This window comes from Schistocerca americana, chromosome 4 (assembly GCF_021461395.2).
Source record: "Schistocerca americana isolate TAMUIC-IGC-003095 chromosome 4, iqSchAmer2.1, whole genome shotgun sequence".
Classification (NCBI taxonomy): domain Eukaryota; kingdom Metazoa; phylum Arthropoda; class Insecta; order Orthoptera; family Acrididae; genus Schistocerca; species Schistocerca americana.
The window spans coordinates 146,235,475-146,307,563 of record NC_060122.1 but is presented as its reverse complement, the minus strand read 5'-3'; positions in this window follow the sequence as shown (position 1 = coordinate 146,307,563).

The following is a 72,089-nucleotide window of genomic DNA, read 5'->3' as shown; positions in this document are numbered from 1 at the left end:
AGAAATATGGGTTCAAAATTGGTTCAAATGGCTCTGAGCACTATGGGACTCAACTTTTGAGGTCATTAGTCCCCTAGAACTTAGAACTAGTTAAACCTAAGTAACCTAAGGACATCACATACATCCATGCCCGAGGCAGGATTCGAACCTGCGACCGTAGCAGTTGCGCGGTTCCGGACTGAGCGCCTAGAATCGCTAGACCACCGCGGCCGGCCAATAAATATGGGAGTAAATTAAAGTTACTGTAATACAATTCGATGAGTACAATTCAAATGATATTCAAAACATTTAGTAAACATTTGTGATCGTGTCTTGTATTGAATACTTCATTTAAATATAAGTACAATTACTTTCATTTATGAATTACTTAGTCATCTGCTCGGACACCCTAACACAACCATAGTCCGTCAAGCAATTACTGTGTCAAATCTTTGGGGTCGCAGAGGCTGCCAGCAATCTGAAATGCAGAGCAGTTAACATGAGGTGTGACGAATGGTAATTGGAAATGAGCGTTTGGCGTCATTTGCCGGGAGGTCCCTTACGGGGCAGGTCCGGCCGTCTTGGTGCAGGTCTTATTACATTCGACGCCACATTGGGCGACCTGCACGCCGGGTGGGGATGAAATGATGATGAAAACAACACAACACCCAGTCCCTGAGCGGTGAAAATTCCCGACCCAACCGGGAATCGAACCCGGACGCCTTAGGATGGCAGTCCGTCACGTTGACCATTCAGCTATCGGGGCGGACAGCCGAGTGATGCCAAACGGCACTTGGGACAGGCGGCCACCGTAAGCTAGTCTGCTGCTGGGTCATTGCATACAAATCTCTATAGGTTAACGATAAATAATAAGATTTCTACGTGTACGGACCAAGATGCCGCCCCACAATGTCAGTTTTGGCTCTTGAGCAAAAACGTTTGGTGATCATTGCTATAGAGTATAATTATACATGATGAATTCACCTTCCCTTTACGCATTTCTAAGAAAGGGCCACTACGGTACTCTTCCGCCACTGTGACAAAATTGTTGCCTTTCCCTCCGAATCTTGTTAGCCAATCAACTGATTCTTGCCCGTCACCATATATAGACGCGAAGGCCTCGGCCAATGAGTGGAACATGGTTAGCAGCTCATAACCAAACTCTTGCATGTAAAGATGCATTTAGTAAGCCAAGAATGAGAAATTTCTCCAGGATTCTGCTGTAGTCACGAGATTAAAACGAGATGACTACTGGTCTCTGTAGCAATGGCTGGATGTCCTCCCTCCATGTAGAGATTTTCAGTGTCAGGAATTAGGCTTAGAGGAAGAGAACTTTGGACACTTGCCGTGCTGTAACCTCTGGGTCACTTGTAGTCCAGAGGTCGTCGGAGAGGGGGTGGGGGTGGGAGGCGAAAGCCTTTATCTGCTGCTATTTCGGCTGTCTCTATCCAGTGCTGATTGGTGCTTTCTGGCGCAAGTTTACTTAGTATGATTAAGTGTCACATTCGGCATTAGCTTCCTGAGCAGCTCACATCTTGCGGGATTTACTGTGTACGTTGGACTCCCCGATTAATTGTATTATTTTGTGGGTCTTGGGCTAGTTCACTTTGCATTTGCCAGCTGAAAAAATTAGTAAAAGCTTGTAGCCTTTCCCAAGTAGTTTTTCAATAAAATGAGGTACCTCCGAGACGTTCATGATTAAACCAAGACTCTAGAGAGCATTGTGTTTCACTATTTTAGGTGACTTTATGTTCGCTTTGTTGGAGCCATTTCTCAAACAATATTACAAGACTTTATACTCAGTTGTAGAGTTATTTTCTATCATTTTAATGTGGTACGCGACTAGATTTGGAGCAAATAAATGACTTATTAAACACAGATCAGACATAATCTTGCGTCTCAGTACCAAAATATTGTCCTACAGTTCATCCTGGTTAAATGGCCGTTGTTGTTGTTGTCGTGGTCTTCAGTCCTGAGACTGGTTTGATGCAGCTCTCCATGCTACTCTATCCTGTGCAAGCTTCTTCATCTCCCAGTACCTACTGCAACCTACATCCTTCTGAATCTGCTTAGTGTATTCATCTCTTCGTCTCTCTCTACGATTTTTACCCTCCACGCTGCCCTCCAATGCTAATTTCGTGATCCCTTGATGCCTCAAAACATGTCCTACCAACCGATCCCTTCTTCTAGTCAAGTTGTGCCACAAACTTCTCTTCTCCCCAATCCTATTCAATACCTCCTCATTAGTTACGTGATCTACCCACCTTATCTTCAGCATTCTTCTGTAGCACCACATTTCGAAAGCTTCTATTCTCTTCTTGTCCAAACTAGTTATCGTCCATGTTTCACTTTCATACATGGCTACACTCCATACAAATACTTTCAGAAACGACTTCCTGACACTTAAATCTATACTCGATGTTAACAAATTTCTCTTCTTCAGAAACGCTTTCCTTGCCATTGCCAGTCTGCATTTTATATCCTCTCTACTTTGACCATCATCAGGTATTTCACTCCCTAAATAGCAAAACTCCTTTACTACTTTAAGTGTCTCATTTCCTAATCTAATTCCATCAGCATCACCCGATTTAATTTGACTACATTCCATTATCCTCGTTTTGCTTTTGTTGATGTTCAGCTTATATCTTCCTTTCAAGACACTGTCCATTCCGTTCAACTGCTCTTCCAAGTCCTTTGCTGTCTCTGACAGAATTACAAGTTTTACAAGTTTTTACTTCTTCTCCATGAATTTTAATACCTACTCCGATTTTTTTTTTTTTTTGTTTCCTTTACTGCTTGCTCAGTATACAGATTGAATAACATCGGGGAGAGGCTACATCCCTATCTCACTCCTTTCCCAACCACCGCTTCCCTTTCATACCCCTCGACTCTTATAACTGTCATCTGGTTTCTGTACAAATTGTAAGTAGCCTTTCGCTCCCTGTATTTTACCCCTGCCACCTTCAGAATTTGAAAGAGAGTATTCCAGTTAACATTGTCAAAAGCTTTCTCTAAGTCTACAAATGCTAGAAACGTAGGTTTGCCTTTTCTTAATCTTTCTTCTAAGATAAGTCGTAAGGTTAGTATTGCCTCACGTGTTCCAACATTTCTACGGAATCCAAACTGATCTTCCCCGAGGTCCGCTTCTACCAGTTTTTCCATTCGTCTGTAAAGAATTCGCGTTAGTATTTTGCAGCTGTGACTTATTAAACTGATAGTTCGGTAATTTTCACATCTGTTAACACCTGCTTTCTTTGGGATTGGAGTTATTATATTCTTCTTGAAGTCTGTGGGTATTTCGCCTGTCTCATACATCTTGCTCACCAGATGGTAGAGTTTTGTCATGACTGGCTCCCCCAAGGCCATCAGTAGTTCTAATGGGATGTTGTCTACTCCCGGGGCCTTGTTTTGACTCAGGTCTTTCAGTGCTCTGTCAAACTCTTCACGCAGTATCGTATCTCCCATTTCGTCTTCATCGACATCCTCTTCCATTTCCATAATATTGTCCTCAAGTACATCGCCCTTGTATAAACCCTCTATATACTCCTTCCACCTTTCTGCCTTCCCTTCTTTGCTTAGAACTGGGTTGCCATCTGAGCTCTTGATATTCATACAAGTGGTTCTCTTCTCTCCAAAGGTCTCTTTAATTTTCCTGTAGGCAGTATCTATCTTACCCATAGTGAGATAAGCCTCTACATCCTTACATTTGCCCTCTGGCCATCCCTGCTTAGCCATTTTGCGCTTCCTTTCGATCTCATTTTTGAGACGTTTGTATTCCTTTTTGCCTGCTTCATTTACTACATTTTTATATTTTCTCCTTTCATCAATTAAATTCAATATTTCATCTGTTACCCAAGGATTTCTATTAGCCCTCGTCTTTTTACCTACTTGATCGTCTTCTACCTTCATTACTTTATCCCTCAGAGCTACCCATTCTTCTTCTACTGTATTTCTTTCCCCCATTCCTGTCAATTGTTCCCTTATGCTCTCCCTGAAACTCTCAACAACCTCTGGTTCTTTCAGTTTATCCAGGTCCCACCTCCTTAAATTCCCACCTTTTTGCATTACGTGAAACATTCCTTTCAAGTATTGATGATACAGGTCGGAACCAAACAGAACGGAGCGAATTCGCGATGGATGACGAGATTCTGTGATACGTTGAAGACACTCCATCTACACTGAAGATCCAAAGAAGTATCGTGTAAGGCTCCCGCAAGCACGCGAAAGTGTCGCAAGAAAACGTAGCATGGAATCGACTAAAGTCTGTAGTAATGCTGGATGCAACTGACACCATGAATCCTGCAGGGCTGTTCATAAATCCTTAAGAGTACGAGGGGCAGAGGTCTCTTCTGAACAGCACGTTGAAAGGCTTCCCAGATATGCTCAATAGTCTTCGTATCTGGGGAATTTGGTGGCCAGCGGAAGTGTTTAAAACTCAGAAAAGTGTCCCTGCAGCCACTCTGTAGTAACTATGGAAGTGTGAGGTGGTGCATCGTCCTACTGGAATTGCCAGAGTCCGTCGGAATGCACAATGGACATGAGTGGATGCAGGTTATTAGACAGGATGCTTACGTGTCACCTGTCAGAGTCGTATCAAGACGTATCAAGGGTCCCATATCACTCCAACTGCACACGCCCCGCACCATTACAGAGCCTTCAACAGATTCTAACACGCAGGGTTCATGGATTCATGAGGTTGTCTCCATACCCTTATACGTCCATCCGCTCGATACTATTTCAAACGAAACTCATCCGACCAGACAACGTATGTGTCACCTATCAGAGTCGTATGTAGACATATCAGGGGCTCCGAAAGCCCGTATTGATGATGTTTCGTTGAAGGTTCGCAGGCTGACGCTTGTCGATGGTCGAGCATTGAACTCTCCAGCAATTTGTGGAAGGGTTGCACTTCTGTCACGTTGACGATTCTTTTCAGTCGTCTTTGGCCACGTTCTTGTAGGATCTTTTTCCGGCCGCAGCGATGTCGGATATTTGATGTTTTACCGGATTCCTGATATTCACGGTACACTCGTGAAATGGTCGTAGGGGAAAATCTCCACTTCATCGCTACGTCGGAGATGCTGTATCCCATCTCCCATGCGCCGACTATAACACCACGTTCAAACTCACTTAAATCTTTATTACATGCCACTGTAGCAGCAGTAAGCGATCTAACAACTGAGCCAGACACTTGTTGTCTTTATAGATGTTGCCGACTGCAGCACAGTTTTCTGTCTGTTTACATATCTCTGTATTTGAATACGCATGCCTATACCAGTTTATTTGGTGCTTCAGTGTACAAGTACACGACGTAATACACACATCCTTGGGATCAGACAAAGCCTTCTGTGGACTGTATTTTATGACCAGCAGCATCATCCTTCCCATTTTCAGCGCGTGGAAGCACCTGAAGGATTTCCCCAACGCCTGAAGTTCGCGTAATGGTTTTTACAATAGACTACCCTGCACCCCCTATCTGGGTCGGGGTCATGTACATCCACGAGGCTTTTTTTACCCGTGAATGCTATTTCAGTGCCCGCAATTAGCATGTTTCGGCGTTTGTGAATCCATGAGGTACTCGACCTTGTGCTCATCAACAGCAATTCGGTGTTAATGCGTGGCCCGGTATTCTCGGTGACAGATCCGTTAGACCATACATCCTTCCACTCCTCAACTCATCTTAGTGGAAAATGTGTTTCCAGAAATGCTGGACGATGTACCTCTGAATGATAGACGAGGGAAGTACTTCCAGCAAGATAGGGAGGCAGCCCATTTCATCACTGCTGTGAGGAATAATCTGATTCAATCGATCGGGGTGGCCCTGTGGCCTGATCACCCACGTCACCTGACCTCAGATGTCTGGATTTCTTTATCTGGGGGAGAGTATGAAGCAGCTGATGTATGAAACCGTTGTAGAAACAGAAGAAGACCTTCTCGCTAGAACTGTAGCCACTACTGGTACCACTGTGGACACGTCAGGAATCCTTTGAACTGACAAGACAGTCAATGTCCTGATGGTGTACCGCGAGCATACAGAGCAATGGTCACGCATTCGAATAGTTGCTGCAATTAGCATGCTAAACTACCTTTTCCGTAAATCGCCCCTAGCATCAGAAGTTCCCGTCATGGAGCATATGTACCATAGCTAAATCTATTTCTTTTCATGTTCTTCGCGTCCTGTATTAATCTAAACGACCAGTTTCGTAACACGCTGTATAACCCCAGCATTCATAATTTGTTTTCTCGCTGTCATGGTGTGGCACTGAAAAACAGGTGCCAACGCTTTTGTTTAAACATTAAATATGTGAACATTTTGTTCTGTGATTGCATTTATGAGTTACGAGCTGCTAAAGGCAAGTTAAAAAAAAAGAGTACAGTGAAGGCAGTACAGATTCATTTCTTGTCGACCCAGATCGTAGGACCAAAAACTGTCAGCTTTCAATGTTTCTAGGCAGAAGGACCAGTTAAGATGGTCCAAGATCGCAGCCAGTACTTTTCCGACATGTAACCCTCTAAAAAAATTTTCCATGGTTTTACGTTAAGCATTTAGTGTTCAGTACACTAGTTTCCTGATGTTCAAAGTTTTGCGGCACAAATACGAGGTGGTGTAGAGTTTGTGATGGAAAAGATGTTGTCAAAGGCATCGAGAGAAGTTGAGTATCGCCTAGACTCTCTCCAGGCAAACAACGGAGAATTTGTGGAAATGTACCCATTAAAAACTTTAAGAGCTGAGCTACCATTAGCATCAAACTTGGTAGATTAGGGGCAACCAACCTTTCAGACCGTGAACAGTGCCCATGGGTCTCATAGCGCTGAACCTCGCTGCGCTTCTTCCAAAGACACACCACGCTGTCTGCCCGAGAGAAAGGGGAAGACGTGGAAATTGCAAATAAGCCATATTTAAACGACTGTTTCTCAAAAACATAAATCACGAACAAAACAAATTTTCGGAATTATTTCATTATTATGACGCGCTAAAAACATAATTGGGCCATGCTGCGGCTCGCGTTGGTGCGGTTTGTAGGCTTCCCCGCTCTGTTACAGGGCAGACCATATCCTTTAGCTAGGATCGTTGCGGTTGTTTGTCTTCTGTGGTTGTAGAAAAATATCCGCTACCAGTCACAATAAAAGGTTGTTTGTGATTGGTAGCGGATATTTTTCTACAACCCCATAAAGGAACAGTCACGGAGTTCGACAGCATCCACTATGGATAAAATTAATTTTGTTTGTCTTCTTCTCGTCTTGATTGGCTCCACTCGTTTCGTAAGCGTTGCCTGTCCGCTAGTCCCAGCACAGGCTGTTATCGATATATAGTAACTGTTGCCCTATCTTTGGGGCAACGTCGTTGTTTCCCGTGTCGTGTGAGTGGGGCAGTTCGGTTGGGGACTCAGGAGGAGCCAGGTCTGCGCAGTGCCAGAACACGCCGGGACCGCTGGCGGCGCGCATGGACTGCCGGGTGGAAGGGCTGTGGTCACGAGGGTGCACGACCTCGCCGTAAACCGAATCCTGCGGGCCTTAAGATGAGTACATTTTAGTTCAAGTAGAGGAACCTCTACCATTGTGATATCTCGCGATTCTCGAGTGACTTGCATCCGTGTTGCTGCTCGTAGTGTCGCCGAGGTGAAGAGCAGCGAGTGGAGTGCTTGGGGAAAGCGGATCTGATTAGCTTTAGTCGGCTTCTTATTACTATTTACTGCGTTCAGCTTGTTACAATTTGTTAATTTCAACCAGCGGTATTTTTCCTGCCTGGTGGCCGCTAACGCCTCAGTTACCTGCCCTGGGGGCTAGTGTGTGTAACGGCAGTGTACGTCTCCTAGCCTTGCCCCTGCTGCCCCTAAGGCGTATAGTTGTGACACCTTTCTTGATTACAGGCCGTTGTGATTCTTCTACTCTAGTGGTAGTGATTGCTTTCTAGTTCTGGGAACGCTAAGAACAGTACTCTGGAGGCGTAGTGCAGTCCGCCGGTTCCGGCTTTGTCGTGTTCTTCCATTCTTGCATTTGGTTTATTGGACGTCAGGTAGCTTCAGCAAGATTATCATTAGTCATTCGTTAGACTGCCACTAGTCTGAGTTACCATCTTGTGAAGTGAATGCAAATCTTGGCTGCCTATGTCACCGCTCGCTGAAGTGTTTGTTGCCGGACCTTCTCAGAGGTCGATTCTTGGAGCACCGTCTGTCACTGCTCCTTGTGTTTTATTATTGTATTATTTATTGCCATACCTTGTAATGCTTACATTAATGGTTATGTATGTCTAGTTAATAGTTCCGGTCGCCTTCTGGAATAAATCTAGCAGTGTAAGGATTCTGTTACAAGGTTACCATCATCTTACTTCACCTGTTTGGTGGTCAGTTGCTTGTTTCTTTTAATTAACCTTTGCTTGTATTTGATGTTTTACAGCAGGTTTCTAAATTTTTTATATAATTGCCGTTCCTGGTGTGTAAGGCCTTCAGCCGTGATTGCTGTCATTTGCTCTGAAAAAAGTAATTCGATATTTGTATTTTAGCAGTAAGCCTTAAAACCTTATTTACTACATCTGATACCTTCTACTATGTTTTTTGCCCCTTTCTTTCTAATATTTCAATACCTATAAGTTGTAATTTCAACGAGTTGTTAAACATTCTTAATTTATTGCCATTCTTGGCGTTTAAGTCTTTCAGCCGTGATCACAGTGGCTTTTTTTTTTTTAACTTTATCTGTATCTGTATTATATGGTGATTTTCTAGATTGTAACGCAGTGAAAACACTATTATTTACATAGTTGTTTATTCCTTCATTAATAACGTGTGGTAATTTTATTTATTGTTGAGTCTGGAATTTCTGTTTTAAAAATAAATGTGTGTAACTGTAAAAGGCGACCAACAGTAACTGATTAGGGGTCCGTCCACAATCGTAACCAAATCCTGCTTTCCCTTGACTGTCAGGTTTCAATAATATAATTTTTATCTGGTATAAAGTGTCGGCGTACCGACAGAAGCAGATAATTTCAGAGATTTTCGCCCTCAGATTTACAAGCCATCGTGATTTATTTAGTAACATAACTGAAAAAAAGGTCCATCAAAGACATATATTGTTCGAAATATTGTGGAATTTTGCAACCTCATTATGCAGACTTGGAAACTACTGGGAGGAAAGTAATGAAGAGGTCCTGGAGCGTTTTAACGTAAAATGATTTGTCTTTAAAACGGGAATTACCTCGCAGGTCAGTCAATCGCCTTTGCACATGCACAGGCACGCTTTTAGCTCAAACGGCAAACAGTCTCGAAACCAGCTCGAAAACAGTGTGAAGTTCGCAGTGTCCTCAAAAAGTTGAGGAAGCTACCCTTGCAATTAATTCAACGCTAGAAAGAATTCTTCAAAGCCCGCATTTTCTTTAACGCTTGTGAGCTACCGAAATTTGACTGTGCTTGCCAGAATTTATCCATTCTACAATGCGATCTTCTTTTTAAATGAATCATGCGAGATCTGGTATCCATTCCGGATGTTCCAGCTTTCGTTTTTGCATAAATTTTGAATTTCCTTCATAAATTCAACAATAGCGGGTTTTAAATCGAAAAATCGATCCAAGCATGATGCTTGACTTAATCAACGTACTTCGCAGAAACGTATGAAGTCTCCATACTGTTAGTTCAGTTCAATCGAAAATTGTGGCAACTGACAGTGGAATGATATGAACAAGTTCAGAAATTTTACTGTTCGTACCACCAACTTCATCACATGTTCCATACCAGCAAACTTTGCATAACGTGCTTCTTGATCTACAAAACAATCAATCCTAACTGTCCATCATTGTAATTTTCTGCTCTTTCATTGTCAGCTAAACCTTTAAATTCATTCTGCGTGGTACTGTAATATCGTTGCATAGCAAACTTGCAGTAACCAACGCATATGCGACTGTCTAATATATAGTGAGACTTCTCGCCTCTCTCCTCTATCATTCCCTTTTTTTTTTTTTTTTTTTTTTTTTTAAACCCATTTGACGATAGATCGCTAGACACACTCTTTTTGTGCAGAAGCCCACTGGACCTGTAAACGTTCTTCATACCACAAACAAATAGCGCAGGGTAAGCAGCGCTAACACCACGATTCTGCGAAATGAAAAGAGGTTTACCGACCAAAAAATGCCACACAGTAATACAAATTAAATGTCGCCTTGTACCGAGTACTTCGGAGAAAGACCGAGCGAAGCCGACACAGGCACCCCCTTGGCCCACACGCATTCCACACAATCAGCCCGCGTGAAGTTAGGCTTAGCTGTGTCTTGCATAGCTCCTTAGAAATAAATTTTCGTATTCTGGAAAAATTTCACTCTCACCCTGTATGTACTGCCATGCAGCAGCGCTACTCAGTTCATCTTGGAATAATACGTTAATCAAATGAAACTACATGGTTCAAAAGACTTTTTAAAGTCTCAGTTATCTATGATATGCAAACCAAAGCAACAAATAAATATTTGTACCACGGCTGGGATTCGAACCGAGTTCTCCACACATCTGGCAGATATGATAACCATTACACTACCGTGACACAGTGGATTTGCAGAAACGCACGGACTATCGTAGTATGCCTCGCTCCTCAATCCAGATTCCCATTCACACCTTAGCCCACTTGCCACTGTCAAGGCTATCCAACAGTATTGGAACAGTGACCCCACCATCCAAACATCCCTCATATATATATTTCGTCACTTCAGTCTGCATATATATATATATATATATATATATATATATATATATATATATATATATATATATGCAGACTGAAGTGACGAAAGAAAATGTGTACCAAGACCGAGATTGGAATGAGAATGGGAATCTAGACTGAGGAGAGCAGTGCTAGGGTAGTCTTTGCAGTTATGCTGTGCCAGGGTGAGAATGATTAGTTCATCTGCCTAGTCAGCAGCAGACTCACGTTAGAATTCTGGGCTTAGTACAAATTTTCATTTCTCACTTCAGTCTGGATACAGGGGATAGGCAAAATAATGTGAACAGTGGTAGTAATGGGATGGTTGTGTTTGACGGTCAACAACGCAGGTAAGGCACGTGTCGTGCTGGACTGTGCGTGTTCAGTACAGACTAGGCATCAGTGCAGGTTGTTTACGAGTAGTGCACACTTTGTATTTGCATTCAGAGGCCGAGGACGACTTGCAATGAAAGACCTAACACAGTTCCAAGGAAGGCAGATTGTGGGGGACCGATTAGCTGGAGCATCAGTAACCAAGACAGCCAACTTATTGAATGTTTCAAGAGCAACTGTTTCAACAGTCATGACAGCCTACACAATACATTGAAAGATATGATCGTATAAACGTTATAGTGGGCGTAACTCAAAACTGAATGACAGGGATGGTCGTACGCTAACACTAATTGTGTCAAAACAACTCAAAACTATAGCGCCTAAAGTGACTGTAGAATTCAACAGCCATCTACGAGACCCCGTATCTATACACACTTTCCGTAGAGAACTCCATAAAGCGAATTTTCATGGACAAGCTGTTATACCGAAACCATTAGTGACGACAACCAACGCAAAGAGGCGTAAAACATGGTGTCAGGAGGATAAATCCTGAACGGCTGATCAGTGGGAACACGTTACATTGCCTGGCGAGTCAACGTAGTAATTTCCAACATCGGGCCGGATTTACGTCTGGAGAATGCCAAAAGAAACCTGCAATCCTGATTGCTTGGTTCCAACGGTTAAGCATGGAGGTGGAAGTGTGATGGTGTGGGCAGCCATATCATGGTATTCTGCTGGTGCCATCATTACTCTCAAAGGCCATGTTACAGCCAACGATTATGTGAACATTTTAGATCAGATGTGCCCCATGATTCAAATATTGTTCCCCAACAATGATGCCATATTTCATGGCCGATAATGCACCCATTCACACAGCCAGGACAGAACAATCGTTCTATGAGGAGCATAGAACTGAACTGCAGCGTCTTCCCTGGCCATCACAGTTCCCGGACTTGAACATTATCGAAACCTTGTGGACCGTATAGGAGCGCAGACTCCGGTGAATATTTCCGCCTCCCTCGTCACTACAGGAGTTAGAAGAGATTTTGAACGAAGAGTGGAGCAACATTCAATTGGAGACTATACAATCATTATATACCAGTATTTCAAGAAGAATTGCAGCTGTATTACGACCAAATGCGGGTCCAACCCTTTACTAGTAAAGCATTCCCAAGTAAGTGCAGGCGATCACATTATTTTGCCTATCCCCTGTATAAACATCATAGATGTTTGAGACTTGAGAAGTCTCTGAAACCGTATAATCTCAGTGGATAAATGCTGATGTGCCTGTGTTTCAGGCAGGGTGCCCCATTTCTTTCGATGCTGAGGTCGCTATTCCAATACAGTTGGAGAGCCTTTCCAATGCTGTTCGATTTACGGGAGAATACCATGTAGGCTGAAGTTTGAAAGGGAATTTTGATTGAGGAGGGAGGCGTTCTACGATAATCCGTGCAGTTGGGCAAAGGCATTGCGTCAGGGTGGCGTAGTGGATAGTGTATCTGTCAAGCGAGCGGGAGATCTAGGTTCGAATCCCATCCGTGGCATAAACTTACGTTCGTAGCTTTAGTCTGCATGTATACATAACAATTTCACTCCAGAAATACTATTGCTCACAGTTTGTTCTTCGTGTTTTGATGCGATTGATAGCGCATTTCGTTAAAAGAAATACAACATAATACTGTGAAACTTCCTGGCAGATTAAAACTGTGTGTCGGACCGAGACTCGAACCCGGGACGTTTGCCTTTCGCGGGCAAGTGCTCTACCATCTGAGCTACCGAAGCACGACTCACGCCCTCTCCTCACAGCTTTACTTCTGCCAGTATCTCGTCTCCTACCTTCCAAACTTCACAGAAGCTCTCATGCGAAACTTTCAAAACTGGCACTCTTGGAAGAAATTATACTGCGGAGACATGGCTTTGCCATACCCTGGGGGATGTTTCCAGAATGAAATTTTCACTCCGCAGCGGAGGTCCCGAGTTCGAGCCTCGGTCCGGCACACAGTTTTAATCTGCCAGGAAGTTTCATATCAGCGCACACTCCGCTGCAGAGTAAAAATCTCATTCTGGAAACATTCCCCAGCCTGTGGCTAAGCCATGTCTCCGAATTTCCTTTCTTTCAGGAGTGTTAGTTCTGCAAGTTTCGCAGGAGAGCTTTTGTAAAGTTTGGAAGGTAGGAAACGAGATACTGGCAGAAGTGAAGCTGTGAGGACGAGGCGTGAGTCGTGCTTGGGTAGCTCAAATGGTAGAGCACTTCCCCGCGAAAGGCAAACGTCCCGAGTCGAGTCTCGGTCGGCACACAGTTTTAATCTGCCAGGAAGTGAATATCTCATTCTGGAAACATAACATTAATTTGACACTTTTTTATCCAACAGACACATAAAATTCCACTTTAAAAACTGAAAACGAACCCACAATTTCTTTTGATACTGGGCGTCTCATAAAACTCTTGATGATCAGTATTTGTTTGAGGTGATTCCATCTACACACTGTAAAAAGGAAACTGCAAATATCTCCCGAAACGCTATAGAAAATGTACCTAACAATTCTTACAAGAGACTCGTTGTATAATATGATCAGCTGATCAACAATTCGTGGAACTGCAGTGCAAATATGTCAGTAAATATTTTTCAGATAAACGGCCAACGTTTCTACTGAACCACATCTTTTTAAACATTTTTGAAAGCAAACCGTATGGTATGGTATGTGCTAAGTTTTTATGGGACCAAACTGCTGAGGTCATTGGTCCCTAGGCTTACACACTACTTAATCTAAGTTAAACTAACTTACGCTAAAGACGACACATCGCCCATGCCTGAGGGAGGACTCGAACCTCCGATGGGGCGAGCCGCGCGAACCGTGGCAAGGCGCCCTGACCATGCGGTTACCACGCGCGGCCAAATTGTTTGCAGAAGAGTCACCACTCAGTATTTGATATCAGAGGTAGTTCACAAGAAGTATACATTTCAGGACATTTCAGAGCCTCGTAAGTAGAAATATCAACTTTCAATTAAGCACGAATGACAGCCAACTCACACAGCAACACTCGCACCGAGGTTTCAATATACGTAATATCAATGACGTGACAATCTAACGTTGACAGCCTATGATGGTTACTTCTTCTACAACTAGTTTTGCAAAAAAATTAAAATTTCCAAATATTTGTGTCATTAGGTGCACCGGTTACTCACTTATTTCATCAGAGGGAATTGTTTACCTTCCAACGGTCAACGAATAAGAGGTCCCAGGGAAGCCCTGTTACGTAAACACGAGATTCAAAGCACGCCGAACTTCCTGCAGATGTTCTTCCAAGTACTGTTGCTATCTGCCCTTGCAATTTGTGTATGTGTTGCTAACTCTTTTTTGCGGTCGGTGGAGATAAACGACATGACCTCTACGTATTACACAGTTGAAGATAAACTCCGATCGCCGGGGACCGCTGGTTGCCGTGATTCATACACCCGGCACACGCAAACAAATAGGCCTTATTGATTTCGGAATTCCCCGAACGGCGCTGGATATTCTGCCAATAGGTCAGGAACACTCAGAAACTGATAGAGGTATTTGTGCTGTTGTTTTTCAGCGCACATAATCCGTTAATCAAACGTACTAATACCATTTCACTTACATTCTCTGACGTACAGTGACTGCACTCAGTGGGGATGAAGTTCAGTGATATTTACTGATACCAGTCAAATGAATTCAGTAATTCTAAACTGAAGAGTAATGAGTATGTCAGTTACAATATTCGAAAGTTAACTCGAGGCATCATCAGAGGGTTTGTGGTATTGGTTTGTGTCGGAAAGTGAGTGCATAGCCAACAGGACTGCTTTCCCACATATATGCACAGTGTGTCTAAGACATTGTGCACTGAATGCGTTGATTAACGTTAACCCTCTATGGACAGTATTATTTAGCGCAAAGACAAAAAATTATATGTACTATATTTGTGTTAATTAAGGGTCACAGGCCGGCCGAAGTGGCCGTGCGGTTAAAGGCGCTGCAGTCTGGAACCGCAAGACCGCTACGGTCGCAGGTTCGAATCCTGCCTCGGGCATGGATGTTTGTGATGTCCTTAGGTTAGTTAGGTTTAACTAGTTCTAAGTTCTAGGGGACTAATGACCTCAGCAGTTGAGTCCCATAGTGCTCAGAGCCATTTGAATTTAAGGGTCACAATAAACGCATTTTGATACAAAATACTTATAAGTGATGTTCCTATACTGTATTTCGTAGCGTTACTTACTTGTTACAGTAGGACTTTGAGGATACAGATGAATTAAATGTTGGTTTTTGCCTAATTACGGATGGATTTTTCTGTCATATAAAAATGAATAAGAATTTGACATTTTTGAACTGCACATAACTTATCTTTGTGGAAGTCTAGGAAAAATTTTTCCCCAAGGCACAAATCAATATCACACTTATTACAGACAGTTAGGGGCGCCATTTATTGCAGTTCAGAATTGTGCATTTGCCTCTCTTCTCAGATCAAAATGGGCAATCTTCAACATTGTCCTGAGCAACTTTTTCCCGTTAGTTAATGAAAATGTCTACATATAAGTGACCTTTGGAAACTACTAACGCACAAACAGTCCAGAATAACGCTATAACACAAATTCAAGGAAAAAAATTAAAAGCTTTCCATCTTCAGAAATGCCTGATGTAGCATCCCAGTTTGTTGGTACCCAACTATCATCATTCCCTCCGTCTGTTCCTACTGCTGCACGAGCAAATACATTGTTCTTCTTTCCATGAAAAGTTACATCATTAATTTTATTTAAGAACCACAGTTTCGTTGTGAATGCCAAAGCTGACGCTTTCGTAATGTTTAAAAGCATATTCTCACAAATTTTTTAAATAACGTCAGTGCAAATTTTTTCAAAAATATATCTCAAAATTATCTACAATCCTTAATATCTTTTTTAAAGTTATTAATTCACAGTTCTTAAGATCACTAATTATAACACTACTGTTCAAATGAATAAATAAATGCATCCACTTTACACAGAACACCCAAAACGAAACTGCTCAAGTAGACCAAAAATTGTCGCACTGCGTGATGTCACTTCCCACACATCTAATCTGAAGTGTTATAAATGTGCAATCCTTAGGAGATTGACGTGGAATTATAAGTCGTTTGTAAACTGTACGAATTCGAAGTGTGGAGATGTCTTGACGATCATTTGCAATGATTGATCACGTTTTCTTTCATTCCGATAATACTAAACTAGACTGAAATCGAGGCGATGGTATCTTTGTATGTTGTGGGGATCACTGTCCAAGTTGCATCATACAAGGGATATTCGGAAAGTTAAGTTCCGATCGATCAAGAAATGGAAATCACTGTAAAAATCTAATAAAGCTTTGCACAAATGTGTTCGACAGTGTCTCTAGTATGCCTGTCGGTTACATCACTTCGCACCTTTTCAGTTCGGAGCGCATGGTGAGCACATAAAGATGTGTAGAAAATAGTGTCTCCCGCCAAGTATGAGGTCCTGGTAAGATATTTCGCCTGATGTTATGCAGCCCACATTACAGAACTGTAATATGGTTCCTACTTTGTTACAATTCTCGGTCGCAGTTTATAGGGGCAATGAATATGCGATGGGAAGTGTTTGACCACCCGCATTACAGCCCATAATTGACTCCCTCTGTGTTTCATTTCTGCTCACATTAACTACTGGCTATGAAGGCAACATTTTCGCACAGACACGAACTATAGAATTAGCGTAGATAATTGGCGGGAAGCACAGGCGGCTGCCTTCTATGACGAGGGTACTGGAAAGTTGGTACAACGCTACGACAAATGTCTACGTCGGAGTGGTGACTCTGTAGAGCAGTGGCTGGAAGCTGTAGCTAGCTGTTGCAGATAAAATATTTCTGATTTTCAAAGTGGTTTCCATTTCGCGATCAATCGGAACTTACTTTGCGAATACCCCTAGTATATGACGCTAAGGCATTGGCGGTTGAAGTATCGGTAACAAGAAGCGGTTAGCTAAATTTCACTTTTTTTTAATCTAAAAGCAGTGCGAGCAGAGTTCTTCTATACCATCGGACCAAAGGTATCCCACCATCCCTATGCATTGCGGAACTGATCACTAGGTGTCATCCGAGGCTGATCCGGCAGTATAAAAGAAGGCTGGGAGTAGGGTATAACTGCAGAATGTGTAAGTTAGAAGAGTGCAGTGACTTCGAACGTGGACTAGTCATTCTACGTCCCTGACATTGCGACCCTACTAAAACCGCCCAAGTCAACTGTTGGCAAAGTGACTGTGAAGTGGAAACTTGAAGAAACAACTTCTGCTAAACGAAAGCGAGGTAGATCTCATCTGCTGACGGACAAGGACCGTAGAGAATTGAGGAAGGTGGTTGTAAAAAAATGCATGAATTTTGCGGACGTTCCAAAGCACTACCATTTTAAATGAACCACATTATTGCAGATCTAACAATGGACGTAAACTTAGTGCATTTTGCTGATGCCTTGAGTTTTGGGAACAAATCGCGGTGGTCACATGCAGTATTCTAAAGTAGTGGCTTCCTGGCGCAAAGACACGTGCGGCTGCCTTAATTTCTCAAGTGCCCACTTTACATGTGGCAAAGACCTGCTCAGTGTGGTTGTCAACAAGAATACCACCCTTTCGTTTTTGTTGCTACATGCTAAAATTCGTACCATCTCCACAGAATTTCTCCAACCCTGCATATTGGCGTCCGCCCCCTCCCCCTCCACCCCCTCCGCACTAGACACTGTGTGTGTTGCGACCACCAATAGTAAAAGAATGTCAAGAGTCTGCACTAACCTTGTAAATTGTTTATGTATATTTGTACGCAATGTTAGGGAAATTTTTGCAGCGTTCCCCTCAACTTCAAGCTTCAAGGAATGTTCACGTTCGTTACATTGGCTACAACCATGTTATCAGTCACACCATCCGCTTCAACAGAGATTGTGATGAGCAAAGAGCCCTTAAAATTCTTATCGTTAACGTCTTGGCATTCGTCCCGTGCTTGCAGTGGAATTCAAACATGTAAGTATTGCAGATAGTATGAAGACTTACTTTCATATTTCATAGTCCATATTCTGAGCAGCTCGCATGTAACTGATTCTTTATGAAACTTGAATGCGGAGTTCATCGCATTATTTCTCCAATTACTCTGTTAGTATGAACTGGCCTACGCGGAACTCTGATTCTGTTCGTCTTCCAGTCTTGCTAACTACTTCAATCGAAGCCCCACGTAATTAGCTTCAATTTTTCATTGTTTGTAGAAGTATCATTACAGTAACATTTCAACTTGGTTTTTAAATTTTAACTGAAGTTTGTTTGTATGGAATCGACTTCCATTTATTAACCCTGTATCCTGTAACTTATCCTATGTTTTTGTGACCCTTATTTAACATATATAATCAGAAGCACTGTAAATTGTTGTTTCAATGTGGTGGTGTTTCCAATGAGGGCAGTGAACAAATGATAAGTGGAATAACAAGTAATATACAGATGTGTTAATTGTGGAGTTGCGTTTATTTTATTTGTCTAATTGACAGGGATAGTAAATCTCCTTCGATAGAAACCAGAAGGGTAAATAATCAGGAATATTTAATGGACTCATGGAGACTGCCTGGATTTTCTGAGGGAGAGGCATTGATGTCTGTCCCACCGCATGATATCCATAAAACAACTGCAATAGTGACCAGTCATTATGATAAAACTAGGGAATAAAGTGATATTCCCACTCTAGATATGGATGGTAACGTAGCACTATGACTCCATTGGTTCTACGAACTTCTATTGTGATACTTATCAATATAACGTCATACAGAGGGATTGAGCATCAGCTAGGAGTCCAGACACTTTTTCACAAGAAGGTTTATTCAGAACAAAAGTACGCCTACTCAAGAAGCTGATGAAGTGAAAGAACCTAACCAGCGCCTCAGAAGAGTGACGTTGGACAATATTTCAGCCTCAGCTAAGATATTTCAGTTGGCGACTAAACAAGGAATCAGAACGAAGTCATCATTACCCATTGGCACACCTGGCTGCTAGACCCTATCGTCTCTTCAGGTGTGGGGGTGCTGCTGTTGGAGAAGTACCAGCCTGGACGCTCTCGTAAATATTCCCCCCCCCCCCTCCCCCCATCAATCCAAAAAAAGAATCAGACCCTCACTTGCAGACGATCTCACATTCTCATCACCATTCTATGTACAAACCAAACCTTGGTGTGTATGTGATGCTTACCATTAACATTATCAGCTCCTGGGTTCGAGGTGGAGGCTATTGCGTTGCCAAGGACTTTGTCTCCAGTAGCAACAGCCAACCACCTGAGCTGGGGTCCACAGGCAAATGACTTGGCACCTTTACACCACTGAGTTTGCTTCTGGCTAACTCCTTTTGACAGCAACCTTTCTAGTCACATTCGTGTTCGGGACTGGGCTAGGAGTGGCCCAGTGTCTCTGTTGCTGTATATCAATTCTTGAGAATTTACGTTGATGCTGATCACTGCTTACCATGAGCACACAGCTGTGGCTGTGCTGGATGTTATGGTTCAAACACCATGTATCCCAGTGTAACACATGCTGACCACGAGTTTTTCAGGCTGCCAGGAGCTGCATCTGTCACACCTCTGTGGCAACTGTCACTGCTAATGCCTGCTGAGCTGGCTATTAATCTAGCAGTTTCTTACCATAGTTCTCAGCACACTACCAACTATCAACGTTTTTGAGGAGCAACAACCTCCCACCTGCAAGAATCCCATCTCTGTACTAAAATTAATAAGGGACTGTTGTAAACGGGGATGCATTAATGATCACTTCACTGGCAGTTCCGGGCACCACCACCTCTGCAAGGCATGACCCAGAGAGGACATGGAGCCTTTTCTTACCTTTGAGTAGGTAATGTCCTGACCTCTTAATGCAGTCTCAGAATCCAAATTTCTTTCCGATGAGTATGCAGAGCAGTGTTGTGCGAAACTGTACAGAAAACATGGGTGAGAAAAGCGTTGAGAGGCAAAACAGCGTTTGTGAAGAAACAGGTAAGATTTTCTTTTGAGTGCCATGGGCTAGCATTCAGTAAAAATACTGTCATAATTCCAAAATTGATTATGGAGGTTATTTTGGGTGAGAACTTCATGCTACAGTATGACTCTTTGACAGACGTGGAAGAAGCTGAAAATTCTCTCTATATAGGATGACAAAAGTTTACCCTCTGTGCCAACAGAACAGAGCAAAGCAATTGATCTCCACCACAATGCTTAGCAATCATGGCATTTCACAAAAGATGGTTTCCTACTGTCCATCTGCTTCTCCATGTGAATATAACGTCGAACATATTGTTGAACCTTTTATCAATGAGTGGAGAACATAAAATTGCATTCAACATGTTTTTTCTGAGGACAAATAACTAAATTCTTTAGAGTTCGTTAGAACATAATAATATTTAAAAACAGCATGCATGCACTAGTGTAAAAGAAAAACAAATCCCTTCATTCATAGAAGAGATGAGTTCAGTTTTCACAATAATCATGCGCTTTTGTTAACTTATAGAAAAGAAATACACTTGTTAGTATGTATGATAGAACAATTTGTTATGATAACTTTGAATATTTTGAATGGTAGCTGTTCAAATGTTATCTTCTATGTTGCAATGAGATGAACTAGATCCCAATATAAGGGAACTGTCGGTCATCAGTGACAGGATCCATCATAGAAAGGTAAGGATCCAGGCAGCCAGGCTGATGGAAGTCACAGACCTCAGGATACATGTACTGCATTTCAAGGAGGTGTTAGAGGTGGATTACATAAAACAGTTGTACGTTTCTGTTGTGTATTACTCTGTATGCAACAGGAAGGCGAGGTGCACTGCAGGGTGATGTAGCTGCTTTTGTCATAGAAAAGCTCGACAGAAACAGAAGTGATTAGCGAATAAGTAAATACAGTAAATAGAAGCTTTATTCAACTGGTAACTTTCTTCAAGTGTGCGAAGACTCTTTGCGATGAACATACAGCAACAATTCCAACTAATACAGTAGCAATAAGAGGATCATAGGGCAAGGCTCTGGTAACTAACGCACGAGTGATGGTGACAGGGCCATAACAGGGCTCCATCTTGGTTGCAATTCAATTGCAACTGGTATACATTTCCTTGTAAATGGGCCTCGTGGCAGCGACTGATCATTGTATATGCAGTGTCATACGTTGCTTGTGGTACGGGGCTGCTGCAGGCGTAGCTGAGCAAGCATGCTGCATTGGGTCTGCTGGATCCTGCACAACTGCTATTGGGGTTTCACAGAAACTTGCATTGCTGTTACCAACTGTGGGACGCCAGTTGGGTGGTACTGATCTCTGATACCAGAGTTTGCATCAATAACACACAACATAAGACTTATATCAGATATATCGTATTAACATATATATGAACTTTACATTTTACATAAACAACCTGTTAGTCATTTGAATATATAAAATATATCTTCGGTTTTATTGGGGACTGGTTTTTCTTTTCTTTTAGGCTTGTGGGTCTCTTAATTGTCCATCAACCCATATATTTTCTATATTGATTTAATTATCATTGATTATTTCTGACCTGTAGTATATTTTATATGCAAGTGTTACAAATGTCAATGTCCACCACGTGCACTAAATGAGACTTTTCAGTTCTAAGTTTAAAAATTGAAATCGATAGTAATTTCTCAAGATACAAAGTACATCGAAAAATATTTACATTGTACTTAGAAGTTACATAGGAAAAAAGAAGTCCAGTCTATTATTATCACACACATTTATAAGACTGTGACATTTTGGCCTGATTATACAGTTACATGTACTGTCACAAACTTATTATATTTGCTGAAGATGTGGGATGTCATTGTTTATTTTAAAGGGTATAAATCTCTGCATGTGCTACACCTACATCAGAATACGAGAAGTAGACTACATAAAGCACGAAAGGAAAAGCAATTACAAGGTCAAGGATGACATTTCCTAACTACACACTAGTGTCATTTCCACAGTAGATTGTTGGAACTCCATACAGGTCTAATTTACTACACCTAGGCCTATGAACTTGTAGACGTGTCGACTTGGATATTGTACTTATGCTGCAGCCAAAAATTATTATACATATACACAAATATGAAGAAATTTGAAGAGTGGACTTGTTCTTCATAACCTAGTTACATACTGTTTGTACCAGTTATCTCCACCATAACAGCAGAAAGATATCTATTATATGTGCCAATGGTTGCATCTGGAGTGTAGCTGTTATATCATTTACACTATAAACAGTCAGTCTGTTGTGTTCACTCCACTGATGCCTGTGTATCAACTGCAAACGTGTTTGGATCTAAAAACTTCATGACAATTTAAATAGTAACATGTACTGTGCTTTGTCGTATCATTTATTTGTGCTTTTGTAATTCCAAACATGAATATGTTGCTGATTTGTGCATTTCACTGAATATATCTTCATAAAATCATTAATGTCTATGGATCAATGAACTAGTGATAATTATCAATGTAGACACCGCTGTCAATAGCACTGTAGATAGCATTTAACGCCACAGACCTGATCCCACTTGAAATAATTTAAAAGAATTTTATTATATATATTTATAAGTATATTCGCTTCCTTCATGAAATTTAAACGATACTAAATGGACCCAATCTTCCATAATAGCATTTTACATATTTCGTTGGTAACAGCATCTTGCTTGGACCACAGGATGCAGTAAGATGTATGTCAATAATTTTTGTAGGGAATTGTCTCCGTATGGTATTCATAACCACTGATGGTGCCTGGTATTTCTGAGAATACATATACATACTTCAGTAACATATTGACTAGTTCGATTTGTTGCTGCAGATTAAAATTCTTGGATTCTGTCACTTTTTTTCTTTCCATCAATATGTAACAGCACTTACCATTAGAGAGATCTAATTTTGCTACCCCCTCTCATAAACGTTCAGTACAAAAATGCAATTCATTATTAATCTTCTACAGTTAGGAACGGTTCCATTTCATAGTATCACAGGCACTTTTGATTGCACTTTGAAATTTCGTGGCCTAATACTGACTGCACCGACAATTTTACACTTCTGCACTGTCAAGGCATACACTTTTAGGATCTCATTAATTCTATTGAATAGGTGAGTGGGCATCACATTCTCTGTTGCTCAAGTATCAAGTACAATCGTGGCTTGTACATCTCCTAATAAGTATTAAGAGCAGCCTTACCTTGATTTTCATGTTGTATATTGCACATGTTAAGATCAGTAGACAACTCCTGTCTAATATCTATTCCATTAGTGTACTGCAACATGTTAATGGAACTGGCATCATTGTCCTCACCTCATCCTGTGTCCAACATTGAAGGTCATAATGAGGTTGCTTTTTATTTGTTGAATTAGGTATATTGCGATAGCTGTTTTCTACCACCTCAGTTACACTAATTTTTTATCCTGATTGTGATAACTGGTTTTAGCAGTGCTCTTGATCATATCCCTGGTGAGTATTATTTACATTTGACCGACTATGATTCATTAAATGATGATTCCAATTATTGTGATGATTATTATACCACTAATTTCCACTGTTAACAAAGTATCCAGGTATGTACCTAGCGACATATCATCTACTTTTGTTTGTGTTTGTCGCATTGTGATTTCCTTGTGTGTAGATTTTATCATAGATACTACTAGCAGTGCTACACACCTGTCACAGCAATCATATGTTCTACTTTGGAATGGTTATTTGGCGAGGTGGACATTATTTATTTTAGAATCTTCGTGTATCAAGTCAGTGAAGTCCAATCAAGACATAAAATGCTTTAAGTTCATTTGAGGAACATCTACTACTCTTTCTCTCATATTTAGCAAGAGTTAAGCTTTAAGAATCTGGAACACATCTCGGTGCAAAATCAGTTCATCCCATTTCTCAAAGCAGTTATATTAACTACCTTGTCGGCTATGGAAGTCTCTCGATTAAAAACTTGTCTGTTAAAATATTTTCAAATTTTTTATATGACTGACAACACCCGGTAGTTTTTGTTGCCCATAGTACTGCTTTGGCCTGAACGGACCCTGTAGTGACCTTTGGTCCTTTTTTGTTTTGTTTTTGTAAATCAGACCATGTCTTACATAAAGACGCCTAAAGTTACTTTATAAAAACGACTGGATGTGTGTTATTTTTATCAAGTTAAAACTCTCATACGCATGCTGTAGCTGCTGCCTCCTTACTGTATGACTCACAGTTACGTGATGGGGTACTATCATCTAATTCATCTCTGTGTAACCTACCAGACTGGTTTACAATGCTATAACTACAGGGGTCCATTCCCAAACTCCTGCAGTCATCAGCAGAGAGCCAGGTAGGATCGTTGGTGAGACGCTAGTTGTGATAGGAAGCATCAAGGAAACATCATCGACAATAAGACATTTATTAAGCAGTAATAAAGTTTTGTCTTCCTATGTGCCACGCCTCAGCCAGGCTGGCGGAGTAGTGTCTCATCAGTGGTGGATGGCCAGCTTATGCTCTTCTTGCAGCACGACCAGCACAGCGAAGCACCAGATAGCATCTGCTTCGTGACAGGCGACCATAGGCCACAGAATCTGGCGACCTCCAGCTCTGTGTATCAAACTCCAAAGTGCTCTTGGGGACGTCGAAGGTTTGTGTTCAGGAGTCTAGCGCCAGGTACATCTGTTGTACTCACTGGCTTGCGGAGCCTGTCGAGGAAGCTGCAGCCAGCAACATTGGTGTCTGACACAGGAACAGATAAGCAGGAGCAGCTCCCATCCACTCAAAGGCAGATTACGGGCAGTGTCCATGTCACGTAGGTCATGTCTCCAGCAGACGTGCAGGGTGATGGCAGCCTCTGCACCCCAGCAGTACTGTATCGAACGTTGGCAGTGCAGCAGACAGTAGCAACGTAACTCCAGCCAAGCTCTTGATTTCATAGATGATTTAAGACAGCCAGGCAAGCCGAGGGTCGACCTCCGTATCTTCCCCTCTCACTGGATAGCTGCAACTGACACAAGGGCTGAGACTACGCACTAGATATTCGGAAATAAGCTCTCATCAACCCAACATTTGTTAAAAAGTGTGGGACATTTATGTTGATGCTTCCCGTGCACCCTGCGACAGTGGAAATGCCTATGACATCATGTGTCCTCCTTTTTATTCGCTGTCTAGTCTCCTAGTGACTTCAGACTTTCACAACTTCACTTTTCAGAGGCTCTCTTTTGGTGGCTCAGTAGCTGAAGTAGTTTTGTTGTACCAAACCTTGCTTACGAAACTCTGCTTTACCACTAGTATGACGGTATCCCTCGGCTTCCATGATTTGATTATGCTGAGCTTGGAGACCTGGGCGCTTGGTCATTCCGCTGTGTTGCGATAGCTTCAGCGTTTGTCTAACTGGCAGTGTGTAAGTCACTGACACACGTGGTTCGCCTTTAGGGAGCTACTGAGGTGGAATTCGGACGAATTGTTACCGGGAATACTATGCTGGGGCGTAATATAACCATCACCTGTCCTAGTAGCAAGGGGAAGTGTCCCATGCAACACTTCTTTAACAGCAGACAACTCCCACCTTATATCATTAACCTTTGAAGCAACTTTCGTTATGCAACTCAGGGAATACCCCTATTCGTGTAGTTTCAATTTAACACAAATCAGACTGAATTAGTTTGCATGAAGCATCTCGTTCTGATGATGATACTCTATTACAGTGTTGTATAGCAACTTTTAACTCAGACTCCACATTTCAATGAATCCTTGTATCTTTCTCAAATATCCATTTCATCAATTCTTGAGAAAAATTCTAGCCCTAGACATGAAACTGTTCTTTCCATTTTACCTCTTATGCAGTAGATAAGTTTATTAATCCCTTGGTTGGCTGCTGAACAGTTCCTTTCAGGTTGGACAGCTCCATTTGTATAGAATTTGTTTCGTCTGTTAATCTTTTCATAGATTCACTAATGCCCTTGTAAGGATCCTTTAATTCTGAGACTTTGGATTTTAGGATATCCTGTTTTAATAAGTGAGCAAAATGTGTATTCGTCATTGCTTCAAGATCGAGATTTGTATTCATCATATTTTATACAACTCCTGGAAAGGGTCTGAAGTGTCTCTAGTTTGTGGAATAAACTTCTCACCGTGAAACTGGGATTCTGTTTTGCCAGACAAATCCGCTGCCACAGGCATGTGAGTCATGATCACTGTCTTCTATCGATAATTCATAATTTTATCTATATTCACCAAGTCACAGATGACTGGAACTGTTTAATAAATCTTGTATACCCATTAGAAACAGCAATATACAAGTAACATTGACTCAGAGTGTGAATTTTCAACAGGAAATTATCGATCTGCACAAATAAGTTAGTAGTACTTTTCCATATCGTCCACACTGGGCACAAAGTCAACCATCTTGCTGACTCTAATTTCAAGGATTCTTCTACTGCCCATTTGTAATTAATTAACAAATTTTAACACTAAATTTAAGATAAAACATGGGCCTTCAGCTATCTACCCCACTGACAAAATTTTATCACAGCCACAGGTAGATGAATAAATAGTGACATCCCTACCTTATTTGTCGTGTAATATTTCAGTCAAAACATTCACACTGGAAAATTTCATTTAGAAAGCGAGAATATCACCTGACAATACGTTTGTTATCATGTCTCTATAATAGTATTCAATCAACTTCAAGAGTTCACCTTTGAGGTTTTGCCAAAAGATACTTTATAGTTCATAGCAAGAGTTTATTTTTAAGAGTAATGCACTGCAGGTTGGCTATATTCATTTATTTTCTTTTTTTATAATTTCAGCTAACTTTACAAAGTACACATTTATGTACAAATATGTACATTATTTTAATTTTTGATAATATGATTGGTAGTTACTGCCCTAAATTCAGTATTAATAAATTAATCGGTCTTAATTTCAAAAAAAATTATTCATGGTAACCAGTTTCATCTTTAAAGATCATCTTCAGATTTATAAACATCTCGTTTAGCGATATGCAGAAATGATGAGTGGGCCCAAACATGCCAAAAGGCACATTCGTTTATTGCTATTGTGGGGCAGTGGGTGGAATTATTGTTTATTTAATGTTGTTATTATTTATTTATGCTGTTGTTTGCCATTCTCAACACTGGCTCTCTAACTACAATATTGGCAACCAGAAAGTGATTAGCAAAACGTAAAGCCTGTAATTAGAATTCCTAGTACCCACTTCATCTGAGAAATACATGAGCTACAGCTCATAGCTCTGAGGAATTAGGAGATTGTCTGGGATTCATAATCAAAAACGATTCTCTCTAAAATGTTCACTATGTTCTGAAAGTCACAGACTAAAAAAGAAACCACACAATCCAACTACCAGAGCAGTTCAGAGTCTAATGCGCTGATGCAACTACAACTGTTCAAATTAAATGTTTAAGTGAATGCTCGCCATAATTTGATGATAATGTTCATCAAACGCCACGCTAAATAACGGTAGAATGTCTGTCCTGCGGCGGTACGTGAAAATACGACATACGCAAACTGAAGATAGATCATTAAAATCATCCCAGAATTAACACTTCACTCGAAAATAATTTCATGGTTATGCGTATCCCGAGTAACTTATTACGGCATCCGAGGCTGTTTATAGCAATGATACCGACGCGACGCGACTCCCGGCACTGGTGGTGCGTTAATCAGCGTCTAGAGTGAACTGGAGCCTTTCTTTTCTCGCGCAGCGTTCTTATATATAAAGCCGCGGTGCGGACGGCTAAGGGAACGCCTGATCAAATCCGCTCTTCCGACTAGCCGCTGGGCTAGTAATGCACCACTTTAAGTTATCGAATAAAACATTGCTTCCTTTGCTGATGGCCAATGAAGCTCTCAATTTAAATGTGCAATCAGCACACAGATAAGTAATCATAATAAAAGTCTGACGTGGCTAAGTCAAATATTTTGGGCGAGAGAATTAATTTAATTACACTACACGTAGTGGATGAGCTCTGAACTTGCTCTTTGGAGATACGCTATAGCTATAGTTTTATAGTTATACAGTTGAAATTTCTCACATCTTTATGATTATAGCGGATCTCCCTTCTACTTAAATTTAAACATCCTAGCCTTATTTATTCGCCTACTTAATCTATCTTGCTTCCTTAATTTCTAAGATAAAAAACCAGAAAATCATGAATTTCAACTAAAATTTTAATTTGTGAGATCCAGAATATTGTTTCTACTAAATTATTATGAAAAAGGAATCTAAATATAAACTTTTAAGTTTCTTGCTCTTTTCTGTTGTGCCAATGATTTTTACAGAAAGACATCCAAATTTCGGAAATGGTTAAAGTTATTGAACTGATATTCAACACATATTGATTTATTATTACTCCTGACATGCTAGAAACGTTTCAGGTTATTTACTTGATTTTTAAAGTACTGCGCAACATTTATGACTTCAGAGCTAGTTACAGCGGACTAGGCTGTCACACAATGGAAAGGCTGATGTGAATTTTATACGGCGTGAGTGGGCTGCTTCCCTACACTATCGAAGAACGTGCCTTCTGGTATTTTGGCTCCACTCATGGTCTCCACAAATCGCTGAAGGAGACATTTAATAGTCTGAAGATGATCCTAAAGAATTTAAAATAGTTACCATGAATAAAACTGTTTGCTGTCAAGACTGATTACTTGCTTGAAAGTGTACATAATTCTTCAGCAATACTGCATAAATAAGCACAACGCTAATTGAAATTTTTTATAAAGAATTTCCTCCAAAGTGTTCTGCTGGGTAAGCTTTGAAAGGGCATACCGTACTTTCCGTAAAAATCGACAGATATACTTGCACCACCAATGATATTCATTCACTGCACAACACTTAGTCGAAGCAGCACACATCAAGTTTTTGAACATTGATTCCTGAAAGTCAATGCACTCCTTGGTATTCTCACTGTTAAGAATTTTCACTGTTCTTTTGTAGACATCAATACACCCTGTGGGGTAAACCAGCAGCACAAGAGGCGTTTGAATGTTGAATGTTGCAGATTTATCTGAACAATTCTGAAATAATCCACACCATTCTTTGTGTAAAACCATTACATTCATACCACTATTTTGGGGATTTTCAATCATCTACACTGGGCTGAAGCCAGGATCTGAGGTCATACCTACAGCTAAATGTTCACTGTCACTCACATGTAAAAGCTACATTATAGAGAATATCACTATAATAGGTGAGATATGCCATGATAGCAGTCCAATGAACAGTGCTAACGATGGCAGTAATGGAAACTAAACGTCCAGTGACAGTTGCTATACATTAGATAGCCTATCGCTGTGCTGCTAGGGTGTATATAGCAGCTGTGTATCTTGATCCCAAAATTTATGTATCTGGTGCCGCAGTGATGCAAACAACAGATATAACCATTGTGTGACCTGGTCCAACATATCACCTAGTACTGTTTCCCACTCTTCTGCACCAGGGTGACACTGTGCTATTGTAAAAATGAAAAATCGTTGAAAATTGCAAAAAACTCATAGCATATTAATAAATGAATAATAATGAGTGAGACTGATGAGCTAATACTTACATTCGAGTATTACAGCTCTTTGTTCTTTTTATTTTGCCTGGAGCCAGTGTCTGATCTGTGATGATGCTTCATGATAATTCATTCAGTATGGTGTAGAAATCTCAAGTGGTAAGACTCACACAACTGGCCTGGTCACAGAAGGGGTGGCGAGAGGAGAAGGAAGGCAGGACTTGATTTTCCTGCCACTTTTACAAGATACAACTTTCCTAGAGAGGGAATAGGGAGGGAAAAGGGGTGAATTTTATTGTATCGTCATTTTAGGCACTGTAGATGGGTGACCTTTGAGGGGGTTTTCTTGACAAATGTTAGTTATCAGGTTACATAGTGACTTTAAATTTACCACAGGCAATTTCCCTAGGGACACAGGTATCAGGTTACATGGTTACCTCTAAAATAGTGTTTAAAAGTACTTAGCCCCACTACTAAGGTATCCTCATTATTTAAATCACCGCAAATAATCTCTTTACCAGAAGCAAAATAAAAAATTTATCAACCAAATCTGGTTTAGCTTCCTGTGGTGTTACATGACTGCATCTCTTCTATCTACATTGATTACAAAAATTTGATCAGTTGTATGTCTTTTCTAAAAAATAATACTCTGTATTTTTGATTCAGTAATCAATTTTCTCTTTTCAAGATGTGTTCAAAAGCACATCACATTTTATATACATACCACATTCAACTAGAAAATGAAACACTGATCTTGACTTATACATTGGGGTACAATGGTTCACTATGGGCACAAAAATGGATGGAATATTTAAAGAAACTGGTATGTAAGACTTACTATAATGTATTATTTATCATGATGTGTGTAAATGAGAAAGGATTGTGAACATACTGAAAGTTGTTAAATTATAGCTAAGATTTGGTGAAGGGCAAGGTGAGTTATAGTTTATTATATATAGTTCACAGCTAATTTCTAAGACCATATGTGAGGTACATACACTCCTGGAAATTGAAATAAGAACACCGTGAATTCATTGTCCCACGAAGGGGAAACTTTATTGACACATTCCTGGGGTCAGATACATCACATGATCACACTGACAGAACCACAGGCACATAGACACAGGCAACAGAGCATGCACAATGTCGGCACTAGTACAGTGTATATCCACCTTTCGCAGCAATGCAGGCTGCTATTCTCCCATGGAGACGATCGTAGAGATGCTGGATGTAGTCCTGTGGAACGGCTTGCCATGCCATTTCCACCTGGCGCCTCAGTTGGACCAGCGTTAGTGCTGCACGTGCAGACCGCGTGAGACGACGCTTCATCCAGTCCCAAACATGCTCAATGGGGGACAGATCCGGAGATCTTGCTGGCCAGGGTAGTTGACTTACACCTTCTAGAGCACGTTGGGTGGCACGGGATACATGCGGACGTGCATTGTCCTGTTGGAACAGCAAGTTCCCTTGCCGGTCTAGGAATGGTAGAACGATGGGTTCGATGACGGTTTGGATGTACCGTGCACTATTCATGTCCCCTTGATGATCACCAGTGGTGTACGGCCAGTGTAGGAGATCGCTCCCCACACCATGATGCTGGGTGTTGGCCCTGTGTGCCTCGGTCGTATGCAGTCCTGATTGTGGCGCTCACCTGCACGGCGCCAAACACGCATACGACCATCATTGGCACCAAGGCAGAAGCGACTCTCATCGCTGAAGACGACACGTCCCCATTCATCCCTCCATTCACGCCTGTCGCGACACCACTGGAGGCGGGCTGCACGATGTTGGGGCGTGTGCGGAAGACGGCCTAACGGTGTGCGGGACCGTAGCCCAGCTTCATGGAGACGGTTGCGAATGGTCCCCGCCGATACCACAGGAGCAACAGTGTCCCTAATTTGCTGGGAAGTGGCGGTGTGGTCCCCTACAGCACTGCGTAGGACCCTACGGTCTTGGCGTGCATCCGTGCGTCGCTGCGGTCCGGTCCCAGGTCGACGGGCACGTGCACCTTCCGCCGACCACTGGCGACAACATCGATGTACTGTGGAGACCTCACGCCCCACGTGTTGAGCAATTTGGCGGTACGTCCACCCGGCCTCCCGCATGCCCACTATACGCCCTCGCTCACGCGGCATGCTACCAGTGTTAAAGACTGCGATGGAGCTCCGTATGCCACGGCAAACTGGCTGACACTGACGGCGGCGGTGCACAAATGCTGCGCAGCTAGCGCCATTCGACGGCCAACACCGTGGTTCCTGGTGCGTCCGCTGTGCCGTGCGTGTGATCATTGCTTGTACAGCCCTCTCGCAGTGTCCGGAGCAAGTATGGTGGGTCTGACACACCGGTGTCAATGTGTTCTTTTTTCCATTTCCAGGAGTGTATTATATGACATGTCATGAGGTTCTGCTTGAACACATTTATATTATTAACTGCACATTTTCTGACCAACCCCACCACAACATCTATTCATACTTAATTCCTTCTCTCATGATCTATCACTATTTCTGAAAAAAAAATCAGGTTCACCATATTTCAGGGAGTATAATTTGAACAAGGGAAAATTATTTCTCCATAATCTTTTCCAGAGGCTATTGTAACATGTTTATTCAATTTTTGTGTAATTGTCTGATAGTAACATATTTTTTGCCATCACAAATTAAAAGAGTTGACAAGCATCAGAAAGTAACATTTTAACTTCATCATATCCACGTTTTAGGGCACACATTCGTAAATTTTCCATTAAACTGATAATGTTATATGTACTGACTTTGACTATTACTTACAGTTGACATCCAACCAATCTTTTGTATTAAAGAAGTTAATTCAGTTCATGAATCTAGTTCTGTGTTTATTTATTTATTTATTTTGTTTGGTGGCCCAGATAACCAACAATAAATTTAATTCGACACTCAAGTAAATTTTGTGATTCACTGTTTTTTTGCAGTTATTTGATATTAACAGTTTTCCGCATTACGTTTAGGTCATCAGAGAATAAAATCTTCCACTCAGATATAGAAAATCCTATCCTTACAAACACCGATTACTATTTATTAAGTGCATCTTGGTGAAACTTATTTCAGATAAAAACTTATAAATATAAAATCCATTCTAAAAAAACTTTTTCATTGATATGTCAAGTAAAATGGATAATCAGGTCATAATTGTTACTTATTAATTATCTTCACAATAAATTCAGCTGTGTTTACTAAACACCTGAGAATATGATAGTATGCCACTTATTAAAAACTTTAACTTGTGAAGTAAAATAGAAGTCAATTCACCTGTGGCCAGAAAGAGACAGTTCACATCATTAATGACATTTAGTACATTTCTCAGGGCTATATTATATGGCGATGTGGTAACACCACACCGAGTTACACTTAGTGCTCACCAGATCTGCGCGATGTACACGCAACAAATGAAAAAAAAAACACTTTGTTCTTTGAGATTACCAAACATTACTATGAGTATACACTGAAAAGAAAAGCCTCTGAGTTTTTTTTATTCTATTCTCAATAGTAGCTGAGGTACTACATATCATTCATATTACTCAGTCAACTTATCTGCTTCGTTGGTGCAAATTGCAACCTCTGCCTGTAGAGGGCTCTGAATTGTAGAGATGTGTATGCCAGTGCATAAGAAACAGCATTTTGCAATCGAGTTTTTAACCACAGACAATGTGCCTCCAGTTGAAATCCATAAAAGAATGAAATCTGTGTACGGTGATGATTGTATCGACAACATAATGTACAATGTTGGCTTTCCCATGCTCGTAATGAGAGAAATGGTGGTAATAACCCCACTGTTTGTGACAGAGGTTGGGATGGACGAACGCATATAGCAGCCAACAAGACTTATCGGAATTGGGTTGATGAATTTTTTGTATCCGACAGTGGTTCGAGCTCCCAGTCTAGCATGGACATCAACATGTCAGAAGTACTAAAGCTGTGAGTGGCGCTACAGGTCGGAGCCACTACCAAGATAGGTGCATTACGTGGCACGACTCGGTGGTGATTGTTTGCTGCTGACTCTGTGGTCTGGGCTCCCAGTACGGCTCATTCCTTCCTTTACTCTGCAGCCTTTCATACTACTCCACTGCACACCCAAATGCTTAGTTTGTTCCCGGTTTCTAGTGGTTACTGATTTGGAACTGTTGTATTGCTGTGCTGACTTTGCTGTGTCCCGGACTTGTTAGTGCTTAATTCACTACGTGATCTCAGTTTATTGTGAATGTATAAGAAAGTGTGTTCGTTCCCCTGTGGTTCGGTGCACCCATCGGAGCAAGTAAGATAAAACGCCACGCAGGATAGCAGGATAGAGAAGAACTCATCAGAGAAACTCTTTGGCAAACATGCAGCTCTCGGGTGAATGAAGCATATCACGAGAATGTGTACAGTCCGTCATTCCAGAACTTTAGTACATGAAACTGTATGCATTCGAGACTGCATCGAATACACACTCCTGACATTAAACAGAGGAGACTGGACACCTGCCAATTTCTTTTCCGGTTTGAGTGTGAGGATTATGTGATCCTTAACAAAACTGTGACAGCTGATGATATGTGGGTTCGCCCTTTTGGCCTCAAAAACCATAGAGCGACAATGGAGTTCCACCACAGAGGTCCACCGACACCAATAAAATTTCAAGGTCATGCCACTTGGGGGCAAAGTGATGCTCACGTTGTTATGGGATGTCCAAGGTGTGATGCATTTGGAATTCATGGGTAAGGGCACCACTATAAAGTGTACTAGGTACTGAGAGACCCTCAGAAAACTGAAAGCACGATTTAGAAGAGATCGTTCACACATAGAACAACCTCTTTTCAATAAGACAATGCCAGAGCACACACGAGCTCTGCGACATCTGCAACAATCCAACGCCTTCGGTTCACAGTCATTGATCATCCTCCATACAGTCCCGATATGTGACCATTCGATTTTCGTCTGTTTCCAAAACTTAAAGAACACCTTCGAGAACTTCATTTCGATAGTGATGAAGAGGTGCAAGTAGAGGTCAGGCTGTCTCCCTCAACAAAGTCAGACATTCTACAGTGTTGGTATCAACAAACTGGTCTCTTGTTCGGAGAAATGTTGTCATCGCCAAAAACTATGTTTAGAAATAAATATGTAGGCATGAAGTATAAAGATGTAGAATGTAGAATGTTGATAAAATTTGGTTTATTTAAAAACCTTTGAGAGTTTTCACATAAAATATTCAGAGCGATTAGTTTTCAGCATTCCCTCTTATTATAAAATCATTCACTTGATCATATAAAGTACCGAGTATCGCCCCGTGTAGGTAGCAAAGTTGTCGGCGATATAGATCAGATACCGTGTCACTACAGTTAAGGCGGTTGAGGGAAGCGCTGGGAGGCAAGCACTGCAAAATGGATGAAGAGCTGAAGACCGCGGTACACTAGTGGCTGTATTCACGAGCTAAAGAATTCCCTTCACAAGGTATCCACGAACTTCCGAAGATCGAGAATACGTCCATCACATGCCGCGGGAAAACGTCGAAAGGGGGCGGTCATTGAGTTATGCAACACATTTATTTCTCGGCCACTTTCGGTCGCAAAAACCCAGAATTTGTCGCGGGACATTGTAGAATATTCTCGCTTCAGCCCCCTTTAGTTCCGTGAAATTACGATAGGTGGCGGTGTTATACCTAGCCTTCAAACTGGCATCTGTAAGGAAGCTATCTTGCAAGCACAGAGCCAGCATTGAGTTTCCTTTGGTGAAAAACCAAAGCATCGCAGATATTCATAGTCACATTGAAGAATGACAACGGAGACCTGGCAGTGAACAAAAGCACGGTGAGTCGTTCGGCGAAGCGTCTGTTATTACCGCAACAAGGTCGTGCAAACCTCTCTGATCACCGGCGAGCCAGCTTGTCTCAAACAACTGTGACTCCTGAAATGTTGGAACGTGCGGATACCCTCATTAATGGTGATAGTTGGATCACAATCAAAAACTTCGCAAGTTGCTTGCTCGTTGCGAGGCAGATCGTGACTATTTTTTATCGAACATCTTTACAGGCGATGAAACGTCAGTTCATCGCTTCGAGCCGTAAACAAATCCGTAATCCATGGACTGATGCCACACCACGTCTGCTCCGTAGAAAAAGAACAAAGCCGCGCCCTCAGCCAGTGAAGTCACGGCGACTTTGTTCTGGGACTCAAAAGGGGTTATTCCGTTCCATGTCCTCTCTCGTGGTGCAAACGATCAATTCTGAAGTGTACCGTGCTACCCTCTAGAAACTGAATAAACAACTTCTACGTAACCATCGCCACAAAAATGCAATGAACTTCTCCTTCTCCAAGACAACGCAAGGTCACACTTCAGTCTGCACACCCAAGTAGGAGCTGCAAAAAATTCGTTGGACTGTTTTTCCACACCCACACTACAACCTGGATCTCGCAGCTCCCGACTTCCATCTGTTCGGTCCAACGAAGGATTTATTAAGGAGCTAGCTGGAGTGGCCAAGCGGTTCTAGGTGCTACAGTCTGGAACCGCGCGACCGCTGCGGTCGCAGGTTCGAATCCTGCCTCGGGCATGGATGTGTGTGATGTCCTTAGGTTAGTTAGGTTTAAGTAGTTCTAAGTTCTAGGGACTGATGACCACAGCAGATAAGTCCCATAGTGCTCAGAGCCATTTAAACCTAGCAGAGTGGTACCTCGTGGGCACACAGGCCCTTCCAGTAAGGTGGGGTAATGCCGTCTCATTGAACAGAGATTATGCTGAAAAAAAAAAGTTTTGTATTGGAATCCTGAAAAAAACTGCTTCCAGAAAAATAATGTGCTTCAGTACTTGTTGAACGCCCGTTGTATTTCTAATTTTTCTCTATTAGTTCATTCGCATCGAACTACATGATTAAAGTTTTCATTTGAGTTAGGCTCATATATACCACACTGAAGTCTTTCAGTGAGACATCGAGAAACATTAGGCCAAGTAAGGTACGATGTCAGAGTAGATATCACAACGCTAACTTTTACATAGTGTTACAATTGGTCCGATACCGTACCACTTGTTCGCCAGTGTACTAAAAAGTCGCATTTTTCCCGTACTTGTCGAAACCGCAGGGCCTCGCGCGTGTGGCATATCGCGAGAGAGGTCAAAACTCAAGACCCGTGAGGCCACCGACCAGCGTGCAAACCCAGCGCGGCGGCGAAACAATTAATCACGGGGTTTGTCGTGCGTCAGGCGGAGCGACCTCGCTTATCGCTGTTTGTAAACGCTGGGCCAGCCGTGCCGGCTCTGCACGCGCGTCACTTCTTTTGCTGATATTTTGCACCCAGCGTATCCGGTTTTGCGGGTCGTGAGCTTTCCTCGTTATATTAGATGTTTCCACCGACTGTGTCTACTTCCTCAGAGTGTAATAGTCCACGTAACACAGGATCAGAAGGATGACAAGTTATGACAAAATTCGCTGTCCAGAAAGATCATAAGAGTCGACAGGACCACTTGTTGGGTGTCAGAGAGCTGATCGATTTCAAATAGGTGTGCACTAAAACTTGGACCCTTCGCGGAAAAGTGCTCTACCGACTGAGGTATCCAAGCACGACACACTACGCAGCCTCACAATTTCAGTTCCGCCAATACCTCTTTTCCTATCTTGCGAATTTCACAGAAGTTGCCTTGCATACTTTGCGAGTCTAGCAGTGCCGGAAGAAACGACGTAGTAATTCATTGGCGTAACTACAGCCTAGGGCAGTGGTTTCCAACGTTCCTGAGAGCATTGCCCCTAAATGCATTCACATGTTATCTAGTACCCCTCCACCCCTCCCGTCTTCAACATCATTGCCTAACTAAACTTGACATTTAAGAAAAAGTTTTTTTGACTACTTTTATTTTTAAAATGACATAAGGTAAATCATGTTTGGTTTCTGTCGGTCTTGTATTAAGAGAATGACACAATTAGTACCGCTCGTTTCTAAGAATCTTATAGAATGATGAAGCAATTTACAGTACATCGCAAATGCTACCTACAATTCCTTCTCAGAAATGAAAGATTACAATCTACACTAAGAGTAGACAGTTGTTACAGGGCATGCCTCCTCTGCACCACTTTGCCCCCTAGCGACGCTTGCTTCACTTATATACTGCACCTCCAGTCGACATCAACCAAAATAAACTATGTGCTTTATACTCATTGTACAAGGGTCGTTCAGTAAGTAATGTTCCACTTTTTTTTTATCAGAACATACCAGGTACGACAATAAAGTAATGAGACTGATATGAGAAAAAAATGATGCTTACCGTTCTAGTCAAGTTTAGTGTTGTCTCCTTTAAAGTAGTTCCCTTCTGATTGCACACACTTTTTCCAGCGCTTCTGCCATTGATGGTAACATTTCTGCAACTCATCTTCTGTAATATCCTCCAAGACACTCATCACAGCTTCTTAGATATCTTGTGTTGCTTCAAAATGGTGTCCCTTGACCGCCGTTTTGATTCTTGGAAATAGAAAAAAAGTCGCACGGATATGCTAAATAAGGTGGCTGTGGTAGTACTGAAATTTGTTCTTTGAGGTTAAAAATTGCTGCACTGGCAGAGCAGTATAGGATAGCGCATTATCGTGATGCAGAATCCAACTATAAGCAATGTTGGCACGGACACGAAGAACTCTTTTACGCCGCGCGGGATTAGCCGAGCGGTCTCAGCGCTGCAGTCATGGACTGTGCGGCTGATCACGGTGGAGGTTCGAGTCCTCCCTCGGGCATGGGTGTGTGTGTTTGTCCTTAGGATAATTTAGGTTAAGTAGTGTATAAGCTTAGAGACTGATGACCTTAGCAGCTAAGTCCCATAAGATTTCACACACATTTGAACGTTTTCTTGAACTCTTTTACGAAGTCTTTCTAAAATTTCTTTGTAGCAATATTGCTTAACTGTTTGTCCAGGAGGCACCCAGTCATTCTGAACAATTCCCTTGGAATCAAAGAAGCACACAAGCATGCATTTCACTTTTGACTTTAACATGCGAGCTTTTTTTGGTCTGGGTGATCCGTTTGAGCACCATTGCGAACTTTAGCGTTTTGTCTCTGGATTGTACTAAAAAAACCAACTTTCATCACCAGTAATAACATGGCTCAACAATTCTGGATTGATTTCCATTTGCTCAAACAGATCGGCTACGCCATTTTTCCGTGTTTCTCTGTGTTGTGGTCTGAGATTTTTGGGGACTATTTTTGCACAAATCTTTCTCATACCAAGATCTTCAGTTATTATTAGACAAACCGTTTCTCGATTGGTATTCAGTTCCTCTGCAATCATTTTCTTGGATCATGTTCATGGATAATGGCCAAGTTGACATCCATGCGTGAGGTTGATGGTCGTCCTCTGCAGTCTTCATCTTCAAAATTCGTTCTGCCTTCACTAAACATTTTATGCCAACAAAAAACTTGAGCTCTTGACATAACCTCATGTCCAAAAGCCGTCTGAAGCTCAATTTAACGCAAAAAGAAATGGCATCAAGTTGCGCAATATTACGCGGTTCCATTTCCGCGACAAGAGACACAAACAGGTGTTAACTTATTACAACACAACTCAAGACAGAACTGTGGCATCGATGTGCCGCTTGGACTAGAAGCAGCTTACAGACCAAGGTCAAAGATATTGTGCCTACGCAAGCCTGCAGGGTTGCCACATTTTGCAAGGAAAATCAGTCTCATTACTTTATTGTCGCACCTTGTATTTAGTGTAAAGAGTCAGAATTTGGTGACAATATACATCAACATTTATTGTCCATGTCCTATTTTCCTATTTAGCCTCCATCACAATCTATGGCCATACGCCAACATTACAAAAGAGCATGTATTCCCTGCTGGTAAAAGCTCTCGTCCTGTAGGCATAGCCATATTTTCACTGAATGACTGACACTCTCGTCATCTTGAAAGTACGTTCTCAGTAGAAAATCCTTAAGCAGCCCAAAGAGATGGAAGTCTGAGGGTGCCAGGTCTGGATTGTTGGGTGCATGAGGCAATGATGTCCAACCCAATTTGGCAATGAAATCGTGAGCACCTCTCTGAATATCCGAGAGACTCGATCACTGCAGACGCACTTCCAGTGCTGACCGACAACTGACGGTACCTGTTCTAAGAAATGAGACATATCTCAGCTTAATTAATACAACCAGTATATCAAAATTATGTAGACGAAGAAAAATGGCGTGCTTACATGATGCGAGACGTAAGGAAAATGGATGAAGAGTAAGAGATATTCGTGACTTAATAATTTCAAAAAATTAGAATTGAAATTACTTACATTACGACATAGTTTAGTGGTAGTATAGGGTACCGTTTGCGCTCTGATTGTGGAGAGGCAGGTTAATTTGTTATAAGGCCCCCATGAATGCTAAGACAACATTTGTTACTAATAGTGGAAAAGCAGTTTAACTAGATTATTTAAGGACTGCTTTTTTACTTTTTATTTTTTTTTAACACAGTGTCGTTACATAACAGTAGTAGTTACATGGCTACATGAAATCATTTATGAAGTTGCTTTTCAGTAAGCGTTTGGGATGATTTCTTAACAGAGTTGGACAGGTAATTCACATGGTGCGATGTTCTCATTACGGTATATCATTAGATAATCATTATACAGGATGATTATAATTAAAGTTAAGCTTTCAAAACGCTGTAGACATAACACCACTGGTCAGATGACGTCAAATTGAAACGGAATGCTATCAGAGAAGGGGGAAAACGTATGGCAGAAGAAAAAAATAGTGTGAAAATTAATCAATAGACGGCGCTGTATGTATCAGAATACGTAAATGAAAACACCTGTCATGCGCACGCCCCTTTAAGATGGTATAAGCTCGCCGTGTAAATGCTTTTCCTCCTTTCGCATCTGCGACGTTCGCCATGACTGACTCAATGCAGTATCGTGCTCTGCTTGTAAAGCTGTATTACAAGAATGATGACTGTGCACACGTCGCTCTGTAAAAGTTCCCAATACTGAAGGGTTTGAACAAAGGCGTTGGTCTGATGACAGCCGTGGGTCTGGAGAAAATGATTCGGAAATTCGAAAAGACGGGTTCTTTTGGTGTGCAACCTGGTAGAGGGAGGAAACGAATTGATTCGACGTCAGTGGAAGCAGTGGCCACAGCAATGCAGGAGGAGACGAGTGGTGGTGTGCAAACGTAAAGTGCTCGGACGATTGCCCGAACGTTGGACATACGCATGAGCACGGTGCGTAAAATCCTACAAAACATCCTTCTTTGCTATCCATTCAAAATTACCCATGTGCACGAGTTGCTTCCTGTTGACCTGCCAGCAAGAGAGACCTATGGTTTAGAATTTCTTGTTCGCATGGAAGTGGAAAATGATTGGCCGTCGAAGATTTTGTGGAGAGACGAAGATCATCTGACAGGATATGTCAACACACAGAATTGTCGAATATGGGCAAATCAACCAGTACCACTTCACCCTGAAAAGGTTACTCTGTGGTACGCGTTTACGGCATCATTTATCAGCCGCGCAGGATTAGCCGAGCGGTCTGGGGCGCTGCAGTCATGGACAGTGCGGCTGGTCCTGGCGGAGGTTCGAGTCCTCCCTCGGGCATGGGTGTGTGTGTTTGTCCTTAGGATAATTTAGGTTAAGTAGTGTGTAAGCTTAGGGACTGATGACCTTAGCAGTTAAGTCCCGTAAGATTTCACACACATTTGAACATTTTTTGGCATCATTTATCATAGAGTCACATGTTTCAAAGAGGCAGGTACCTCCGGTCCTGTTACCTGTACCGTTACTGGTAAGCACTATGAGTGTCTTTTGCGCAACCACGTCATTCCAGCTCTCCAATAACGTGGAAGTGTGGATGGGATCATTTTTATGTAATATTGCGCACCTCCGCACTTTGCAAATCCAGGTAAGCAGCTTCTGAAGCACCATTTCGGAAATGTTAGAGGAATCAGCCGCCATTTTCCAACAGCCTGGCCGTCCCGAGCAACTGATGTTAATCCGTGTGTCTTCTGGCTGTGGGGCTATCTGAATACCGAGCGAGGTGGCGCAGTGGTTAGACACTGGACTCGCATTCGGGAGGACGACGGTTCAATCCCGCGTCCGGCCATCCTGATTTAGGTTTTCCGTGATTTCCCTAAATCATTCCAGGCAAATGCCGGGATGGTTCCTCTGAAAGGGCACGGCCGACTTCCTTCCCCATCCTTCCCTAATCCGATGAGACCGATGACCACGCTGTCTGGTCTCCTTCCCCAAACCAACTAACTAACTAACTAGCTATCTGAATGATGTTGTGTTCAGTCTTCCGATTGTAAACTTAGCTGCACTGAAGGTACGCGTTGCACAACACATTCTGAACGTGACCCCAGAAACACTTCGATCAGTTATAGAAAATGCTGTTTATCGATTTCAACTTGTTGCAAGAAACGGTGGACAGCATATTGAACATGTTTTGCTCCACTCACACGGAAATTAATAATCCGATTTGAGTTCCATTGATGCTTTTTATGCGGTTTTTGGCCTCGGGACAATTAAAAACCGATTTTTCCCATTCGATGTGATATGACCTTGCTGTGATGGATGGGCTTACGTAACTAACAGTATCACACGTGTACACTCATGCGCACTGAAAAGCACAGTTTGTTTAACGTCAAACGTACACCTGAGGCAGTGTTGTATTATTCATTTGTCATTTATAATCGACCACTATTAAATTATGATGCTTACAACGCCATCTATTGCTATATTTTGTAGCTATGTATTTATTTTTCTTCTGCCATACGTTTTCCCCTTCTCCGATGATATTCCGTAGCAATTTCATGTGATTCTCACCAGTGGTGTTATTTCTACAACGGTTTGAAAGTTTAACTTTAATTGTAATCACCCTGTCTATTGTTCAACATTTTGGTGGTTGGATATGAGGAGTCATGGTTTATTGTGAACAGCTGGAATTTTGACTGAGCTCAGGACTATTGGGATAAACATTTGGCCCTCTCTCATCCTTAACTTTCTACCCCGGTACAGCCTACAGAAAACCTGAGAATTCTGCGACAGGGCCTTCAGGCATTCGCTTTGCAAGTAATGCAAGTAACAGAAGTGATTTTATGTCGCAAGAACGAAATTTCGTGGTATATTTTACAGACTAGTAACTTGATAATTAAAGTTTCTTGAATAGAAGAGCAGTCATAGTACGCAGTTCTCAATTATGGACACAACGTACTGTACTGTAGTAGTTCTGAGTTTTTGCGATTTATGTTCTTACATATAAAAAAAATGTCATATCTGCTTTCTCATCAAGACAAATATCTACTTCTAACTTCTACTGTAGACAATATAGTGTCACGGCAGTAGTATACATAAGCGATGACAGTAAAAATAAGGTTTTGTTTTTGTTTTTCGAACAGTGGATGGCGCAGTTTATCAGACGCTGTGTTACAGGACTGTGCGATGGACCCAAGGATGTGGTTTTGGCGATGTCGTCGGCTGTGGTAGAACCCAACTTAATGATGAGGCTCTCTATTGGAAGGTCATCTACCGCAACAGTAGCCGAGTGGATTTTCTCAATGCCCCTTGCATCTTAAGGTTGCCTCAGACCGTTCAGCTTTATCAGGTTATATGAAACAGTTGTACAATGGAATTACTATTACATAAGATATGACCTGCACAGGTTGTACCAAAAGAAATTTTTGTCAGGACACAAACAAAAATTTTTACGTAAATACAAAGTACAAAACATACATTTACTATGTTAGATGGTTTCGTGTTTAGCATGAGGGGGGGGGGGGGGGGGGAGGGGGGCATCTTTTCATGCTTCATTTATGAAACATCACTCATTGCCCGTTCTAAAGTGATTTAAGCTGCTTAAGTTTGTGATAAACGAGTTCATAGAGGCAAAATCACTTTCGTAATTAGCGTTCACAACATGCCCATTGTGAGATAGTCAATTTTTATTGTTTTTTTACACACACACACACACACACACACACACACACACACACACACACACACACACAAACACAGTTCAATTCAATAATGACGGTGCACCGATCATTTGCAGCGACAATCAGGACTGGTGTTCCACCACACAGAACGGTTAGAAAACTTCAGTTCCCATTGACTCTTGTGCTTTAAAACTGTGAATTCTTTAGCATGAGTGATTGTGAACTGTGTGAATGGGAGTCACGCTATGTTAACATCGCCGTCTTGCACCGCCCTATGACCAGATGGCATTTTGCTGAGTTCTTCCCCAGTAGGTGCAAATTTCATCATAGAGCACCAGAGTTTCAGTTCTGTATTCCTTATCAACACGCCCTAAAAGACTGGTACCTTTACTGTGCCACCATTCTTCTGGATATCTGTCCATCATCTTCCATACTCTTGTCACAGACTTACTAACACAATAACTGTTCTTTTAGAAACCAGGTTCATAGTGTCAGAGTTCATTAGTATATTATTTACACTCTGTTCTTTTGTTTTTCCTCGACAGTTCTCAAGAAATGTTTGTAAAACATAGTTAGGTAACATATTCACACAAAAAATGTGTGCAACTGGGCGTAAGAATCAGAATCATATACTACGACAGAAGTAGGCTTACCATCATTAAATATCTTCCATATTACGACCTTGGAATGACTTCATGTACTCCTGCACTTTTTAAGAATTATATATTGTAAAGGCTGGACAACATTGTCTATTTATAGTACGAATTCAACGTTGGCATAGCGTGTCGAATCAAATCAAAATGTGGAACTTGGAAAAGCAAAGAGAAAACAAAAGGAAACTTAACGCTGAAAGCTGAGCAGAGTATGTACTCACAACTTGTGAGAGGCTAGGGAAACTGTACTCATTCGAAACTGCCTTGCTTTACTAAAGTTAATACTTGGTTTTGAAGAGAACTGAAACTAAGACATTTTCTTAAGACTACCTTACAGTAAAATAACAGATTAACATTTACAAAAGGTTCACAATCAAAGTACTTTTTGTGCCATATCTCTCTTTTACTGGTTCCAGAAGTAGTGGAAGAATATGTATCGTTATCAGCTATGCAGCCTTACTTCAGATATTACAGCAGACTGTTCACATTGTGAGGAGTTAACTCTTATAAATCAATTAGTGTCTTCGTTTTCTTCTCTGAATACAAATACGCTGTTCTACAGGGGAACAATGCAATCATTATTCTCATTAAGTTAATGGGTCAAAGTAGCTAAATCATCGATCAACACAGCACTTAAGTTCTATATTACAGCGTACTGTCCAAGCAGTGTTTTTTCTTTACTCTTCATATAACTACTATTTACACATTTATATACATCAATATACGTTTGAATAGTCTACACAGTACCAGGGCAAGCAAGTGATTCATTCATCTATCTAATCACTAAGTAAGGATTAACTTCACTTCAATATTACCATCTTACCTTTCCCTTTCTAACAAATGTCCAAATATTGAGAGTATTAATGTCATAGTTTTCCTTCAGCTCATACAGATATTTTTCTCACGTATGGTACTAACTAAGGTACTGAAAACACTGGTTAAATATCACAGATTACAATTAATTATTAAATTTAAGCATTAAAATATCACATATAATATAAATAAGACCATTCACTTAAACAAGTATTTCTTCATGTCCTAATGAGCATACTGTCCATTAATTTAATTGGTTTTAGGATAAGCCAGGAGATAACTTCCCTCATATGGAATCCTCACTGCCTTATAAGGACCTATGTACAGAAGTTGCCACTTACTGCTTCTTTTATGAACAAACGAAGACATCGTTTGACCTTTTAACACTTTATTCCCCTATCCGATATTTTTGCATTTCTCTGAATCTTCTGTCATCATTGACCTTTCTCAGGTAGGCCTGCTCAGTGAATCAGACTAAGCCTTTTCTCACGTTCTTTTCTCAGGAATATTCTACTGTGTGTAGACGTGGAAGAGGATTTACCCATTCATTTTTCTCCTTCGTCCTACTTACAAGTCTAGCTTGAGTGTATAGCGTTTTCTACAATGGAAGATTGTTCACTACCCACTGAAAGAGCTCTAAATATTCTACCAACTTTTTCTTGACTGCAGTGTGTAAGGATCCTGATGGATCTCTTAAACTTTCAAAAGATCCTTTTGGTGTCATTTCTTTTGAATGAAAGCTTTATAGTAGTATCTGTTTAACTCCAATTTCATGCAAAAGTGTTTTCAATGCTTGAAAAGTTTAGTTTGAGGCGTTATCTGACAGCACAATGGCAGGCTTGCCAATTCTTAGTGTATAACTCTTCACCGTTCCTTTAATGATTGGAATAGTGTGGTACACTTGCTAGGTTCTCATATATTTTCTGCCTTTGTAAATATTTCACATTTACGGTACTGGGACAAAGATGCATCAGAAAATTGCATGAGCAGTGGATAAGAATTCGATTCTGTGTTTAATGCAATCTGTGCAGCACCTGGTGGCCATTCAGTTGAGCAGCACTAGGGCTTCTTATTAGATGCATAGCAGTGAGCAGCCAAGTTTTAGTGACACTGATCTGATATTTGTGAATCTGGGCAAAATTATATGGAATATTTCACTATGGGGATGCAAACATGTTAACAGAGATATTTTCTTGCTTCTATAAACGTATAAGAACTTCAGAGCAATATTTCAACTTAACTAAAATATGTGCAAGAATGAAATATTGTTTTGTCAGAACTATGTTTACTGAAGAAAAACATTGTCTCTTAGATGATTAATAATTTTCATGACTAGTATTAATTCGATCTCCTTGTTTTCATTATGTGACAAATAATGCTGTTGCATTAAATATCTGACATTTTTGTGATGAGAGAATTTCGTAATTGTTAGTCATTTTATGTTCACAGTCATTTTCGACAATAATCAGCGATTAATTTTTCAAGAGTGCTTTTCTTTAAAGTAAAACCTTCCTCCTCCAGTAAAACCTCATTTTTAATAAAGTTTTAAAAATTTTGTCATGTATGCTTTGGACGTTATGCCACATGCAGCCACAAATTGTTTCTGATAAGCAAAGGAAAATTTAGTACAGTAGATTGTTTTTCTTTAGCTTCTGCATTTGCAGATTTAAATTTGCTTTTGAGAATGTCAATGCACCAGACACAAAATAGTATACTGAGCATGAGGTAAGTTACTTTTTTTCAGGCAGATCACATTTTGTGTTCTTGTGGCCAAAAAATATGAAGTCAAAAGTTTCAGATCTTGTGCTAAGTAATCACAGTAATTTACAGTGAACAGTGCAGGCAATGTTAAATGGTTATTTTCTACAGAGATGTGCAATATTTTATTTGGTAGATATTTCAAGTCAGATCTTTAATAAGTTTCAGTTAAATAGTTTTAACAGAGTACGCCATTTATTTCTTCTTAGGTTAAATTAGATTAATTTTCATTATTTCAGATTCAGCATTTCACTATGATTAAAGTTCTGTGTCATGACAGGGATCACAAACACAATACAGGGCCTATCAACAGTCAGTTATGATCTGCAGTTGAATACAGTATCTTAAGGGCATGTTATGTGAGGAGAAGGATTTCTGGAAAAAAAATATTCAGTATTTCATATGCAGATAAACTGCATATAAAGCTTCTACACTTTACACTGTGTAATGCAACATACTTTGTAAAAATATCATATAGTGCTACAACACACCTAAATCCACCTCTAGCTGAGAAAAAATTTCCTGTAACATGTATTGAGAGCATTTGTAGTCGTTTTGATGGTATTACAGGATGTAGGTCTGTATAATAGAATTTGTTTTTGGGTTTTGCTTCTTGTCATATAAGGCAAATTTTGAGTAGCTGCTGTATGTGTCTTCTCATGTTACAAAAATAGCAATGTAACCTGATCTTTCTGATGCATTTTGAGACACCATAGTGACCCCAGGTGTTTGTGTACCTAACTAATGCTGTGTACATGCAACTGGAATACAAATGCATCAGGTATCAGAGCATGTATCACATCTATAAAATATCATTCTGTATTCTGCAATGACGGTTATCTGTGCCCTTTTATGAAAATAGTGTTTTAACCTTACACCAGTGCTTATCAGTATTCTGTAGATCAGCCATATTTTTATATTTGTCTAAAAATATTAGTAGTAATTGCTACCAATAATGAATAAAACACAGTTTTCAGTGGATTGCTCTATAAGAGCTGTGTATTCTGGTAAACCCTCTGACAGAGTATCTGCCATAATGTTATCTTTTCCTGAAATGTGAATAATCTCAAAATTTCATTTTGTAAAAACAAATACCAACACACCAATTGCACATGTAATAATTTGTATAACATAATGAAGGTTAATGCTTGATGATCATTGTAAATCTTAATGTGGTGAATTTTTGCAAGGCCCAAGGCAGTGCTTCACTTTGTGCAATGTGTGGCTAAGGAGAGTAATAACATGAATATCTTATTTGTATTCTTTATCATTTACTTCAAATAGACATGATCTTAGGCCATAAAATGAGGCATCTGTCACGATGGAAAAATCTTTGTTCATATCTGGAGGTAGTTAAATATTAGAGTTAACTAAAATATCCTTTATTTTATTAAAATCTCTTGCCTACATCCATGATGCTTTTTCTTCAAGTCGTAACAGAACTGTACTATTTAAAAGTTGATTTGGCATAAATCTTCGAAAAAATGAGGACAAAAAATGCTTTAATATGTTTATGCAGGAATAAGGAAAATTCTTCATTGTGCTGACTTGTTCTGGGTCTGATGCTGTCACAAATTTCAGCTTTCACGAATTCGCTGTAATCCCTTCTTCAGAAAATTTGTGTAACATCTTTTCTAATAAATCCACATGTTTGTCCCGTGTGTTGGTGTCTATTAATAAATCATCAACATATAATGTAACTATGTGTAGTAGTTCAAGCCCTAATACATTAGCTAAGGCAGAAATGAATATGCCTGAGCTCAAGATTAGAGCAAATGGTAATATGCAAAAATGATAAAAGATAAAGACAATATACTTTCTAGATTCCTCACTGAGACTTACCTATCAGTATGAGCTGTTCAAATCCATGATCATAAGATATTTAACTCCATGCAACTTCTGTAACTTTACATCCTAATTTTCATATTAGGTCCTTACAGGAATAATGATCTTGTAAATGTCCTGCACATCTAAAACTAGGCAAATGCTTGTATCAGGCTTTGACAGAGCTTATAGCAGACTAGAATATGATGACACAGAAGGCTTAATTAATCTCCATTCAACCATTTGTTATTCTTATTTGTGACCCCTGCCCTCTTGGTTTGTGGGATGGAATATTTATTATGACAATGTATCTCATGGGGTGGTTCTAATGGGGCAGCTGCGAATGTGCATGTTAATTTTGAAAAATTGAGAAAATTGCAGGATAGTTGTTTAATCCACAGTCTTTTATTGGCTGCACAACTGGTTCCATGACAACATTGGGGAGATGATAACTTCAGATGATTAAGTGGTTTTATTTTTTACACCATATGTGGGACTAACTGTTGCAAATCTGGCCACGTACCCAATAAAAAATTGTGGAATAAGCAATTGCCCTGCAGCTTTCATAAATTTTCAAAAATATTTCATGGGCATGAACTCCCATTTCATACTTATGTGCATTGATAATACCAGGCTCACTTCTAAATACGTACTTTAATACTAATTGTTTTAATTCTGCTTGTTGAATCGAGTCATAGTAGTACTTGCAATAGATAGGATCCTATGCTATAAAATCAACTATCAGTCACTATGGAAACATCTCTGGTTGTGTCTGGATGGTGTTAAATACAGGAGTTAACTAAAACACCCCTTGTCACACCAAAATCGTAATATTGTCACACTGACTAAAGTGTGAGGGCGTGCTACTGCTGCATCTTGTTCTTGTCTTAAGTAATTTTATCCTTACACTATGTCATTATTTACCATGCTCTAATTCAAATCTACTACAATCTTCTGCCTATTAATGTTTATAAAACATTTACCAGATGATGATGATGATGATGATGATGATGTTTGGTTTGTGGGGCACTCAACTATGCAGTCATGAATTATGATGGAATTATGAGGACAGGGTATACAACCAGTCCCTGGACAGAGAAAATCCCCAATCCAGCCAGGAATTGAACCCAAACCTCATGATCCAGAGGTACCAAAGCTAGACACTAGACCATGAGCTCCAGGCATTCGACTGATGAGTCGATTAGTGTGTCCTTTTCTCAAAGGAATTCAATGTCAAGAATGCATCATACTATTAATCCACTTGTACCAAGGAACTGACATTTGTCACTCTGTGTGCTGTTTTAACCTTCACCTGTGTTTGCATCTTGGCACTGGTTGATATAAAACCAACAGTTCCTATGATATAACAGGTTTTTACTGAATATGTGATACTTTTGCGACCACACGAATTTTATTGAACGAATTGGATGATATACTGCTCAGCATAGCACCCATGTGTAATATAACCTTAGTCAGTACATTTCCCACTACTGCATGTACAGTCGCTCAGGCAATCTCTTCATTCTGAACTCAGCATTTAAAATGGTCTGTAGTTAGTTCCTCCCCGATGTCTGCATCATCGTTGTAACATAGCAGATTTATTGTATTATCCTAGTTGCCCCCAATCAACCCCACAGCCAACATCTGAGGGCGCATAGTGGCTAAATTTAGTTTTTTGGCCCAGAATTAGCAGCCCATGATTTTTCACTACTTCAGTGATGTTTGGAGCAGGGTTCTATGTCCATCCATCATCTTCAAAAATATAGTTTTCTACAGGAATATCAGGGATACTATTGTGGTTACGAATGGGTAGGTGGTTGTGAGTTTCCACCAGGGGATTCCACCAATTGTTGTCATGATTGTTGTTATGGAGTGACCAGTGCCTCTCCTGGATGATAGCGGTTTTGATTTCATTTCCTTTTATTTGAGTTTGGTGGACCACTATTAATCTGCTCTTCGCTACTCATGAGAGGCATCTGTAGCTGCATGACGCAATTTACCTGATTCTCTCTTACTTGACTGTGGCTATACTACTGGATGTGTGGTGTAGAGGACTGTGCTTGACTGTTATTGTTATGACTATTCAATTTAGTATCTTATTGTAGATGGTCAAGTGAGTCCAGCAAAGGTATAAAATTTTCAAAATTGGTTTCAGATACATAGACCAATTTACGCCTGAGATCCAGTAACAGCTTAGTCATTAATATTCTTAGAACTTCCGAATTAGATATTGGCTCATTCCAGTATCTTGTTTTATCTAGTTGCTTTTCAAAGGACTTATGGAGGACATCCTATTTGCTATTAAAGGGTTCCACATTACAGACCTTTTGGACTCTTTCCTGCATACTCCAAGACAAGTATTCAGCTAAAAACACTTGCTCAGATTTAGTGTAATCCTTTCTCTTAGTCGCCCTGCAGGCGGTCTCCCCTTGTATGAAACCTGTGATGAAGGGAATTCTTTGTTAATGAGACCACGACCTAGGTAGTAGACCCTTCAGAAGCTTACTGAAAACAACAGGTTGGATACTTTTTACCGGAGTGAACTCTTCAAATTGCCTATATTTCAACAGGTTTTGGTCCAACAGGGCAAATGACAACTGAGGTGCTTCACCCATCCCAGCAATGCAGGACTGGGTGACATACCCATGTGTTTTAAATCACTGTCATACATTCTCTCATATACCGTAGGGCTAATGTTACCATCTTCTTTTCTAGCAACAGAGAGGACCGAGTCAATTTCACTTACTTTGTGTACAACTAATGTTAACTTCTGTTGGACGTCACTAATTTGTGATGGAACATTTTCTCATCACATCACTAAGTCTTTGTCTAGCGCTGTTAAAATTTGTTTTATCTTGGCGTTAACTGCTTCTCCTGAAGTGTGTCACTGTGGTAATACCTTGATGTCTGTCTACTGAATGACAGGCAGTAGTTCTTTTAAATAATAGTTCTTTGATTATGTTGAATGAGTACCTCTGCACCTAACAAACATTACTGAATGAATACATGACTGTGGACTGGACACAGAATTGGAGTTATCATGTAGCGTTCTGTAAGTGCAAGTGTTGTGCTTACTCAGTGCTCTTGTTAGCAAACTTTATACGAACTCCCAATAGCAATAAAGAAATACAGTCACCACAAAATAAATTGAGCCCCTTAGGCACTGAATCCTTTGGCCATGCTCAAAACTGATAACTTTGGTCCCTATGCACATACCAGATAAATTAAATTATCTTACCTCTAAAGCAGCAATGATGTAACATGATACATTCTGGTCTCTCACAAAAAAATATATAAGTGTGCTAGCTACAGGATTAGCAGTGAGCAATGCTGGCCACAATATTTTGAAATGCATATGAAGTTCTTTTAGCTGATAAATGAAAACATTTAAGAAAAATCCAACGTTTTTGAAAAACATGCGACCTGGACAGGGCGGCGGTACTGATGGTGATGAATTACTAACAGTGAATTTTTTGTGTAATGCACTCCAAGTTAAGTTTAACCCACCAGCATAGCTGAGAGCGCTGGTACTCTGCTTCCAGGACTCGGGTAGGTTCGCCAGCCCTGGATGGAATCTGCCTGGTGGATTAACGCCGAGGGCTGGTATGCTGGCCACTCTTGATGTGGTTTTGAGGCGGTTTTACACATTCTGCTAGGTGAACACTGGGCTGGTCCACCATGTTCCGCCTCAGTTCCACGACTCACAGACATCTGAAAACTTTTGCACTATTTCAGGGCTTACACTAGACACAGACAGCTGGGATACGCTAGTTACATCCCCGGGTGGTTCAAGGTGGCGGCAGGAAGGGCATCTGCCCACCCACTGCATCTAACACTACCAAATCTGTAGTAACACGGCTGACCCCAAGTGAGGTGGGACAAGGCACAAAGAAACAAAGAAATAAAATACTCCAAATTAAGTTTTGCTTTTCAAAAAAGCACATGACAATTGAAATTACATTACCCAGAAAAATTACTTCTTTTCACTAATTGATTGAGAAACAATAAGATTTATGCAGCAAGCATTACCTAACCTTAAGAAAAAAAAAGCGGAAATACAAATCATCAAATTACATATACCTGTATTAACAAATTTTAGAAACGTTACAAACAGGAAATATGTAACTAGCATTTACCTCAGATCAGTTTACATACATTCTGGGGTTACTCAACCATTATAAATTATCATTCACCTCATCTATACTAACACGCTGGCAAAACGAGAGTCATAAATATTTAACATATTTACTTCTGCTTACATGTACTCGTAATTCCTATAATAATTTAACACCTAGTAACTTCACAGAGCATACCACAAAAACAGCCTACTCCATTCTCTTTCACTCACAGACAGCTATCAACTGCTGTGCACCAAGCGCTCTCTTACTCCAAAACTGTCTCAGACCAGACATGTAAAATAAGCGATCCGCATTATAAAGCCTGTCAGAGACGTACACCATTTATAATAGTTTCATTTTTGTTTATACTCATTTTATCATCATATTTGGGTGCCACATGCAAGTGTACCTCAGTAGATAACTTCCAAATTTTTAATTTATATGAGTTTGCTTTCTGAAATCCACAAACAGGATAATATTTTCCCAGACTTTCTCTTTCTCTGTCAAGCTAAAGTGTTATTATGCATCATACTCTGCAGTGAACTTCTCTACCCTTAAATCGAGCTTTCAGATTGACAGTCTGAGTTTCAGTTGTTTGTCAGTCAGTTGTTTCATTGCCTCAGGCAAGCACATTCCAATGCAGTTAAATTGGAAGTAAATATGCCACATTGTAATGACGAATTTGTCAAGTAAGTCGTCATAACACTTTGCTGTAATGTTAAATTCGATAGAGTGGTGGTTAACCTTGTTATTTGGGAAGAAATTTCATGTCCAATGCTAAATTTCATTATATATTCCAGCTGATAATTCACTATGCAATGTAGACATTTCATTATGAAAGTGATAGTTTTTTTCGATATTTCATCAAACTTAGTTGACTTTTGCTTTGAGATCTCCATAAATTGTGAAGCAATACACCCCCTATTTCGATCTAGTACTTGGCTGGCTGTGGGACTAACCATAAGATTAATTGGCTCTGAGCACTACGGAATTTAATATCTGAGGTCATCAGCCCCTAGAACTTAGAACTACTTAAACCTAAGTAACCTAAGGACATCACACACATCGATACCTGAGGCAGGATTCGAACCTGCGACCATAGCGGTCGCGCGGCTTCAGACTGTAGCGCATATAATCGCTCGGCCACTCCAGCCGGCCATAAGATTAATTACTTTGCTTTAAGCACAAAAGTCATTTTTACGAGTCAAATCACCTACAGCATCTACAGCAGCCCTAACGATTTTGACCACATTGGCACTAATTCCAGGTAGTGTTTAAAATTACAATTTTTGACAATTTCCCGATTTTTACCATAAGACAAAAAAATGAGTGAAATTGCATATGCGAAATAATGTAATCCAAGACAACACAAACATCAACTGCTTAATACTGCTCAACAAAAATATTCTGCAATACGACATTACGGAATGAAACAACAAAACATTGCTGTGTCATGATGCATGCTCTTGTCATCCTCAGTTGTGTGTAATATTACAGTATGTTAATAATTTTTACTTGTGGAGCATCTAACTACAACTGAATATGTAGTAACCAAAGCCAACCGCAGGAACGCCTTGGGCTGCAGATCGGAGCCGCCAGGCGGGGAAGCCGCCGGTGGTGGAGCACGCACCACTGGGTAAACACAAGGACAAGTCGGACGACAGACCAACGACAACTGACAACAACCTACCACGACCATGACCAACACAACAAGGAAGAGATAAACAATGGAGGCTTGTGGAAACCACAACACCAAACACCAACAGTAAATACACTTGGAACCAGAGCCAGGCAAATTTCAACAACGAGCAACGACCAGAACGCAGTACCGCCGAGATAGAAACGCAATCCCGAACGAGTACCAGACTGACTGTACTAGGTTGTTTTTTTTTTCTTTATTGTATTTCAATTCCCCATTGGGCGCTGCTCTTCAGCCGAAAGACATAGAACAAACAATAGAAGACATTTAAAAATAGCAAAGGAGAGAGTATGGTGAACATAGATATAAAAAAAGGGTAACATCATGGAAGGCAATAGACAAAAGAACGGGGTGACCGTAAAAAGGAGATAAAAAAATTGTTTAAAAGTAGCACACACAAAAAGCCACACACTGCGATGATTAAAAGAACACAAGGCACAGTATGACTGGAGCATAAAGGTATCGACAGATGGCATAGCACATAATGTATCACTGATGGCGAACCTCAAGGCAGTACACAATTAAAATCACACCTCTTGATGCACAGGAGAAACAGCACTAAACACAACACTGATGTGGCACACTGATGGTGATCAATACAGAGGATCTGCCAGGCGCTAGGAGATGAGGGAGACCTGAAGAAGGGAGGGAAGGGAAGAGATGGGGGATATGAGCGGAGGGCGCGCTGAAGAGGGCCAGGGAGGGAGGGATATGGGAAGGAAAGAGGCAAGTATGGGGTGCAGGGTCTCAGGGGAGCGGGGGATGGAGGAAAATCCGCTCTGGGAGAAAGAGGGAAGAGGAAAAAGGGGGCCCTGGGGAGGAGGGGGGGGGACAAGACCAGGTTATAGTTGGAAGGAAGGGTAGATGTCACGGCGAAGTTCGTCAACCGGGAGGGGGAGGCGTTGGAAATTGCCCTGATGAAGGAGATGGAGGGTGTGGAGGTGGAGAGACGGAGGGATACAGCGATAGAGGCACGACAACGGGCGGGGGGTGGAGAGGAAGGAGAAAACCAGAGGGTGGGGCGGATCAAGCCTGCGGACAATGTAAAGGATGCGGAGATGTTGGAGGAACAGAAGGAGGTGAGGGAAGGGGACCAGTTCATACAGGAGCCATGTGGGGGAAGGAAGGCGGATACGGAAGGCAAGGCGGAGCGCATGGCATTCAAGGATTTGGAGGGCTGGACTAGGGCAGAGTGGGTCCCTATGTATGAAACCGGAGGGAACGGCTATTGGCCGCTGTCTCCACGTGCCGTAGTGGTGGCGCCCTCGCTGGGCGAGAGCCGCTGCACGGAATAGCTGCCGCGGAGGCAGAGCCCTCTATGGGCTGACCACATCCATTTGTTCCGGCATGTGTTTGACTTCCGCGGCGGAAGGTACTAGAGAATGAAACAATTTTCATGCTATAAGCGTATCTCCTTTATTCCTTCAAGGCATTGTCAGTGGCATGGAATATGTACATATTTTTACTGTTTAGTTTACATTTTGGATCAATGTGTATATAGGTTACAAACAGTTCTTGTGGTTGGTTTTTTATGGCATAGAAATATTTTAAATTCTGCTTACAAGTTCCATGGACGAATTTCTATATGTTGTGTTTGCGTTTGTTTTCTAGCGTTGTTCTTCTTATACTTGGCCTTTGGGTTGTTGCTTTTTGTTCTCCACACTTCACAGCACTAGAAACTGAACATTTGTTTTGATGCTGTGTTTTGGTTTGTGTTACTGACTTTTGGATGTCATTGTCAAAGATCGAATATTATTGCCGACTTCCGAGCGTAATTTATGAAAAACCTGTGATCAATTTCTGTGTGTGTTTGTGAAATGGTGTTTGCTTTGGCATGCTTATTTAATTATATATTAATATTGAGAGGCACCCACATGCCTTGCTCATACTGTGGCATCAAGCAGTCAGGCTTGCAAGATGAGTTGTCTGCCAAGCGAGTGGACTCATTCTAATTTATCGAGTAACATGAAGTCTAGTACTCACAATTAAGTTACAAGTTATTCTCCTGTTTGAATATTACGCAACAGGTATGGAAACGCACCTCTGACTATTTTTAATTTACACAACTCTAATTGTTCACTATGCACTGGCAATACCACATTTTCTTTCTTATTTAACAGCTTTGTTCAACATGTGGCCATCGCACTGAATATGAATGGCGCACATATTATAAATTCTGGGTATTGTGACAACATACTATTCGAAGGAAAACGGCACCAATCTTTTTCTTTTCACTATCTTATTTATTCTGATAAATTCTATAACCTAAACACATAAATTCTATAACCTACAACAATAACACATGAGAAATTCCGCCCAGTGGGCATGGCTTTACATTGGTGATTCTCTATCTTATGGTCTCGTAATTATTTAACGCTACAGTGCACTCTCTGGATAGGATGGTGGATCTTTTTCTATATCTCACATTTCGACTCTCACACCCATCATGCATAACCCACTGCCTCTGAAACTATCTTGTTACTCTCCCATGCCAACCACACATACTTAAATTTCATGAAATACATCACACTGGCAACATACAATACAAAGAATAGTCAAAACGTTATAATCACATCACTTTCAGCTTTCCCACTTCAATTAGTATTTATCCCAGTTTCACATGACACTGCCCCACTTCGTAATTTTTCTTTCCTACTATGGACTCTGGAGGATACATGCACGTCTTCCTGTGCAATGCAAGCCAAGTGGCGTTGCTGGATAGACGGCTGACCCACCTTGCTTCTCTCTCAGAGTATTATAGTTTGAATCAAGCGTCACAGGGAAACATAACACGCAAAGTAATATTAAGAACATATTCATCACACACGCAAGTCCTCAAATGATACCATGGATGAGTACTTCTCTTTATCTGTTGTCTCATACACAGATTGAGACTCACACAGTACTCACCACGTGGAAGTACTCGTCTCTAATTTCAAGTCCTGCACACGCCATTTCTTAAATATTTCCAACTTGTAGTACACACGCTAGTAATTCAGCTTAACTTAAGCACTCGGAAGTATTTCAACTTATTGCTACACGTGGTTTCATTGTGACCGTTGGTCACTTCCGAAGATTACTACGATCCCCTTAATATTACCTGCCTGACATTTAATTCTCCCCATAAAAGTTCCTGAAATAAAGAAATTATTATTCTAAACTACTCTTAAGTATTTCACATGCATACCATGTCTCCACTCTTTTGTCTTTACGGAGCACACCTAAGACAGGTCTTACCAACACAAGATCCAGCGGCAGAGTGCTGAAATCATGGCCGTTCTTTAGGTCCTCTTGCACCTCTGCCGAAGTGGGGGAGCACTTTGCAACTGTATTGGTCAGCCACATTTCAGGCGCTCAAAGCTCCAGTAAATTTAATCTCTTTGGTTCTACCAAAGGTGACCAAAAGATCGTCTCAAAGATGATCATATATTCACATTCACTATCCGCGGTTAGCAGACGACCATACATTCATTCATTTCACAGATCTCACCAAACTGGATGTAGGGATTTATTTTGTGGGAGTGCACATGTGATCAATTAAATAAATAAATTGTCATTCTTTCCCACACTGGTATCCAGCTTCACTGTATTAATTGAAATTGAGTTATTATTAGAAAAAATATGTTGTACTAACAAGAATATCGAAGAATGTTGTACCTATTTTCAATGTCGGGCGGCACTGTACTCTTTCAAAATAACTTTGTGTACATATTTGTGTGTGTGCGTCCGCAGCTCGTGGTCGTGCAGTAGCGTTCTCGCTTCTCACGCCCGGGTTTCCAGGTTCGATTCCCGGCGGGGTCAGGGATTTTCTCTGCCTTGTGACGACTGGGTGTTGTGTGCTGTCCTTAGGTTAGTTAGGTTTAAGTAGTTCTAAGTTCTAGGGGACTGATGACCATAGATGTTAAGTCCCATAGTGCTCAGAGCCACTTGAACTATTTTTTTGTGTGTGTGCAAATTTGTTTTGGTACTCCTATTGTGTGTGCATGTGCTGCATGTGTATTGTTTGTTTGTGTGTGTGTGTGTGTGTGTGTGTGTGTGTGTGTGTGTAGGAGAGAGAGAGAGAGAGAGAGAGAGAGAGAGAGACTAGAAAGCGGAAGGAAAGAAGGAAATAGTGTAAGAGATAGAGGGGGGAGGGGGAAGTTGTGTGTTTCAGCATGTCAGCATGTGCAAGAGGGATGACTTTTATCATATCATTTCTGTTATTACATGTTGTATGGTGTCTGTACTGACGTGTATTTGCTCATTTATCACATGTTTGTTTTCAGCAATGGGTTTCTGGATATCGAAGTTTTCTTGCTTTTGTATAAGATATTGTCATGGTTTGTTTGTTCGCATTATTTTCATGTCTTGTTCCACATTTGTAGGATGGTGGTTATGGTGTTTCAAGTTATCTGCAAATGTGTAATGGTTTGTTTCATATTACCAACACGTTATGTATTGTTTGTACCGTGTTTTAAAATTCCTGCAGTTTACGACTATATATACTGCATCACAACTTTGACAGTCAAGTTTATACAATACCGATCCCTGGAATTTCTCCCTTTCGGTTGTTGGCTGGCTTAAATTTGATTGGAGGGTTTTCACACTTTTATATGTCATTTGAAAGTCCTGTTTCTTTAGTATGTTTGTCACTCTGTGTGTTAATTTATGTGTGTAAGTCATTGTGTATCATGTGCTCCTTTCCAGTGTGATGATATCATTGTTTGTGTGTGTGTGTGTGTTGTGTGTGTGTGTGTGTGTGTGTGTGTGTGTGTGTGTGTGTGTGTATGTGTTTCTGAGTTTGCATCTTGCGAGTTATATTGTATAATGGAAATGTTGTGTTTTTCTTTTATTTGTGTTTTTTGATTGAGTCTGTTTGCTATTGTGCTATATATGAGTCATACCCATTGTTCCCAGTTATTTGTATGAATAAACTCATTTGTTTTTCATGGTTTCTGATGTTGAATGGGATCCTTTTTAATCCATATAACATGTGTCTCCATGCTGCAAGCTTCTAGTTGTGGGGATAATTAGACGTGGAATGTATTACTGTGACTGTGACTATTGGTTTTCTGAAGATGTTAAATGTATTTTTGCCTTTTTCTTTTATTATTATCTGAAGAAAATTTATTTTATTTTCTTTTTCTCTTTTAAGTGTAAATTTTATGTTCTGATGTGCTCAGAGTGGAGTTCATCTATTTTTTTCATTTTGCTCATCTACCAGACAAATAATGTCATCCACATATCTATACCAATATATGATTTTCAGTTTTTTATTAGTGGTTAACTTTTCAAATATATGATTTTCTAGATGACTGATGAAGATGTTTGCTAATGTTTTTGATACTGGGGAATCCATGGGCAGTCCATGACTTTGAAGGTAATATTCATTCTTGAAATGGAGGTAGTTTTGTTCAGTTGTCACTTTGAGCATATCTCTTCTTTCTGTTATTCCTTCTGTAGTGAGGTTACTGTGGGATGTGGGATTTTGTTCTATGATTTCTTTTGTTTCTGTGATATGGATGGAAGTATACATGTTTTCTATATCAAATGAAATCAGTGATACTGTCTGTGACACCTGTATGTTCTAGACATGTTCTATTAGTTCTCCTGTGCTTATCACTGTTCTGTTGTTTTCTATTCTGTAGTATTTTATGGTTAACTTCAGGCCTGTTTGGCTATGTGATATGGTGAGGCTTTGCTGAAGTTAATAATGGCTCTCATTGGCATACCACTGCTATGTACCTGGGTTGGCTTTGGAGCGTCAGATTTGTGGGTTTTTCTGTGTTATGTAGTATTTCTGTCAGTAAGTACATGTTCAAAGTTCAATGTTTTAATTTCAGGTTTGCCTGATATTATGTAGTTGGGTCTGATTTCAGTCTCTGTATGGTGTTTGCATTATGATTTCCTTGGTTTTTGTGATGTACTGTTCTTTGTCCATAAGAACTGTTACATTTCCCTTGACTGCTCTTGTTATTACAATATTATTATTTTCTAATTTTTGTTTCAGTGTTTTCATGCTGTCTGCTTCTGTTTGCTTGTTCTTATTATGTGTCTTCTGTGTTGTTTTATAACACTTTTTATTTACTTTTTTACTAATTCGCTTGTCAGTCGTATGTTTACTTCCAAATTATTCTGTTGTTCTTCATGTATCAGGATGTGTTCAGTTTCTATGTGTTGGTGGTTTAGCTTGCTGCTGGTGCAGTGCTTCAACCCTTTTTTTTGAAGAGGATTTTTTTTTATTTTTCTTGTAGTTCTGTCTCTGTCAGATCACCTAAACATAAATGGAATGTCTGTTGGTGTTTCTGTGGTCTCGAATTCCAGACGTAAATGTATTTTTTGTCTTATTTGCTGTTTGTTTCAAAATTTTCTTTTTACGCTATTTTCCTAAATATTTCATTGCTGTCTATGTGTTGTGTTCAGTTTTTACCTCAGTTTCCATGAGAACTATCCGGTTTCCTACGATTTGTGCTAATTCTAAATGAGTCTCATAGAGTATCACGTTTAGGTACTATTTTTTCGAATATAGCATCTTCATTTCTTTTAGTAGTCACTACCGCTTTGCAGATGGTTTGGACTTTTGTGAAACTGTAGAAATGTTTTTAACCTTTATGTTAATCATCCCCACAACCAGAATCTTGCAGCACTAAGCCACATGTTATATGGATTAAACAGGATCCCTCACAGCAAGAGAATCTATGAAAAGCAAATGAGTACAATCATACATATGGCTAGGAACAATTCGTAGTACCCAAACTCAGCCGGCCGCAGGTTTGAATCCTGCTTCGCACATGGATGTGTGTGATTTCCTTTGGTTAGTTAGGTTTAAGTACTTCTAAGTTCTAGGGGACTCATGACCTTATATGTTAAGTCACATAGTGCGCAAAGCCATTTCAACCATTTGAACACAAACTCAGTCAAAAAATAAAAACAAAAATACAGAACAAACACAACATTTCTAGAATACAAGATAACTCCCAAGTTGCAAACTCGCAAAAACACTGAACACGTCCACACACACACACACACACACACACACACACACACACACACACACACACACACAGTGGCAACATCACACAGTAAAGAAGCAGATGGTACACATACATATACATACACACATACATACACAAATCCTTGTTCCATAAATTATGAATACGACATTTTGTAATTATGCAGAACATGTCACTTTAAAGTAACAATGAAGTGGGACAAATTCAGGGATCAGGATTTTATAAATCTGACAGTCAAAGTTGCTTCACAGTACACATAGGCATGAAGTTACAGAAATTTTAAAACATGATACAAATAACACATAAGATGTTGGAAGTATGAAACAAACCATTCCACATTTGTGGAGCACTTAAAACACCATAACCACCATCGTACGTACATAGAACAAGATATGAAATAATGAGAACAAAAAAATTATAACAAATATCTTATGCAAATAGAAGAAAACTTTGACATCCATAAAACCATTGCTGAAATTAAACATGTGATAAATGAACAAATACACATCAGTACAGACTCCCTACTACACTTAACAAAATAAATGATAAGAGAAAACTCTTCCCTGCTGCACATGCAGCCCTACACATAGCCCCCCCCCCCAACACACACACATACATACACAAACACAATACATATATCTTAAAAATTACACACGAAAGTTGGCAGTGACATTCTATCTTTGGCCACAATATCTGACAGTCGGCGACTAGAACCAAAATATAGAATCAAAACAAGTGTTCAGTTCCTATTACTGTGAAATGTGGAAAACAAAAAAACAATAATCCAAAGAGCAATTATAAGAAGAAGAAGAGCCCGACAAAAGGAACAGAAACGCAACTCATAGAAAATCATCCCCAGAACTGGTAAGCAGAATTCAAAATAGTACTATGCCCTAGAAAAGCCAACCACCACGTCTTTTTATAAGGAAAATAATTGCACATTCCAGACCACTGATGATGTCTTGCAAAGAATAAAGATGAAACGCATATGGCACGAAAGTTGTCTTTTATTCAGTTGAAGTCAGATGGTCCAAAAGTAAAAATTATCAACATAATGTAACCCTATAGTCTCCATTCATATGACTTCCTGTGCACACACATAGCATCTTTCTATAGTTAATGTTGTTATCGTGTTAGTACCTGTCTTTTCATGTAGTACTCCCTCCCATTCCTCATCTTCAGCTGTACTTCTACTCATATTCAATAGTTCCTGTCTTCTTTTCTCTCTCTATTCATCATGTGACATCCTCTGAATTCCAGCTCTTAAACATCCAAATACCCATTATAGGTTCAAAATTGTGTGGTGATATAATCCGATTTATCTTCTGCAACAAATTACAAAATATTTTATTCCTAACTGTATCATGTATGTGCTTACTCTTCAACATGAATCTTTCTTCCTTTGCCACACAGCTGCAGATTACACACAATCTAGTCACAACGACATACATGATTGTGTTTTCTCATTTTTTTCAGGCATGTCAGGTATGGTTCATGACCAAACATGAAGGCGACCAAACCCCAAGATGGATAAATGTCACCATCAGTAATCATCCTAGGACAAGAAATATTTCATATATCTGTCTTCTAGCATTACTGCTGCCCACACTACCTGCAACTTTCTTGTTAAATTGGGCCTTATTTCCTGTTTGCTATTAGCATAACAGCACACATACCTTCTTTCTGTAACATCTCTGGAAACAGCACATTGCTGTTCTGCTTCTTACAATTAGTCGAATTGCCATAATTCTCAGATAACCTCGAGGGAATCTCTCAGTAGACAGTAGTAGATAGGCTGAACAAAGGATGCCGCCACACTTCGACCTGTGTGACATCATGCAACATTTCCAGTTTCTCCCTCTCCTCTCCCTCCCCATATGAGATCACGGATTTTTGCAAGACTTCCTCCTCCCCCCCCCCCCCCTGACAAAGGCCAATTATCAAAATTAAAAACCTATCAGAAATGAAACAGTTACAGGATATTAAAAGTAGCCTGATTGTGCTACACTTTTTCCCACACTGCTCTTATATCGCTGTGGAAGTAGGGTTGTTGTCTCTCATATAAACTGGAGGGAAATCCAAGATGGTGCATTGTCTTTTTGGTGTGAAATTCAAGAATTCGAGGTAGTGGCCCAGGAAGGCTGACTGGAGACACTGGCACAGCTCTATGACGTCAGAATCCTAGATGGTGACCACCGCCCATGCAGAGATAATTGTCCAAGCACATGCACTATGTCAACCAAATTGAGACAGGCAGCCACTGAAGTGTGCATGCCGATGCTCTGGCCGCAATTCCCACCATTCCCATCAACAGCCTGACTGCAACTAAGAAGTTCCTGAACTCAACATCACGCAGCACCAACCGTCATGTGTCGTCAAACCACTGGTTAGCAGGCACAGACTGTCTGACGCTCTGCCTATGTACAGCGATGGGTGACGTACCGAACTTCAAAGGCTGCCCATACTGCTATTAAAAGGACACATCGATACCACACAGTGCTAGCCGGAGCATTTGAATAAGCTGAAGCGCTGTTGGAACCCCAGATGTGTTGGAACCAGCCTGTTATTTGTAATTCAAGGGTTTTCCCTGTTTTTATCTGGCCTACTATTCCATGACAAGGAAATGTACTTAGGAGAGCCATTCATAACAGAGACAAAGGATGTAGCAGCCAGTAGGAACTTGCCTGCTGTGATGCTAGGATTTTCCTTATACTGTTCATAGCTGACCTACTTTACTGCAGCGTGGAAAACCACTCAGACATATTATTCACTCAGTTTTGCTATTTAGGTCGTAACCAGTCGGCTACATGCGGTGTGTCTGAGAAATGTTGCGATGAACTCCAAGAGGTTTTCGAGGGATTTCGAGTGACAGATCGAGGATAGAAACCTGTACCTGTAAACGTCATCCAATGACACTACAGAGCGCTGAAGTTACAGGTGGTGGCGCCTGTCATTAGGCCTCACTTTCTTCAGCAAAAGAGACTTTGTACACTGATGGACCATTGGTGGAATGTCTTACAGTGTTGTTTGTTATTCAGTGATCGTTAATGATTACCACTATTGCCTGTGGAGAAGATGGATTTAGCAGCTGCAAAGAACGTCCTTGTCTTCTATGAATGCAAAACTCTGTTGCCCCGGTGGATGACGGTTTTGGACATGGGTTTCCATCTGCAATTTATTTTCCTCTTAGAACTCTGTAAAATATCCGACGTTTCTAGCGAGAAAAATAATGTGCAGATAGAAATCCATGTCTGAAATCATCATCCACAGAGTCAACAGAGCTTCACATTCATGGGAGGCAAGACCTTCCTAGGCTGAAGCTAGTTCTTCAATGACGATCGTTGTAATCGGTTGTGATCAGTGAATAGCAAACAACAATGCTTAACGTTCAGCCTATGGTTCACAGGCGTTTCCTGCCGAAGGGGTGTCGTAGCGTCGGGCACTTGCACCTATATCTTGGATGCTCTGTATCATCATTGGATGACGTTTCCCGACACAGATTTCTGTCCCCGATTTGTTCCTCAACACACCCCCTACAACCCCTCGAAATCTGTCGCACCATTTCTGGAACATCATGCATGACTGACAACTACTAAACGTGGTTTTCCCCTGAGGCCAGGGTAGAAAGCATTCGGACATGTATGGACCTGCAGGACTTTTCACAACAGACCCTTAAAAAGTCACTCATCAAGAATCTGAAGAAATACTTCACAAAATGAAGAAATTTCGGGGTAATCAGCACAAAACGACTCGTCAAATAATAATATATGAACCTTCCAATGCGGTAAAAAAAAATCATTTGAAAATGGATAACTCGATCAGTGAATAAAGAAGTTTGAAGAAAATAATTTTACATTAATAGTTGTCACATTAGATGATCATATGCCCAAAGAAAATAGTCACTTGCTTATCTTGCCATTACGTCTTTCAATGGTTCACACCATTATCTTCAAGTGGAGAATTGTTCATTCACGTGGCTGACGTTGGTGAAGAGAACAGACGTCTTTTTACCGTAGGTCATTTTGTGTATTCTGTTAATGCTGAAAATTGCTTATTTAGGAAAGATACATCAGAGGTTGAAAAAAAAAGAGTTTCTGACAGTGAACTGTACTCACAGGGACGGTAGAGTTGTAAAAAGTCTGCATAGTTTTTGAAACGTCCCCTTTGAAGAATTATACATGACTGTCCTTAACCTGACACACAATATTTTTAGCGCAACGCAATCTGACTTTCAGAAATCCCTACAAAAGAATGGCCCTGACTAACATTAACCTATGCATTTCACAAATCGCTTACCTCACAAAAATCTTGGTTACTCGAGCTACTGCAATACAGCTAGCGCCACTACTGCCAGCTAAATAAAAGATTCAAACTACGGAAGGCACTAACTACTGATAGGCATAGTTAGCAAATGAAAGATTTTAATAGAGAACAAACAATGTATTTACCTTAATGGTCATAATATAAATAGCAGTTCATGACAAATTACAAAACTCCGCCATCTCTCTCCCCACATCCACCACTGCTGGCGGCTCACCTCCAACTGCGCATCGCTACGCGCTGTTCACATCCAGCTGCCCAACACTACAATGGCAGACAACAATGCAAACTAGCCACAGACTGCACACAGCACAGCCAGAGCGCTACGTAACGTTGCCAATAAGAAAATCTAAACAGCCTACTAACATTTTGCGTGATGTATGTCCTCTCCACTGCACATTACGTTTACACTATCACTTCAAAGATGCTGTACATGCTATGTTTGTATAAAGTGGATGCACAAATACATTCTTACATGACTTCTACATAAATATGTTTTCCTTTCTAAAAAATATGAGTGGGCTGCACCGGAATATAGACATGTGCACAACTCAGTTATTATACTAGGTAGCTCTATTTACTTTTTTGGTAAGTATGAATGTGCTGCGGCATTGGAGATGAAAATAATGATTAAATGGTCATGTACATAAATATGTTTTTCATTTGTTTCAAAAAATGAGGAATGGCTGCACTTGACTATAAATATGTGGACACTTCAATTATTATATTAATTTCTTACTCATAAAAAGAGTACAAGTCAAGCATGTACACGGTGTTTAATAAAAAGTGTCAAATACTTTGAGAGATGGTAATACTCATCGAAACAATAAAAATAAATCCAATAAACATGAGTCTAGAAATGGATACTTTCTGTAAAAAAACACTTGTTTACAGGAGGTGTACAACGTGGCATCCATTCATAACAATGCACCCCTCTGCCTTCTGGTGTAAGAAATGAAGCACCCTTTGAAGTGTACCCAGTTGCTGTTGTACCTGCTGGCAAGCACGGAAGACATGACAGTGTTCATCGAAGACTGGCGTGACGTAAACCGATTCCTTCAAGTGTACCCATAATCAAAGGTCTATGGGATTGACGTCTGGGTAACGAGCAGGCAAAGTGCCCCCCCCCCCCCCCCCCACCCCACCGACAAATCCAGCGGTCCTGAAACGTCTGCGTTCGATATCCGTGCACATTGTGACCAAAGTGTGGACTACATTTTATTCGTTGCTGCAGTGGCACAGCCTCCACCAAAGTAGGCAATATGTTGATCAGAAAGTCCAGATAATTCGCCACAGTTAAAATTTGTGGTAACACGTATGGCCCTATTCATCATCAGTCTAGAGACAGGATTATATGCATGATAAAAACTTAAAATATGCATGAAAAATGCTTAAAAATGCGTGAAAAGTGCCGAAATATGCAAGATCAAATAATAAGAAAACATGGTAGTTATTGCGTGCATCATATCTCAAAGTCGAACTGTGCATATCAGTTACCAGGAAGAGTTCCGGCCACGCGAAAAAGCAGTACATTTAGAACGTTGATATCGTTTTTTGAATACTTTCTAACAGACGTTAGGAAAGGGACAATTCTGGGATTATTTTCTAAACATTTTCAAAATTTTCAAACTGGGGACGCATACTGTGTTTCAAGAACTGTTCCTTCTTGGCTGTTGTTATCGGTTACAAGCGGATCCGATGCGAGTGAGTCGCAGCGAAACAGTCGATATATACAGGACCAACTTCGAGATATATCGCACGCAGAGGGACACGCTCAAGAACTTCATAATATTATTTATAAAACAACGTACAATCATGAATTTTTTGAACAGCATTAACTTCTAATTAATACTATTGAACCAAAGCATCATTTACAATTTATTTTACATTTTTCTTCTATTGCAAACATAATCGACCAAGTACTGTTCCAGATGTTCGGTAGTAAGACTATATCTTCGATCACTCAAAATATTTTTGTAAGCAGAAAAGGACCATTCTACAAGGACTGAGGGAACTGAGCAGTATTTGAATTTTGATGCTATGTTGGCACTTATTGTTTCTGGTAAAAGTTCACCCATCCTATTAATAAACCTATCAATTTGGCACAAGGGTTCAACTACTGGGTTATTGTTTAAAATGTTTTCAAACTTTCCCTTAAGTTTTCTTGGGACTACTCCCGGCAATGAGGAGTTCACTACAATAATGTTATTCATTAACTGAATAGACTCATTCAACGCCAAACTTTGAGTTTCAAGCTTTTTAATACTTGCAGATATATGGGTGAAAGTCTGCAGAACAACTTATCAACAGGTACTCTGCACTGTGGATATTTTACAGCGTAGAGGGCACAGGTTCCTAGACTTTTTGCATTTGCCAAACCATAGCAGAATATCATATCCGACAACTCAATTGTCCAACTGTCAATTAGTAGGTTTCCTTTGCTAACAAGTGGTGGAAGAGAGAAAATATTGATGTACTACACCATTTGCACGTACAAACAGCGGAATAACAGTAAACACACAAGTAAATACGCATTTGGAAGAAGCTAAAACACCATGAAACCTGCTCAAGGGCAGCGCGGAGTAGCCGCGCTGTCTAGGGCGCCATGTCACGGTCCGTGCGGCTCTCCCTGTCGGAGGTTCGAGTCCTCCCTCTGGCCTAGGTGTGTGTGTTGTCCGTAGTGTCAGTTAGTTTAAGTTAGATAAAGTAGTGTGAAGGCTTAGGAGCCGATGACCTCAGCAGTTTGCTCCTATAAGACCTCACCACAAATTTCCAAATTTCCCTACTCAGGGTGACAGTACTGTACAATAAGGCTCACAAACACGACGAAAACTAACGTAGCTTGCAACACGACTCGAACTACACAACTGACTGCAGACAACTTAGTGGTATGTACAGTACTATGAGTAAGATGTCATAATACCCTGCCGACAAATTTGACCGGGCTCCAACGCAACTACTGTGCTAATATCCACAATCAAGCATCGGATAGCCCTTACTATAAACAACTGCATATTTTGGAAAGTATGCGTTTCCGGACGGATGTTTACTACACACTTTTTTTTCGTTTCGAAGAGTACTACCACTTTACAAAATATTCGACACTTTCCTTTGAACACCCTGTATATCAACAGTTGAACTTACTGAGGGATGAATGGGAGTGGTTTCATTAATTGCTGTGCATTGAAACTGTAAATTATGAGGATGCTCTAAGTACTTCGTCAAAGCTTTTGAAAAAGTTAGTTTAACCTGTTTCACTATTGTCGTTGAGCAGATGTTCCCCAAGTTTCTTTCTGAGTATAGAAACTTCTATTTCTTCACATAGAGACATTCTGTGTCTTTCGTTCAGTGTATGTAATATTTCAAGATGGCTTTCTGCATCGCCAGATGGATGTGCTGTATCTTCTTGTGGCACCTATTGCAAATTTGTGTGGTTTGCTGCATAGGAAGGTGTTGATGTGTTCTTTGAATCTGGTGTGGAAGTTATGGCCTGATTGACCTATGTACTGATGTGCGCATTTAAACATATGATTTTATATATGCCAGTTGACGAAAATTTATCTTGGATGCTTTTTATATTATGAGGAAGTCATCGGAAAATTTTATTGTTTGTTTGGGCTGCAATTCTTACTTTGTGTTACCTGAAGAATCGGCAGTTTTTTTGGAGATGCTACTCAGAAAGAGGATGTATGTTATTAGTCGATTTATTGGTTCTTGATGATTATTTTGGGCATTTTATTTTTTATTTTCTTAAGTAAATTGTCTGTTAGAGTGTGTTTATACCCATTAGTTGCAGCTATTTGTTTCATGATTTTTATTTCATTATAGAGGCTCTCATCACTCAGAGGGATTTTTAGAGCTCTATGGATCATTGAGCGGTAAGCTGCTAGGTAGTGCATGTTGGAGTGGCAGGAGGAAGTGTGATAGTTTACGTCTGTGGTGGTAGTTTTCTCCTTAAATTTGGAGGACATATTTGTTCTCCTGTTTGTGCACAGTTAAACTGAGCAAGTTAATGTTCATAGATGAATGTTCATAGATAAATTTGATATTCTTATATATTGTGTTGGATGTTTGAAAGATGTCTCGGACATCATCTTCTTTCCCCATCAATGATCAGAAATATTTCATCTATATTTTTTCTGTAGAACTAAACTTTTTGAATGCATGTTGGCTTTTTTATGAAACGTTTGTGCTCTAGGTACCTGAGGAGTATTTCGGCTGTAGTTCCTGATATGTTGGCTTCCATAGATAGGCCATTTGTTTGTTCATAGAATTCTCCACTGAAGGGCAAGTAATTACATTTCAGCACCAGTTGCAAAAGGTTAATGAATTCTGTGATTTCTGCCAGGGAGAGCTTCTTGTATTTTATTAGGTTTTGTTTAATAACAGCTAAAGCATCATGAAGGGAGATGTTAGTATACAGATTTTACAGATTTGTTATATCTAGAGAGTTCACGATAGTGAAGGACATGTTCGATGTGATTGCATAAAGAGGACACTCCTGCAACAATCCAGCAGAAACTTACCAACGCAGCGCCCCCCGCCTCCCATTTCTACCACCGACATAGGCGGGGAGGTGACGCCGAGATCAAAGAGTAAATTCGAACCAATACTGCAGATGCTGGAGGAAAAATTTGGAAATTTGTGGTAAGTTCTATGGGACCAAACTGCTGAGGTCATAGGTCCCTAAACTTACACACTACTTAATCTAACTTAAACTAACTTACGCTAAGGACAACACATACATCCATGCCCGAGGGAGGACTCGAACCTCTGTCAGGGGGAGTCGCGCGAACCGCGTCAAGTCGCCCTTAGACCGCGCCGCTACCCCGCGCGGCAAGGGAAAGGGGTCATTGGCCACAATGACTGTGGTATCGATATCAACGATGCCACGGAATAGTTTCTCAAGTTGGCACTACGAGAGACACAGACGACAGCGCCCTCTAGCCTGTGCTGTCGAGGTCTATGAGCTCCGCGACTGCTTCAGCCCATTTTCATCAGGTGCAGACAGCCAGGACACTTCGCTTCAGCATCGCACTTGCGTACAAAGTTATGTAATCGTTTATCACCTCCTTTTTGCAACAGTAAACCATTTTCTTGCAGTAACGACTTTTATTACCTTTTCCCGTTCCTAGGCACGCGCCGCCTTCCAGGCGGGATATAAAAATGACGATGATATCTCTCCTACTCTACGTCAGCCCCAGATGTTGCAGGTGGTGGATGACGGCGACGACCACGCAACACAACGCATGGAAACTGAAGGAGTCCACAGACGCCATGGCAACAGTGGTGCAACATGAACTACAGGATCCAACAGCGCCGGAGGTCGAAATCAGAGCGCGTGAAGAACACTCCCTGAAGCGTCGCAAGAAGCCCTGCGTCGACTCTGCAGAATCGACCCCTCCTCATCCTGAGACACCTGATGGCCCTGGCAATACTGGCCTGTCTGACATGGACCAACACCCATTGGATGTCGCTGAACAGCTGCATTCTGACTGTGAAAGGATGTGTCTTTTCGACGATCCATCCCTGCAGGTATCCATCGACCGCTCAGCAGCTGATGATGGTGGTGTGGAAGGTTAGCGAACACTACATAGCAGTACAGCTCCCAGAATAGTAGAGATCCTCACGTGTTCCGAGTGAGCTGAAGAGGATGGAGATGTCACTGGCGTGACTACTCCCCTTGACAGAGACTCGCATTCCTCATCCACAACTCAAGACATAATGCCGCTGGACGACGTCAGACGGAGAATCTTCTGAGGACGTGCAATGAGACCACTGACTTTGTAGATTTCTGACAGTTCACCATTGCGTAAAGATGACGGATACTCGGACCTAGGCATACAAAATAAGGATAGTTACCGTTAATACTATTAGATCACCTGTGAAACAACAGCTCTTCTGGAACATGCTCTATGCTGCAGATGTGGGTATACTGACAGTGTACTACAGCAATCCAGGAAGTATACGGCTACGTCTCTACATCTCCTACACCGCACCGAAGTCCGAGAGTGCATCCCAGTTCGCGACCTGGGCTATGTACCTTAGGCACGGGGATAACGATAGCAGTTCATGAGGTCCGTACTGTCAATGTGTTCACCTCATCTGGAACTGAAAATAGACGAACTCATACCAAACATTATTCGCAAGAGATCCTGCCGTTATTTACCGGTGGATTCTATATTAATCCCAAATAATGAAACTTCACAGTACAACTCCTGTCGTGAACTACAAGCGATATGCCTGGAAATGAACTTGACCGACACATCGTACAGAATCCACGGGAATCACGAAGGATACATACTTTTCATTAGTCACTTGGTAAGCCGACTTGATCCGATATATGTTTCTCTTGGCCTACAAATAAGGTAGTCCATGCTGAACGATGGCCCACTGTCTTTACCGACCATCTAGCTTATCTACGTACCATACCCCTCCCTCAACAAAATGTATGGAGAAGTCGTAGCATATGCAAGTTCAATTCGTTACTGTCATCAGTAAGTC